Source organism: Cinclus cinclus, chromosome Z, assembly GCF_963662255.1.
Source record: "Cinclus cinclus chromosome Z, bCinCin1.1, whole genome shotgun sequence".
NCBI lineage: Eukaryota > Metazoa > Chordata > Aves > Passeriformes > Cinclidae > Cinclus > Cinclus cinclus.
This window is the reverse complement of record NC_085084.1, coordinates 3,546,315-3,618,403: the sequence shown is the minus strand read 5'-3', so window position 1 is coordinate 3,618,403 and position 72,089 is coordinate 3,546,315. Positions and strand designations below refer to the sequence as shown.

At 40.5% G+C, this 72,089-nt stretch overlaps 1 protein-coding gene across 1 annotated transcript; it reads left to right on the top strand.

The window, feature by feature from the left end:
• Positions 1-17,853: 17,853 nt before the first annotated feature.
• Positions 17,854-43,295, top strand: PCSK1 (proprotein convertase subtilisin/kexin type 1). Its single transcript, XM_062512804.1, has 14 exons — positions 17,854-18,036; positions 19,464-19,568; positions 22,906-23,016; positions 25,250-25,396; positions 25,853-25,929; positions 27,546-27,634; positions 31,472-31,644; positions 33,850-34,062; positions 35,234-35,334; positions 36,294-36,527; positions 37,697-37,854; positions 39,419-39,552; positions 41,151-41,312; positions 42,933-43,295. Exons 1-14 carry the CDS (start codon positions 17,854-17,856, stop codon positions 43,293-43,295), a joined length of 2,250 nt encoding a protein of 749 aa, XP_062368788.1.
• The last annotated feature ends 28,794 nt before the right edge of the window (positions 43,296-72,089 follow it).

Here is a 72,089-nt window from a genome sequence, read left to right as displayed (position 1 = left end):
GTTATTGTTGTTGTTGTTGTTGTGGGTTTTTATTTTGTTGTTGTTGTTGTTTGTATTTGTTTTTGTTTTCACTTTTTTTAGAGAAATAAATTACCCAGACTTGCAGTGAGACAACTGGCCTTTTGAATCAGACTCCAAAGGGATATGGGAGGAATAAAAAAGGCAGGTCTGAAATGGAAGAGTAGGTACTTGAGGAAGGCTCAAGGGAGTGTGCCCTGTCCTCCCAGCTCTTGGAAGCAGGACATCCAAGGTTTTTCCAGCCCCTAGAAGGCAGTCAGTCTCTATCACCCATGCTCAACACTGTTAGCCATCATCACTGACTTCAGAAAGGTGCTGCTCCCAAGGCCACATCTGGCAACACCTCTGCTCCCCGTCCCTGGAGAACAACTAGAAACACATCTGTGCATCTGCACTGAGAAGTGGAGGGTGTTTAGCATGCAGAAAGCTTCCCTTGTATTTTCTTTTTTCATTCTTGCCTTTTCCTTTTTTGCTTTCTCTCCTTTTATTTTTTTTTTTTATTTTAATTAGAGAGCACTGTAACAGTGAGCAGCTATTATGGCACAGCCTGTCAGCTGTAGTGCTGGCAGGAGAGTATCTGCAGGTTGTGTCTTGGGTTTGCTGATAGGGACCTTACACAAATAATATGTCCTGCCTTCATCAGTCCCTCTGAACCAGCCTGTCAGCTCAGGAGAGGGAACAAGGCTCAAGCTTAATTGCAAGCCTCTAGCTCCCTGCTGGGGAGCTGAGAGGACAGGAATCAAGCCCTGGGGCTGATTTCTAATTGGTAAGATAAGGAGACTTTTTAAACGAGATAGCTGCAATTAGGATGAGAGGCTCTACAGAGATCAAGGGAAATGCTTCTTCATAAGAACAAGCTGTTGCTTCTCTCAAGGGAAGCAAGTAGGAGAAAGGTAGCCTGCCTGAAATGGGTTAGCTGCAGCAATTAGGCAGGAAACTCAGTGTACAGAAAGAAATCTCTTCTTTCAAGCTTGTAACTGATTTCAAAGGCATCAGGGCTCATTGGAAAATAAATTAGTATTATTAATCTGAAAGTTTGCTTAGCTTGGTTATTTTGCTCTTACCTTCATGTTGGGAGCATTATTTTTAATTACTTCTGTAATTTTCAAGCATGCATGGAGGAGCATGGGGCTACTGCAATGTTTGGGAATAGTGAGACATTATTTATGAATCCAGCAGGGAAAGTTAATGGTCTCTCAGGTGAGTGGTGCCCGTGGGGCAGTGAAGATGCTGGCAGTGACCCTGTGTCCTGTGGATGGTGGCCACAACTGGCTGATTCCTTCATCCACACCTTTCCTCTCAAAAAGACATCAGCCAGCTTGGAAAACAGAAGGGCTCAGAAGTGCTGTTTAGCCCTAGGAAAAGGGATAGGAAGATAACTGATAAACATAAAACTGTTTAGCAGTGGCAGATGACAACTGAGATCAGAGCTAACACCAAAATTCCTGGTAAACACCTCCCAAAAGCATTGACAGAAGGTATCCTCCACTACCACGATGCTCTTACCACAAATCTCACTTCACCTTCTCTATTTTCTTCAGTGCTAATTTTAGTCTTCCATATTTAACACAGTCTGCAGGTTTCTGATGTCTATAATTCTCTGGTGCCACTTCAGTTATGACACCGTTTAGATGTGACCTGTTCATCCACAGGAAGCTGAAGATGAAATTTCAAGCATTTGAAAAACATTGCTTGAGCATATGCTGAATGCAGAGCAGCTGACTTTTCCCTAAAAGTTACTTACAAGCAGCACTAATTATCTTTTTTTTTTTCTGAAATGTTATGAATGGCGTCAGTGCTTAAAAAAACATCAAGACAGTCTGAAGAATAAGGTTTTGCTGGAAATGTTGAGCAGAGCTCAGAGCTGTAGATGATAAGGTCACAGCAAAAGGGAGCACAGAAACCGAATTTCTTCCAACAGCCCTCCCAGTGCAGCAATGTTGAGTATCAGAGAGAAGCAGAGGTTTCCATATCTAAAAATAACTTGAAACAAGAGCATCTGGTGGTCTGCTCAATAGCATAGAGCAGCAGCAGCTGTGGCACTTCCTTTGGTCTCCCCAAGGCTCCAACTGGGAGGATTCAGGCCACTGCCTTTCGTACATTGTTTAAATTGAGGCACTCCAAACAATCAGCCAACAAGTGTTTTGACATGAAAAACTTGCCTTTAGGGCTTTTTTTAATGCCTTTTTTTTTGTTCATTTATATTGTTTGTTTGTTTGTTTGCTTGTTTTTGCTTTTGTTGTTGGTTTTATCCTTCATTCTTGTGCCTTGTTCTCCAGAACCCTTATTAGCACAGCACACAGGGAGCCAGAGAGCAGCCTTGATTCTCACCTATTCCACATCAAAGGGAAGAGAAAACAGGGCAGACCAAGCATTGCCCTGACAGAGCACAACGGATCCTTAAAAATAAAAAAGGCCAGGATCACGCACTTCTTCATGTCACAGGAATGCAGCAGATAAAAATGGATTCACAGTGACCCAAATACCTTGAGCACAGACCTTTTTCACAGTGCTATCTTGGCCCTTTGCTGCATCCAGCAGCACACCTGGGGGCTACATGGGGTTACCAGCAGCAGGTGAGGGGCCACACATTCCCAAAAACCTGCTGACACCCTTGCTGCTGCATTCTGAGGGTCTCTGTGCTCTTCTCTTCTTCATGTGGGCAGCCTCTGGAGCTACACAAGGAAAAAACAGGCAGGGTTGCTGTCAAAACAACACAGCAATGGATTTTTCTGGTTTCAGATAAAAAGCTTGGTTTAACAGAAATACATATTTGAAGAAATTCTTCACTGTGAGGGTGGTGAGGCACTGGCACAAGTTTTCAGGGGAGCTGTGGATGCCCCATCTCTTGAAATGTTGAATGTCAGGTTGGACAGGGTTTTGACCAGCCTGATGGAGTGGAAGTTGGCAGGCAGAGTGGTACTAGATGGTCTTTGAGGTCCCTTCCAACCCAAACCATTCTATGATTCTGTGATTTTATTACTCTGTGATCCGATGTTTCAATGTTTATTCCAACATGATCAGAGATGGGACTTTACATTATTTTGTCTCTGCCCTCAGTATAGTTTGAAGAGGATTTTGAAGGAAATCCTAGAAATTAGGTTTCAGTAGATACAAACGTTTGCTGTTTGCTGGGGATTTTTTTTCCCCAAAATTGAATATACTGGCGCCGTTTGGTGGCCATCTGTTGACTTTTGCTTGGTATCAGCAAAGTACTGAGTAGGGCCTGGAATTTCAAAACTCTGCACAGTGGTGATTGTTGCTTATCAGTAAACAGCCACCTTTCCTCTCTTCAGGGGGGCAAAAACAACTCGCTCCAGTGGAAAAATTTATAACTAAGGAAGCTATTTCAATGCCTGAAAACTGACTTCCAATGGATATAAGGAATGAAACTGATTTTTGAAGTTAACTCAGTGTCTGGATAAAGCACTGTCATGTCCTCTGGGTGCTGAGATTTCATCTGTCTGGCTGCATGGTCCCTGCAAAGTCATGATATCTCCCTGTTCCTCCAGTTTCCTTCTGAATAAAAGAGAAATAACAGTTCTGTTCCTTGTAAAGAGTAAGTTGATGAATCATGCTGTACTTGTGTTTTTTCTTTTAACTTGCCATTCTCCCAAGAGGAGTTTCAGGACACTGTCAGAGTACATATTAAAAAGCCATTGGGATTTCTCCTTAAGATATTCTTAGCATTTGTGAAACCAGAACAGATGTCATTGTTTATTCAGTTGAAACAGATCTATGATTTTTGGCTTTCTTTCCAAATTAAGAGCTGGCACACTGGCCCAAGAAATGCTGGTGGAACCTCATGCTTGAATAGATTTGGGAGTTTTGTTACCTTGCACACCAGTGAGAACATTGTGCTTTGCAGCTCTGTGTTTGGTTGAACTTCATCCATTGTTTGCACAAGCCAAAAGAAGAGGTGGAAAGGAGGATTGACAGCCTCTCCCACCTTCCAAAGACCATCACCTGCCCTGGATCTGCAGACAGTGAGGCACCCAGAGGGATGGACACCATGGTGTGGGCACACGAGCACCTGACGAACATGGAACAGGTAAATGAGACCCCAGGACTCCTGTCTGGGAATATCCATTTCTCTGGGAACCCAGATGGGTTTTTGTTTAAGGAAACAACCTGAAAAACCAGCAAGATGCTGACACAACATCTCTTAAATTTCATCAGTTTAAAGAGGGAAGGCAAGGCAAGGCAAGAGAAGAGAAGAAGTAGCACATGAACAGAGGAGCAGGCACACAAGTGCCACAAAATCCAGAAGGGGAGCTGGATGCCAGGATGGCAGAGAGGCCAGGGAACTGCATCAGAGACCACCTCCAACCTATTAAAGCCCACAGAAGTCATTAGAAAACTATCAGGTGGCTGACACCACGTTCAACATATTTTTTTTCTCCATTTTTCCCCTACGCTTCCTCTCCGACATTTTTTTTTTTTAGGTCCAAGAAGAATGTCAGCACAGAAACCTCCACTCAGGAAACAGGGTTAGAATTTTCTTCTTTCTCTCTCTCTTTCTCTCTCTCTCTCTCATTGGCATTTTGTTCTGAAGTTTTCTTCAAGAACTGTTTATTCTGAGAAGTGCAAAGTTGAAATGGATGCCACGGTCACTTTGAATGCAGAGCCATTTGACCCTCCCTCTCATCTCTGAAATCAGTTGTGTAGGTGATACCATGACACTCTGATAGTGCAAACAAACATCTGCTCCTGTGGGTGTGGGCTTGCTCACTCCAACATGCTCTTGAATCTAATAGGGAATTTCCAGGCATATATTTCTCACACTCTTTCCAAAATAACTTGGTAAGTATAAAGTGTATGAATTAATCATCCTTTTAATCTGGCAAAAGCTGTGCTATATCTGCTCAATCACGAGACATTTATTTCTGTTCTGGGTATTCAGGATGGAATATTTTTGGTTTGGTTGTTGGAGGGTTCTTTTTGTGTGGTGGTTTTTTTTTTTTTTTCCATAAGTGCTGTGAGGAATTTCCAGCTTACAGAAGTATAGCAGTTGTTTTATGCAACAGGAAAGAGATTTAGCAGCATCGTAGTCAATCCTACTGTCTGAAAGGGAGAAGGTCAACTGAGGCTGTTTTTTTGATGGGGTTTGTCCAGAGCTTCACACCACACAAAAGTGCATACACAGTGTGATATCATCAGTGTCCTCATAGCCCAGAGTCTGGGTGCACACACCAGACATTCAGCATAATTTCTCTGTCCAGTCTCCTCCTTTTGGTGCCTGAGGATGAACACTGCGACCACTCAGCCCAGGTGTTGGGATGTCACTGACCGTTCTGGTCATGCTGCTGTCCATGCTGGACCGTGTGGTTGGCCGTGCTAGGATCAGTTTTGGCAGGTCATTTCAGACCTGTCCACAGCCCAGAGCACAGTGCAGAGAGCAGTGGGTAGAGATGAGCCAGGCAGGACCTCGTGGCACAGACAGTGCTGACCAGAGTGCCCTGGTCTGTGGCCATGAGCAGATGGTGCACACCCTCCCTACAGAATTTCTGAGCACTGGGGGAATGTGCCTTTTGGATTCCTGTTATGGAACTGTGCCCAGTTCTTGGAGTCTATATGTCAGGAGTCTCTCTGAATTCTTCAGAGAGGAATCAGAGTACAAGGATTAAATTAAAACCTGTGGATAGATTGATGTAGGTTAAGTCACTCACACATAATGTCAAAGCGTAAGTTTAAGTTTCAGAATAAGTAAGCAAGTAAGTAAGTAAATAAGAATATGCTTTAAGTGCTTTTAGTGGATAAAAAGTCTCAGATGCCAGAGTAAAAGTGCAAGTTCTAGTAAAGGTTAAAAACCATAGTACTAAATAGTAGTGTTTCCTGTGGAGGCCCCAAGAACATAATAAGGACATAATAAAACATATCAACATTTTAGTAATAATAAAACTATAGTAAGAATATTGCTTACATTTTTCAGATAAAACAATATAGAACATATGTGTAGTTTATATGCAACCTGGTGTGCTAAAAAAATAGAATTCTAGTAGGTTAAAAAGTAGTAATCCAAGTTTGTGTCTTTAGCTTGCTGAGAAGTTTCTATATAAAAATACATTCATTAAAAAGGGTTTCATTTTTCTGCTTCACTTTGCCTTTTGCTTTGGTTCCTGCTCTCTGGCCACCATCACCAACAACCAAGAAAAAAATAAAAACTACCACAGCAACATTGACCCTGCTAAAACCTTCAAGAGCAATTTCTACTTGTATTTAGAGCTCTAAACCAAAACTTAACATTGATTATAATGCCTGTAACTCTTTATCTTTTAAAACTAATGTGCCCTTGCAATAAAAAAAACTTTATAACAGCTTCTAACTACTTAACTTTTTATAAACAACCACAACCCAACAAATGGTGCCTAAAGCACCGGATAATTAAACCCACGCCCAGGCAGCAGCCAAATTGTCAGAGGGTGGTCAGTGGTGCCATCTGAGGGCTCATGTCACTGTCCCAATGGCTTTGTCAATGCCCATTTCCTCAGGCAAGGATCAAGATGAAGGAAAATGTTTCCACTAGATGACTCCTGAAGTGTGAAGGTGATTGCAGTACTGAACACACAGACAAGATGAGTTTCACAAGAAACACTGTCATATCATAAGCCAGTACGACACCATGCACCAAAACAATAATCTTAGTCCAGACCCCATGGAGGATTAACATTTGGAAGCCACAGAACAAGAGGAAACGACCTCAGATTGTGCCAGGGAGGGTTTGATTTGGAGCTGGGAGAAATTTCTTCACCAAAGGGGTTGTCAAACGTTGGAACAGGCTTCCCAGGACAGTGATGTGGTCCCTGGAGGGATTTAAAGACATGTAGATGAGGGCCAAAGCAAATGGTTCTGCAGTGGGCTTGGCAGTGATGAGTTAGGTTGAACTTGATATTAGAGGGCTTTTCCAATCCAAATTTTTCTATGATTGCAAAGGAAACATGGCTAAAATTTCTGGGACTATAACACACATCAGGTGTGCTGGCCTGAACAGGAAACTTCTGCCAGACCCACGAGAAGGAGAAAGGATGAGTTACAAAGGAGGAGCTCCACTCACCTGCATGACCCTTCCTGGCAGCTATGACACAGGAGATTGATTGTTCAGTGATTGTATTCAGTCAGAAAAAATAAAACACACTTTTTATTTACTTGGTGTGTAGAGCAAGCCTTTAAGTGGTTCTTGTGACTGTTAAAATATGGAATTTTCCACAATATTGAATTTCAGCACAAAGTTGCTGGGATTTGGCTGGAGGAGAAAGAGACATACAGATGTTGGCAGAGTAGCTGGAGTCTCTAATTAAAATTTATCCCATTTCACTCATTAGTTAGAGAAGGTCATTTAATAATGAAGGCATAGCAGTTTCATCAAAGTGGTACATTTAAGCCAAATAGCATAATGTCTTATGTGATACATTCTAGAATATAGTGAAATATAAAATACTAGTCAGATAGTCAAGTCAGATTTTTATGGGGGGAAACCATTAAAAGAGAAGCAGTTACAAGAAAGTGAAACGTCTACAGCAATTCAAAGATGAGCTGGTATGGCTTGCCTTCTATATTGATTTTGCTTTCTGCTTAGCAACAGGATCTCATGTGGATTATATAAAAACACAAAAACACCCAACAATATGATTCAGGATAACCTTTTCCGGAAACATTGCTGGTATTAATCTTGGATGGAACTGTTTTACCTTGGAAGATTTGAACAATAAAATACAAACCTGAAAGTATTTATCTGTGGGGAACTAACTGAGAGTGCTTGCTTGCACCTAAACAAAGGCTTTGATTTTAATGTGATTAAATACATCTTTATGTGACATCTGTTCAAGCATATTGGGGCAACTGAAGACAAAGGAAATGGGTTAATGGAAAGCAGCTTAGAAAAACAGGTTGTCCATAATGGCTTATTTCAGAGAATAGGGCTTGTAAAATGTTCTGTAAAATTCCAAGAAACCCAAAGTGTTTCTATTTATGACGTTCCAATCAACTCCCCAGCAATGTTATGGTAGGATGCCCTTTGTTCTGCACCCAATCTGGTGGCTTTTGCAGGACTTTTTTTGCAGAAACATTTGTGTGAGATGACTGAAGTTTCAAATGCATGTGCTTTGATTTCACTAACCTTTTACATCTCTCTTCTGATGATACCCGAGTGACTGTATTCCCCAGAAAGGACATTTTTGCCTGTGGCTAGACACTATAATCTTGGAAGATGCTTAATGTTTTCAGCTGTCACTGGCATTAATTTTAGCTTGTTGGGAGCTGAATTGTCTTTGCTTACCTGGTCAGCTTTGTTTGTCCTTCAAGGTCCTACCCAATCCTGTGTCTCTGTGCTCTGCCTCAACTATCTTTTCTTAGAGGAAAGGATGGCAGATTGTTCTTCCCTGCACCCAAGAGTGGTAGCTGGGGAAATCCCAACATGTCTTTTCTATGCAGGAGGAATACATTTCTGTGATTGTTTGGCATTAGAAAGGTGATTTGGGGATTGCTGTTTAAGACATACATGCTGCTTTCTTTTGTGGCTTCCCTCAGATACAGGATGAGAATAAAACATCCAGCATTACATGAAGCTGCTACTTTTGTAAATCACAAAGGAAATCTTCAGACAACTGGCAGACACTATGTGGAATGTAGCATTAAAAGAAAACAAAACCAAACAACCAAAAAAACCCCAAACAAATAACCAAAACAACCCCAAACAAACCCAAATAGATGGGGTTAGGTTACACAGTAAATTTAGAAGTGCCAATACATATGCCTAGGAGTAGTTTTCCTGCCTGCTGAAAGCATGCAGCACCTCCTTTTGTATTCCACCAGCACAATTCACTTCTTCTGGGACAGCTCTTGGTTCCTGCATTGGTTCTGGGGGATTTTAGCCCTCTCATGTGGCAGCCCAGGATACTGGGACAGTACAGGTGGGGAAAGGATCTCATGTCTCTTCTTGGCTCCCCTGCCTTTCACTGCAAATGTTATAAATCCTAAATCTCAACAGGTACATTACCTTTGTGATAATTTATAGATGCTGATGACGCATAGTAGTGGGCTGACCCCAGCCAGCATACAAGAATCCTTTTCACTCATTCCCTTTTGCTGGAGGTTGGGGAGGAAAAAATTCAAAGGGCAGCAAAGAGACTCATGGATTGAGATAATGGAGTTTATTAAGCAACACAAAAGCTGTCCATGTAAGCAAAGCAAAATGAAGGATTCATTCAGCATGTGCCATTGGCAGACAGATGTCCAGCTGCTTCATGAGAAGCAGAGCCTCAGTTTTGTTAATGGCCACTTGCAAAGACAAATGCCATAATCATCAACATGCCATCTTCCTCCTCCTTTCCCTGAGCTTTTGTTGCTGAGCCTGACATCATATGGTGTGGGGTAGCCCCAAGGTCAGCTTGAATATCTCCATGTCCCCTCCTAACTTCCATCCCAGCACTCCTTGCTTGGGGACAGGGTAGAGGGAAGAGAGAGAAAGCCTCAACATGGTGCAAGCACCACAGCTCACAGCAATGCATCACAGAGGGTGCTGTGAGGAAAGTGACCTCCATCCCAGCCAGACTGAGATTCAAAACGATCTGGGATGGGTTAACCATGGTTGGCAGACAGACACACATCCAACTTCTCTCTCACTCCCCTTCCTCAGTGCAGCAGGGAAAAAATGAGACAAAAAAAGCTAATGAATCACTATGAAGACAGGGCTATATCACAAACTGATCAAAAACTTATTACCATCATGGACCAAAAGGATGTGTTTTGCTGAAAATTAATTTATCAGTGCCAAGTAGAAATGAAGAATATTTAGAAACTAAGATGGAAGCTAAAACAACCTTCCCCTTCAACCCTTCAGCCCCTCATTCCTGATTCTACCTCCTTCCACCCAAGCACTGTGAGGCAATCAGGAATGAGGACTGGCAGCAGCCCATAGCATTCCCCCTGACACTCCTTTCTCCTCGCACTTCATTCCTGCTCCAGCACAGGCCCTTTCCCTGGGCTGCAGTCCCTCAGATAAGCCCATGCCAGTTTGGGTCCTCCCCATGAGCCACAGCTCCTGGCTGAGGATAAACTCCTGCACAGGCACCTCACCCCACACCGAAACGAAAGCAATGCCATTGCAACTCCAACAACAGGGGCCAATTTACAAACATGATAAGACTCCAGTGCTTGGCCCCTCACAACATTGCAACAATAAAATATTGCCCACAATTATTCCACTCCAAGTTTTGTCCACTGCTTCTCTCAGTTGCTGTTTTTATCTTAAATCCCTGACCAGATCCTTCCTAATTCTTAACTGGAGGGAAAAAGCAGATCCAGGTGCCATCCTCTTGTTCTTCCTACTGTCCAGGGGGAGGACATGAGAAAGTGAGATGGTGAAACCAGCTCTAAACTGAAAGGCCATGAGCAAAAATTGAAGAAGACAGCTGCTCAGAAGGGGTCTCTTCCCTTTTAAGGGTACTTACTGATGCCATGGGTCCCCGTCTCAACCATGCCCCTCTAATGGTGCTGAATGCTGAGACAGACACAGCAAAGCCCCAGTAGAGTGGTGAGGAGACCTCTCAGAAGATCACTCAGTTTTAGAAACCTCCCTGAGATCAGCAGGGCCAGAGCAGCTTCATTTGCTGTGGCACAGGACGCTTAATTACAGGATCATGTATTTCAGCCCATGAAGTGGGAAGCACAGGTTTTCCTTCTTATCTTTGCTTCTCACCATCCTACCCTTATTTACAAGCAATAATGAATTATTGTCAATTAAATTGAATTAGTTAAATTAAATTAATTTTGCCCAAGTTGTTTCTATTTAGCCTGTGACAGCAATTGGCAAGAAGTGAGCTCCCTGTTCTTATCTCAACCCATGAGCTGCTGCTGCTGCTTATTTCTTTCCCACTACCCTTTGGAGAAGGATGAAGGAGAGAGCAGCAGGGTGGAAGCCTGGCAGGTAGTCCTGGTCATCACACCACACATATTTAGATGAAGGTATTTAATAACTTTGCACCCTTACCACTAAATACTCTTTTCATTTAGGATGATGCCTTGGGTTATTTTTTTATTTTGGGTTTATATTTCCTGAAGTGCAGAAGGTTTTTAAAAACCCCTCTAGGAAATCTGCTGGGGAAAGAATACAGCAATAGAACAGAAGCACAGCCATATCCAGGCACCTTTAATGGGATGTGTGTGTACAAGATGTAGGAGAAACATACTTGGCATTTCTTTCTGGATTCAGGAAAAGTCTCTGGTGAAGAGAGAGTGGAGACCCAGGGAACCTGGAGGCCCTGGATGGACCTTCTATGAAACAGAGTTAGAGGGAGGGGTGCATGACCATGTGCTGTGGAAAACCTCTGAACTTGCTGCTGCATCTTTAAAGTGTTTTCTAAAATTCATTCCCTATCCTTACAAACTGTGTTTGCTTTGGCTGCCACAGCACTGGTAAAAATGCTTCCAACCACATGCAAGACACACAAACAGAAGGACTGGTTTTGTGTGTTTATCAGCTTTCGACAAGGCTGAATGATTTCCTTTGAAGCACCATTGCTTTATCAGACCTGAACATGGACTCTAAAGAATATTTAAATAAATCTTTCCCAACCATCACTTGTACTTCAGTAGCCCAAACTCTTGCACCTTTGAAGCTAGATTGCAGTATTTAATATAAAGCAGCACTTGAGTTATTAGATGAAAGTACACAGGCAGCCCTTGGAAGCTCAAAAAGCACCCAAAAGCATGTTGTGTGGCCAAGTGTCACCCAGCAGGGCAGGTTGTGCAGCACAGACATTTGAGATACTGCCCCAAGGAGCAGCAAAACCCAAACCAATATGGGGATGTTTTTATCTCAGTTTAAGGATGGTTAGACTTACTCCTCATTGACATAATACAAGCCAAAGTTAAGTGCTTTAAGCAATGAAACGATGAGGAGAGGAATTTTATGCTCTACGAAGAAATGAGACCAATTTCAAGCAAGTTTAGGGATGTGGCTGAGTGGTGGGCTTGGCAGTGCTGGGCTGGACTTAAGAGTCTTTTCCAACCTTGGTCATGCTGCTCTGTTCTGTGACTCTTGTCTCTTATCTGTGTATATTATAGAACCAGTTCTGGCTTTGGTAAGGAGCACTGGCAATTTAGTTTCTCCCAGTTTTCTTCAGCTAGACTAGCCTTTCCTCAACAAGAAAGCTTTCCTGAAATTTTAACCTAAAATCATCATTTATTGCCATTTTTTGTTAGCCACTCGCTACTTTAAAAAAAAAAAATTAAAAAAAAGAGAGAGAGAGAGAGAAAAAGATATTTTTTTAAATACAGCTTTTTATATAGCTCTGAATGGGGTTTAATCTGTTTTTCCATGTATTTTTTCTCTTCTCTCATGTATTCATGCTCTTTGTTCTTTCCGGTCTTTTCTCTGTTTCATCCTACTTGAAATGGAACATGAAAAGGAAGAACACAGCATAAGAGCCATTTAAAATAATTAATCAATGTACTTAGTCTTCTAAAAATACTCATACAAAACTACCCCCTTTAAAATAAATGTGTAACTAAAACAGTAATTTTGAATTCTCAGAAATATTTTCATCAAGGCTAAATATTAATTATACTATTATTAAAATAAATCAACAACAGATTTATTAATTTATTTGTCCTCCTATAGGGATTTATTGAAGAGCTTGCAAGTGAGGACAATAAAATCATTACTGTTAATAAAATATCGTTGAAAGTGTAACACAAGTATGAAGACATTTAAAATGTCAGGTTTACAGATTAATGTGATAAAATATTTCCTTAAAATATGTCCTTTCTTTGATCACTTCTATCACAATTGCAAAATACCTCTCCAGATTATGAACTCAAGTATTACCTCTTTCTATTACTGTCAGTAAAATACTTGAGTTGGACTTTGTCCTTACAAAATAAACAGATTATTGCCATTTTCTCTGTAGGTATCCACCTCTCCTATGGTCCCACCTATGCATTTTCCCAGGGCTTTTTTGCTTGGGTTGGCTTCAGCCATAGAGCAAACAGAACCATCCAGGTGGCCACGAATGGGTGGTTGTTCCCCAAGTGCTTCCTGCTGGCTCCTGGTGTCATTAGGGCCCCTGTTTAACCACGTGTATGGCCAGGAGGGCATGTTTGTGTTTCATTTGTACAGACATGATTAGCTCCTTCTCAGGCTTTGTCTGCTGTAAAACTCGAAATGTGTCATGCACTATTACCCAAGCAAATGTAATGCCCCCAGAATAAATATGCCCCGTGAGCTCACAGGCTGTAATTGATGGAAAAACAGGTGTTGCCCCTTATCCTCTGTGATTCCCTGCACATATGGCCTCTTTTATGCTGTCCTCCGATTGCTTTGTAATGCTGGCTCCTGCGGAAAAAGAAATAGTGCTACTGTAAAAGAGTGGGTTTCAAGAGTGTTCTTCGGTCCACAGGCAAATTAATTACAAGCAGCACAGCCCTTTTTAGTATTTAACTAATTAAACTGCATCAGCCACTACTTCATGCATCAAACTGCATTTCCATCTACTCTTGTTTTAAAACTTGGTGCCCTGACTTAGCAAATTAAAGCAACATATAACACAAATTCCCATTTGAATGGTGCTAGCTTCCTCAGATGGGACCCTCCAAATAGAATCAGTAAAATAGTATCAACTCCTTGTTGGTTTTATACTTTACAGCCTGAAGGTTTATGTTGGAAAAACAGAAACAAAACCAAAAGCCCTTTAGCTCCCAACAGCTGTGTAAGACCTACTGACCTTGTGGTGTTAAAACCAGGAAGACTTTGGAATGAGGTGCTGGCAGTGATGTCAATGATCCCTTTATATAGCAGGTTTTCTACAAGACTTTATTCTCCTGGATGAATGCACTTCGGGGAGAAATAAAAGAAGAAAGATGGCTGAACAGCTGGAGAGCCACCCTTAAGAGGTGAAAGCTGGTGATACTCAACATCCAAAATATGTAGCCTAGGACTGGGTTAAATGCTGATTCCTGTGCATTGATCTGCTCCCACCTGCATGTATCTTTGTTTCTGTATCACTCTTCCTGCCACAGCAAGGCTTGCAGTGAACAGAACAAGTCTCTGCTTCAGTTATCTGAGATGGAAGATTACCAGAGTCAGGACTTGGTTTTATCTCTGTCAGCCCAGCAGCATGTGCAGGGACTCAGTAACAATTCAGGATGTGTTCCTCCTGCTCCCTAAACACACGTCTTTTAGTTCTCACAAAGAGGTTTATTGTTTACCCATCAAAACCCAGTATTTTAACCTAAATTCAGTTTACGTACTGAAAGCAAGCTCTGTGGGTAGAAAAAATATGCTTGGCTTGATCTTACAAAATTAAATAGGCTGATCAAGATATGACATCAGAGATTAATCTTCTGTCTGGCTTTTACATTGTCACTGATCTAAAAGAAAATGTCATTGCATAATACCTTTCTTCATCCAAAATATACTTGCAACAAAACAAAAATGATAAAACAGTGGCATCCTCCTGAACCCTTTTGAATTTTCTGCTGATAAACGTGGTGCTTTTACCTGCCTTTGGTTTTCCTTATGTCATGCTCCTGTTTATCTCTGCTCTATCCTTAAATGCCTCAGCAAGAAGACAGTTGTTCCTCTTCTACAACGTGCACAATGAAGAAGAAATGTACCTCTCTCACTTTATCTCTTCCTGCTTTCATTGCTGTGACAGCTTTCTCTATTCACGGCTTTCAGAGCTTCGTGCGTGTGCTTCCCACCCTGTAACAGATAAATTTCAGAGGGCTCTGGCCACTATGCAGAGGTGCTGAAGCTCCTGAGCTCCTCCAGCTTTCCTCACTGCACAGTTCTGGCTGAAGGGATGGGTTTGCTGGACGTGGTAAAGCCACAAGGTACCAGCTGCAGAGAGTGATGCCCACAACAGGTACAGATGCCTGGAGAGATGCCACGGCAGCCAACAGAGAGCTGGGCTCGGGATTGTGGGCTTGAACTTTGAATAAGGATTTCTAGGTTTAAATAAGTTGTGTCTACTAAAAGCAAGGAAATAGGGTGTTGTGTGTAAGTGCTTGGCTTTTCAAAACCTGCCTGTCTCCCTTTTTCATGGACAAGTCTTTGAAGGATCAGAAATATGGGCACAAAAAAATATGGCTACAGCCTCAAACATTTGCATGTCTTTTGGCAATAAGGGAGAAAAATCCACTCAGTTAAATTCCTGGCCCTTGTAATTTAGGATTTCATCCTCAGTGTTATATGCTGTATCGATAGATATCTTACCTATGTGCAAAAGAATATTTTGTACTCGGTCTACAAGGATATATTTCTGCTTGGGAAATGTAACAATTCCCACTGACCTACCACAAAAAGAAAAAAAAATGGAAAAAATATAAAAGAAAAAGAAAACCTCTGCACCAGGCCTTAATTGGAATGTGGATCCTCTAGAAGCAGGTTTACCTTGAATTTCATGTTAACCTGAAGTTATAAAGAAAAAAAAAATTTTTCATAATCAGCCTCGTGCTTGTTTCTGATCTTACACTCAGGTGGAATACCACTGGGTCCAGTAGGGACCAAATAAACATTTCACTGATAAACAACATGCCTAAATTGTTTATGAAGCATAAAACAATTATCTTTGACTCCACCTGATGCTGCTGAGCAAGCTGTTCCTATTTATTGTGCTATTGTTAGTGGGGAATGTAGTGCATTGGACAGCATCTTTCCTGAATGGATGACATAACCAAGTGTATGCAGCATAATTCAGAACTCTATAGACAGCCCATCATCCTGCATGGCAGGATTTCTTAAAACCGAAGCACATGTGAATGAGTTAATAATTTAGAAAAGAGTGCCTAGACTCTCAAAATACTCCTGTGGATGTAGATGTTCTGACCACTGCTTGAGGATATAAACTGTCATTATACTACATGCAACTCTGATTTTATTTCTGTAAAGAGACAATACTTCTGCAGAGTTCCTTAATGCAAAATGCAGTAAAAAATCCATGCCAACTTGCAGCCTCAGTGATGAGAAATGAGACATAAAAAGTGCTTTGTATTTTGAGTAGAATGTTGGTAGTAAGACTCATACAGGAAAAACCCACATGGAATCAGAAATTGCTTGGTGAGATGGCCACATTTAAATAAAGACTCAGAAACAATTCTAAAAATGGAACAGAGGGATCTTTAAGGCATCTGTCCAGAAGAGTGAAGAAAAGACATTTCTGGCAGTGAACACTGGGAAAATAATGCAGAGAATAAAACACATTAAAATGAATCGCATGTCCTGGTTGCTGCCTTGGCTTTGGTGAACCTTGACCTGTTGTTACACCATGTTGGAGAAAGCAAACATGGATGAACAACAGGACGCTGCTCTAGGGCTATTTTATCAGTGTTCTATTCTGTATCAATATTTATTTATATTCTCTTGGCGTTTCTAGTATACTTACTACACACTCACCCTTTTCCCATCTTGTAGATCCATTCATATTCCTGTTATTTGGAGCTCCTGCTCTTATGGCTGGCAGAGCAGTGGCAGTGATTACAGTCCTCTGATCCCTGTGGGTCTATGGAGATGCACAGAACCATATCCCCTCTGGCATGGTGATGTCTGGCGCTGAGACGTCAGGCACTGAAACACTGATCTTTTAAAATATTTTCCTCTCCTCATTCTTTCATATTTATGTTTTGGTGATTTTCCCATTTTAGATGCCAATGAAGAGCAAGGCAAGAGTATCTGTCACTCCATAATAAATAGAAGGAAGCACAGTATTGAAGCACAGATTTAAAGCCAGCTTACTAAAATTTATAGTTAAAAAGTTGGAGGAATAAAGAAATTAAATACAGTACACTCTAAAGTGAAGATGCTAAAAGGTTCCATTTCAGAGGCAAAGGGCATTTAGAAAAGATTAGGAAACTTTTAGAAGCATTTTCTAGCACGTGAAAAGACAATAAAATGGTAGAGGGAATGTTAAATAAAACTGAAGGAGCTGGGGAGATGCAGATGCAAAATGAAAATGCGGAAATAAGTGCTTAACAAATTGAAGTAATTGCTGAGAAAGTACATCGTGCAGACCACTGGGTGCGATTAAAAGAATAAAAATTGAAAATATTTTTAAATGAGAAAGTGTACAAAATTAATAACTGCATTTGAGGATAAACATGTTTGCCCACCATCATGGGTTTGCGCATTAACGCAGCGCATCCGTGGCGTGTCAGAGGTGTCGGGGGACAATGCGCGGCGGTGCCGCCCGGTGGGTCCCGGGTGAGAAGCCCAATCGAACAAAAAACGCTGAACCCCCCCCGCTCTGCCCCCGCACCGAGGGGACAGGGGGCGCGGGCTGGGGGCAGAAAACCCAACCGCGAAGGGATGGGACGAGGGGCGGGCGGGGCTCCTGCCTCACCTGGGCTCGGGCTCGCTCTTATCCATCAGTAATGGAAACGATCGCGCACCGCCACCGACCGGGCCCCCCGAGCTCGGGGATCCTCTCCCCGATCCTCGGGGACCAGACCCCGCACCCCCGTCCCGCCGAGACTCCGCCACCCCCACCATTCCTCCCCCCCCCCCCCGTCCCTCGGGACCCGTCGGGTTTCGCCCCCGCTCCTCCGCCTCCATCCCGCTGGCTTCCGCGCCCCCCCTGGAATCACCCCCCCCCCCTCGCTCGGGGGCCAGGTACACTTGACGTCAGGATGGCTGTCGTCGTTTTGACGTGTAAACACTCATTTCCATTCGGGCTCCGGAGGGTCTGTGAGCCTCGGGCAGCCGCGCCGGCAGGCAGGCAGGCAGGGCTCTGCTCCGCGCTATCGCGTAGCAACGCGGCGCCGCATCCCGCCCGCATCCCGCCCGAATCCCGCCCGCATCCATCCCGCATCCCTCCCGCATCCCTCCCGCGTCCCGCGGCCATGGCCGGGCGGCGCTGGGCCGGCCGGTGCGCGGCCCTGGCCGTGCTCCTGACAGCCTGGTCCCTGCCCCGAGGAGGCAGCGCCGGCCGGCTCTTCCTCAACGAGTGGGCGGCGGAGATCCCGGCCGGCCCCGACGCTGCCAGAGCCATCGCGGACGAGCTGGACTACGACCTGGTGGGGCAGGTACGGCCGGGCAGGATCCCGCATCCCGCGGGATGCTCCGCGGCGGGGCTCTTTCCCCACCCCGCGAGGCTCCTTCCCTCTCCCTCAAACTTGTGCCCGGCTGCCGTCCGGGGGGCTCCGGGGAGTTTAAAGCTCCCGGTTCCCTGCCGCAGACTCCCAGGGTCCGGGTCCGCCCCGGGGACGGCTCTTTCAGAGAGGACGGGGCCAGGCGAATCGGCTCTTCCTCGGGGGACCGGGCGGGGACCTCCGGCTCTCCTTGACGGGAGCGGGCAGGGCGCTCCCGTTCTCCTTGGCAGAGAGCCGGGCGGGGGGACCGGCTCCGCAGGCAGGGCAGCTGGCTCTCCCTAAGGAGACCGGACAGAGTCAGGCAGGGTACCCCGCTGTCCCTGAGGGGACCCAGAGGGGAGCGGGCAGGGTGCCCGACCCTCCGCCGGCACTCCGGGCAGCAGCAGGAGGGCGGGGGCAGTCCCGGCTGCGGCCCCGAGCCGCCTCCGCCTCGCCGGCTCCATCGCCATCGCGGGGCTTCTCTCCAGCCATCCCTCGGGCGCTTTTTTGGGATGCCGTGACGTCAGCGTTGTCAGGGATGAGTAACCGCCGTGAGGGAACAGCTTCGTCTCACCTCCCGGCGAGGGTCCTGTGCCGGGCACGGCGTCCCCCAGCGCTGGGACCCTGCTGTCCCCGGCCCGGCCCCGTGGTCGGGGTGGCGGTCAGCTCCTTTCCGTGTCCCCGGTGCTGTCCGCGGGCAGCTCCCGCTGGCCGCTTGCCCAGCCCCGAGTAGGGCACAGCCGTGTTCTCCGCACTCCCAAACCTGTAGGCGTGATCCAACCTCTGTGGGTTTGGTCCTTCTACCTTCGCAGCCGGCACGTTTGTCCCCCACAACTATCAAAGAGCCCGTCCTTAGGCGAGTGGGGTGCTCGAAGTCAGCGGGGTGCACCTGGCTTGCCCGGTGGCTGGCTACTGAGCAAGGGAAAACGCTGCTACAGTGGGTGCCTGTACAGCCCAGCCCCGCAGTGAGGTGTCTGAAGCCATGCCAAGCTTTTCACACCCGTCCTGCTGAAACCCAGGAAAAGCAGATAAGACTGGTGAGCCACCTGCCCACCGTAATGTGGCCCTGCCAAGGGGTGTCCGTGAGTGTAGTGGTCACTACTACGGGTGCTGTGTAACTTGAGTACTGTACTAGTACTGACTGCACTTGAGTAGCCCAAATGAAATTACTCCCCCGGCTTCTTCTAGCAGCACACACAGGCTGAGAGAATAACTTGTTACTTGAAGAGTGCTTCCTTGTTTGGATTAAAGTATCTAAAAGCTAGTTTCTTGCTCTTTTGTCTTTTAAGGCAGCCGGAATTCTTTCGCATTTTGATTGTTGGTACTTGCTCACACAGTGGGGAAATATCTCCTGATAATTAAAGCATGGCTCTGTCTTGCAGATTGGATCACTCAAAAACCACTACTTATTCAGACATAAGAGTCACCCCAGACGGTCCCGAAGAAGTGCTATTCATATCACTAAGAGACTTTCTGATGATGAGCGGGTGAGTGTTAAATTTATTCTTCTTTAATTTTTTTTTTTTTAATTCTGTCTGCTTACTGCTAGCTTTGGAAAGAGGTCACAGGCAGACCTTCCTTATTTTGCAAGTCTAATATATTCAGCCATCCACACTTGTGCTGAATAATACTTAACTATTCTGTCATTCACAGGCAGAATCTAACTCTCCCTTTCCACATATTTTACAAGAGCTTTCCAAATTAAGATTTAAGATGTACAGCACCGGAATTTCAGATGTTGATGTGCCACTTACTAAAATGTGAACAGGGAACCAAGGGGCTGGATTCAAAGTAAAAATCCATAGATGCACTAAGTTTAATTAGGCCACGTCTGTGCAATTACCATGTGAATTAGGTTTGATTTAAAGTGACTGAATATTAACGGGAAAAAAAAAGAAGTAGGGAAAAAGGGCTGAGGTTCTGCTGGCTTGGCTTCTACAAGAAGCTAACATCCCTTCTCAAAGGATCCATCACACATTCCAGACTTGCAGTCTTTTGTTACAATGATATGCCACTGCAATCAGAGAACGTGCAAGCTAGAGAGCCAGGGGTCTAAGGTACAACCCACTGGTGAAGCAGACTCCTTGTTTGCCTGCTTTATTTCAGAGAGAAGAATTTCTGTTTGTAAGTATAATGAAAAACAGGGGTGCATGACAAATTTAAAGAGCAGACCAGAAAACTGTCAGCCTCTCTTACAAACTATTTTCTGGGGAAATGTCACAACAACAACATTTGATTTTAAGCTCAGCATTGTTGCAAAAAATCATTGTGACAATACGAGCTGTCCAAACCATGAAGTAACCTAGTTGTCAAAACCAGCAAATTATCATAAAGGGACAAATCACTTCAGAATGAGTAATCTTCGATCTGGAGGTTTTAGATGCAAATGTCAGCTAGGGGGAAATATTCTGTGTGGCAAGACAGGGTGTTTGTTTTGCTTGTTTTGTTTCAAAGCTTTACATTCTCATCTATTTCCTTGCAAACAGGAACTGGTTTAACAGTTAAAGCTGAAATAATCCTAACTTGGATATGTTCAAACCTGCAGATTCAGTCTAAACTAGCTCAAATTTAGGCTTACATTTATGACCAGATGTCCCATGTCATTGTAGTATGATGTTCCGGATCAGAGTTTTGGGTGCAGTCTGTCTCTTTTTTGGGCTTTCTGAATCAAATTAATCTGCCACATAGGGAAGAATGAGAGTGTTCAATACATCACATTCTAAAATTTTAACAGGATGGAAGTGATTGTATTATATTGCTACCAGACATTATTGCATCCTTGCATTCTTTGATTCAAAGTGCTGCAGGTGATTTGCTAAATTTACTCCAATTCCATTTTATTTACCATCCAGCAGGCAAATTAACTCTGTGAATAAATGAGATGTAATTATGCATTATGTAAGTGTATAAACACAAAGCAATCATGTAACGCTGTGTAGTTACACAGGGACCTTTGCTCTAAAGAGTTGCTCTTGTTCAGCAGCAGCCTACTTAAAAAGATTTAGATTCAGCCTTTAAAAAGCTAGAGAAAAGGGAATTCTGTTTTTGTTTGTATAACGCCTTCATGAATTTTATGGTATGTTAAGTGTGAAAGCTGTGGTAAAACTTGGCTCTAATCTGAATATTTATCTGCTTCCTATAGTGTTTGTTGTAAAACAGATAAAGGCTGTGAATACATTGAAGGGATATAATTATCTGGTTACCTAACTTCTTCTAGTATTTACGCTAGTTTCCAAATCTACTTTCTTGCAGGTAGACTTGAATCAAGATTCTTTTTTTTACTGCTTTATGTATCAGTGATTGGAGATTTGGCATAGGGCCTTCAGCTTTTGCTGGAGATGGATGGTCAGAACCTCACCCAGCTGCAGAGTGACAAACATTTGGCTTGTTTGCCTGACATATGTGCTTGGGAGTTTCAGCTCATTTCCCTTCAGTGCACTTGCTCACCCTGAAAAAGAAATAATAAGCATGGAAGTTGTCAATTGCTAATTACTGTTGGGTGGTGAAGAGGTCAAGCTTTGCTGTGGGCAGGGAAGAGAGATAGAGGTAATTGCTCCAATGTGTGCACAAGTATGTATGGCCTGACATATCAATAGGACAGTTTAAAATACCTATGCTTGCATGGGTAAATTAATCTTCCATGACCAAGGTTTGTAGGAGGTTTAGGACTAAATATATAGTAAAGAGAATTGTAAACATGTCCTATGCAGCTAACATTTTAAAGGATTTATGTTATTGTAGCGAATTTTCATTAGGCTTTCATTAGAAAATTGCATTTTAATCAAATTATACTTTTTAGTCATAACTTCTGAGTCATTATTATCTCATATATGGTGATAGGTGTCAGGATCATAAAGCCGTTCAATCACAGTAGATTAAAGGAGTGGAATCTACCCAGAGCTTGAAAGTAAAAGATTAGATCCAAGGCACCCTCCATGTGAGGCTTGTTACAGGACCTTGGCAGTCTTACTGAACCTGAGTTTGCTTTGCATTCTTGGAATTTGGTATGAAAAGGACCCACCATACCTCCATCAGGGTGACCAAATATGTATAGTGTTTCATTCCCTTCTGAAAAGGAGCACGCAGCACAGAGAGAGGCATCATCATCATCATCATCATCGGGATTTCGTTTGAATTGTGTTCAGTAATACATTCAAGGGCAGTACACACTTAAAACACATCTTGGTGCCTTAGAGACTGCTGTGTCTGTGCACAAAGACTGTGCAACTCATTTGATGCTTTACCAAAGCATGCTGAAGCATTTTGGCTTTCAGTTGCCTTAAGTGGAATTATGTCGGTGATGGAGTTAGTCTAATATTCATAGCTTGCTAATTGACCACTCTTCAAAACACCACTAGGAAGGAGACTTGGAGGTCCAGCTGGTCTGTGAGTAACAGCATCATTATGATTGCTAGACTAAAGCCAGAGATAATTATTCTTTCCCAACAGAGAGTGAATAAAAGATAAGTAGGAGAGAGAAGCAGGCTGTAGTTTCCCTTGTTTCAGTAAGCACCATACTACTTCTAGCCATATTACGTGGGTTTATTTGATGTAAAAACTTGCCTTGTGTCACTCACAATTCTTTGTCAACTTGTAATTTAATGATTTTGTGTTAATTGATTCTACAGTATTGTGATTTCACTAAGTTCTCTTCACTAAATGTCCCTGTATTACGGCCTAAATTATCCTTTTCTCTGCACTGAATATTGCTCATTTTGCTTTAGGCACCAACATTTCTCCGTGTGATGAAAGCCCTTATACTCTAGGTTAAGAAAGTCCCAAATTGAAGATGCTCACTTGTCATATCTTTACAAATTATTTTAGGTGTCGTGGGCAGAGCAGCAGTATGAAAAAAAGCGAACCAAGCGTGCCTCTGTGAGAGACTCAGCAGAAAGTCTTTTCAATGACCCTATGTGGAACCAGCAGTGGTATCTGGTAAGAATTTGTTGCCCTGTGGAACGGGAGAAGGTGGTTGTGCCATCAGCTGCATTATTTTACCAGTATCAAAGTGATTGCACTGAAGGGAATAAATGAAGAGTCCCTTTCGTTAGCATATGCTGTAAAAATGAGTGATCTCTGTGCATAACATTTTCAGGCACCCTTCTCTCTTCTGTGGACTGTTGCTTTTATAAAGACTCTAGATGTCAATTCAGCTGCTGTTTAGTATGGGGGAGGTGTGTGGGGGGTGATACCACAAATTATTAACAGTTAAAAAACACTTCAATGATGACTTAAAAATATTTGCGGTTTCTGTGTAAGAAGCCCATTACGATATCTGAAGCTAGCCATGTATTTCTTTATTAAAATTGGTAGTGCAGAATTCATACACCAGATGAAAACAAAAGCACCAGCATGCATATGAGGAAGACCTTCAGCCACATAGACTAGGATTTATGTGCTAGAGTGTAACTGAAGCTCGTTCACATGCTCAAAACCTCAGGGAAAAAAAATAAATTCTTGAGCTCTGTAGTTTCTATCTCCATATGTCAATTGAGAAATACAGTCGATCATTTAGATTTTACATGGTTTCTTCCAAGTGCCTGTTTCCATTTTGCATCTAGTTGTGCCTTCATGCTAGGATTCTTTGCTTTCACTTAGAATAGGGATGGGATTAAAGGTGGCTATAACAAATGAAAAAGAAAGGTCAAGCACAAAGGGGGCCTGAGTGGCTAGAAATTCTTTTCCTCAGTTCATCTTAGAGAAATCATACAAAACTATAGGCTGCTTTCCTTCATTTGAGTTACGGAAGATAAACTATACACCACATAGCATAAAATATTTCCATGAAGACTCCTGCAGACTTCTTTTGAACAGGAAAAGGATTGTTGTCTGTAAGAATTTAGCTCTTCTTTGAAGCAGAAAGTCTGTTTGCCTCCTTGCCTGTATCGACAAAAGCAGGACATTTTCAAGATGTCTATGTTAGACAAACACACACACACACACACAGGATTCATAAAAGCGGTCTGGGGAAAAAACCTGGAAATGTTCTGCTCTCCAGGAGATTTAGTTCCTTTTCCCACCTATTTGTTTTTCACCCATTTTTCCTCTATTTTTCACACATGAGAAAAAAAATCATGCTACTTGCCTTGTTTGCAATGAACACTGAATTTTTCTGATTAAATGCGTAAATCAGTCAGATATTTTCTTCCAAAATATGTTTTTTGCCTTGTAGTGAGTAACTATTAGTGTATTTTTGTGATTTGATGGCAACAGTTTTAGCTCTATCCAGTGTACCTTCACACAGCACCAGGATAAATTATTATTTGCTGTATTCAAGAGAACAAAACTTTAAATCTCAAATTAATTCCCTGAATGGAAGCAGTCAGATATAGATAGCAAAAAATGAAAGAAATTTCATCCCCATAACAAATTTCGTTTCCTAAGCCTCGCATTTTATGCAGTATTTCTTTGGAAACAAAGACATAAACCTGCCTTCAGCTAACATAATTGTGCTCAGAGAAACAGAAGGAAAGTGCTTCTTTTTACGTCTGTGCTTTTATGGGGGCTGTAAGCTTGTTTTCTAAATTAGATGTATGTACTACTCATTTTGTATTAGAAGGGGAAAATTACCTATTTAGGAGATACCCTTCAAAAAACTTGCTTCAGAAGAGAAGGCTATACACGATTCACACTTCCAGCTGATTTACCACAGGAACAGCAGTGAGGGTGGTAAAGAGAAAATTGTGATTCGACACAGTTGTTCCCGACCAAACTACCACCTTAATTGTTTTACCCATTAATTATTTTGTTCTGGCTAACTTTAATGTCCCAGGAGAAAATACACTAGGAGGAAATCCAGCTCACTGCACTGCAGGCACTGTCTTGGCTCTTCATCAAATGCAAAGAACAAACATCAGCAGGTCTGATAATTAACCCAGTGCTCCAAGGTTCATCAGTGCATCTCCACAACTCCTTCCACTTTCTGCTACCTGCTTATCAAAAATACAAGATGTTTTTTTGCTCAGGAGTGGTCTTCAGGGATATCCAAGCAGTGGGGTAAATCTTCTGTGCCGCAAGTATTTGATGAAACTAATTTTTGGTTTTTATTTGCAAAATTTGAGCAAAATACACAAGTACAGGCTGAGATTGTTTGCAGCACCTTTGAGATATGAATTTGGATCTGTTTGGTATAAAATGTTGGTATATTTTATTCCCTTCTGTCCCACAGCAAGATACAAGAATTACTCCATCCCTGCCCAAACTGGATCTCCACGTTATTCCTGTGTGGCAGAAAGGATTTACAGGAAAGGGAGTTGTCATCACCGTCCTAGATGATGGATTGGAGTGGAATCACACTGACATCTATGCTAACTATGTAAGTTTGAGCATCAGAATGCTATAGAATACATTAACCAGCTTTAAATTTGATAAACAGACACGCCTCCCCAGCTCACTGTCTGTTCTGTAAGTCTGCTCCTGCAGTACAGAGACTGAAATATTTGCCTTAGGCATGATTTGAAACTTGGTCTGTGTCACAGGAATCTGAATGTCACTTAATGGTAGCAGGGAGGATATTTTGTTGTTCTGTTTTTTCTTCAGTAGATTTAGTTCCCAGACACATTTGCATGTAGTGGTTTCAATGCTAAATTATTAAAGGTCCATGAAAAAGTTATGGGATTATTAATGGCCATCAAATTCTACCAGCTTGATTGCTGCCAATATGAGGCACATCAAGTAAATAAATACAGACTCTCGAACCCATTTTGTTAGCAATTTAGAAATGCCTTTTCTAGTTGTCTGAATTAATTCTGCTTTTCTTTTTTACATGTAGGACCCAAAGGCAAGTTATGATTTCAACGACAATGATCATGATCCCTTTCCTAGATATGATCCAACAAATGAAAACAAGTGAGTAGCTTTACAGTTGTCTGAAGAGAACAAAACATTACAGTGTTAGTTTGTGCGTTAGAAGATTCAAACAGATAAATTTCTGTGTATGTCTCCCGTGACAATTATAAGAGGAAGAATTTGTAACAGAACCCCTGGATGGTTGAGCTTGGAAGGGACTTCTGAAGGTCATCTGCTCAAGCAGGGAGCTCTAGAGGCTGTTGTCCAGGATGATCAGCTGGCTTTTGAATGATTCCAAGGAGGGAGAGGCCACAACTTCCATTGGGAATCCTGTGGCAGTGCTCAGTTGCCCTCAGTGTAAAGCATCACTACTGGATGTTCAGAGGGAACCTCCTGTGTTTCAGTTTGTGGGAGTGTTCTCACATAACATCGGTATAAACACTGTGATAAAATTCCCAGATGAGGAACTCCATAATCGCAATCTCCCTATCAAGTCCTGAATTTCTTCATGTCTTTGTAAGATGCTGATATGTTTCTGCAAGACGAAGGGAATAATCTATTCATGTGTCTCTGTGTGTTTCTGGAATTATATCTCCCAAAGTATAGTTTTACTTAAATTCTCTGTTTGCATTGGGGAAAAAAAAAAAAAAAAAAAAAAAAAGGAGTCTTGATGGGCCTGTCAGACCTACATCCATTGTAGTCCAGTTATGGACTTTTTTCCATAAGAAAGAGAACAAGAGAGACCTCATTAGAAGCTGGTATACAAAATAGTCAATTTCTTAAAAGAATTAGGATGCCACTACTCAGTACAGATAGCACAAAACTGATGCATAGGTCCCCTGTTTCCTATCAGACAATACAGTAGCATTCACAACATAAATCATTGTATGAGGGGAAAAAAATATGATCAGTCTGAGGATAAAAATCCCATGAATAAGACATTTGAAAAATGGCATTTCTACTTTGTTACAGTGTTATATTAGAGAAATAAGTCATTATCCCCTGGTTATAATGTCATTATCTCTTAAATCTACCTGTATTACCTCTAATACTTATTAATACATAAATGGAATTCAGCCCAGAAGCATTGAAGCATGACATTGAATAACAATCTGTAGCATTACATAATACAACACTCTTACCTTGAGACTTATAGGAAGGCTTTCTGTACTGAGGAATTAAAATCTCCCATGGGGAAAAAAAACAATTGCATAGAAAATAGTTTGTTACAAAAAAAAATTAGCAATGGGGATACTTTAAAGGTTCACTTTCTGAAATCTCAAATAAATCCAGTCATTTAGGAAAAAAAGTATCTGAATGTGTGATTAAAAAATACTTGTATCATATTTCTATCTGAAGATAGCTTGCTAGCCCCATAATTTTATACCACTTTTTCACCTTATGAAAATACTGGTACCTACAGTGAGATTAAGGAAAGCATTTATCATCTCATGAAAATGTTCCTTTGAACATTAAATAGGTAAAATTATATGTAATGAGACTTAGTAGAAATAAGTATTTTTGTATCATGCAGGCACAACTCAAAAGCTCTTCAATAATTGCATTGCATTCACTGAAAGGAAGAATTTTAATAAATCAAGGTCCTTGATGAGTCTTTCTGTACAGCACAACAAAGCTGTTATGATGTATTCTTTATTCTTGCTGTATTTATTCAGGCATGGGACACGCTGTGCAGGAGAAATTGCCATGCAAGCCAACAACAGAAAATGTGGAGTTGGAGTAGCCTACAACTCCAGGGTTGGAGGTAAGGAAACAAAAATAAATAGATGTCTAATAGGAATGGAAACAAGACAGATGCTGAGTGTTGCCAGATACCATTAATCTGAAATATGAATGTTTGGTCATTCTCAGAAAACATTTATCTTGCAGTATTATAAGCTTCAAAATCCTGTCTGGCAACAGTGCTGAGTGATGCCTGCATATGACAGGATTTCTTTAATAAAGTTAAAGAATTGGAATTTGGTTATGAATAGATAGAAAGGTAGAATATTTAACAACAGCAGCAACAGTATAGGCAGGGATGATGATTATGATAATAGTAATAAAACTAGTAATCATAATGTCAATAATATTAACAACAATTAATAATATTAACAATGACAATAATAGCAACAACTTAGAATTTACCTACAGTTAAGACAGTATCTTTTAAGAAATTAAGGACTAATTACTTATTATTGTTTACCCGGGGAGGAGAGGGATTGAGTAGGAGTACACAAAATTATACCCATCCATATTTTCAGCTTATTGTTTCCATTTACACAATCACATTTCAAAGGTCATGTCAGTGAAGTTATGCAAACTGCTGTCCTTTTTGTTTCAACACTTTCATTCTCTACTGTCACCATAAGTTAAATTTGAAAACAAGTGGAGTCTTTCTTGCCCATCAATCAATATCATTGTTCAGTTGGCTTTTTTTAATCAGTGACTCAATCTGTTAATTGTTCATGAAATAATCATGATAGGAGTATCAGTTGCAAATGGTTTTTTAGCTCAGAGGAAGTTATTTGTACAGTCCTACTTTTTCCATTATTCCCTCTTTTTCCTTTTAAGTGATGGGGGGATGAGTGGCAATTAACACCCATAGCTGTGTTCCCACCATTTCAGCAAGGTATTTTGTCAGCTCCCAGTTACTCCACTGAGCTGTCATGGATGTCAGCTTTGCAGTTTGCCTTTGCCATAATGCATTATGCTGTCATGATCTGTTTAAATAAAATATCTCACTCATAATATGAAGACGTCAGATTTTCAAAGCAAGGCAAAATGGATGAAGCTGCAAAGATGTCTGAACTCCCACTGTGCCCTTATTTTAAGGCTCTTGCATCTACAGTGAAGGTTCTTCCACAGCTATTTGCATATGATCTGGGCTCATTTGCAAATGCAAACTACAGATTTGTGTGGGATGATTTACCTAGAAAAGGGAAATAACAGCAGGAAAAGCAGTCCAGCAATCCACATTTCCCAGCAAGCAGCACGCACTTGGACAGGGAAAGAGGAAGAATGGAAAAGCTGAAAGGAATTGTAAGACATTAGATGTGACCAGACTGATTAAGACAGGGGTGTAAGAAAAATATGTTCAAAGAGCAGTGGAAGATAAGAAAAGTCTTCAAAAGATTCAGATAAATTTAGAGTGGCTAAACACAGAAAGATTATTTGGTGATGCAAGCTCTACGGGATTAATTTCTCCAGAGGCTGGTTTTTTTGGTGTTTTTTTTTGTTTGTTTGGTTGGTTGGGTTTTTTTTGTTTGTTTGTTTTTGTGTTTTTTTGTTTGTTTGTTTTTTTGTTTTTGTTTTAAATCCATGAAATTACACATTGCACACTTCTACTTGACATTAGTTCCAGTGCCAGTTTTCAAAGTGACACCTTTCAGTGCCCTTTAGCATTCACCTCCTGGTCCTTGTAGAGCTGAGAATTGTGTATTGACCACCTCTGGTATAAAGCAGGGTATGTGTATTTTCATGCATACATGACTGTACCACTGTGTTATGATATTTCCATGGTGCTGCCATGGAAATTAAATTATTAAGAAGCTCCATTTTACAAAGGACTGGGCTGAGAGTCTTTGCACAGGGATGTGTTACTAAAAATAGCCTTCTACCAGGCAGACACATATATGTGTAATTACCTTGGGCTTTGCTTACTCTTGATTTTGTGGGACTGATGATGGGAGCAAGAATAGAAGAGAGTTTATACAAGAGGACATAACTGGAATCTGCTTAGGGGAATATTACTGCAGTCATCAAATCCCTGAGTTGACTTGAACAATCAGGGTTTGTGACGATCAGGAAAGCAAGGCAGTGATTTTTGCCTTGAACTGTTTTCATCAGTGTGGAGTCATTGTTCTTGGGGTTTTGTTTTTTGCTTTTTTTTCCTTATTACATTATTTATCTGCAGACTTGTCTTTGCGGGGTGTTTTTGTTTGTTTTTGTTTGTTTGTTTTTGTTTTTGTTCTTGTTCTTGTTATTTTATTTTTTTTCTTGTGGGAATTATCTGCACATTACTTCTTGCATTCCCACTATCTGCTTACGTGTTGCAAGCTCTCACCTGGGGCTTGCAGTCGCTTTCACACAGGCAGACCTTTGCTGGCATGAGAGAGTCTGGCAATTCTGAGCCAACAGAAAAAAAGAGTAATCAAACCATTCTGAGTTTAGGACAATCCTGGGTAAGTGGTGTTTTTAGTACCTGAGGCACAGGATACCTCCGTTCTTTTCCCAGCTTTGTGAGTGATAGTGGAGCAGCTGTGGTAGAGCGGATTAACTCCATTATCTGATGTTAGCACTAATGAATATGAAATAATAAAGCTCAGTTTTATCTTGAAGGTATTACGAGTATTAAGAGGTCAACCATTCAGGAAAAGAATTATGCTTGCAGTCTTTATTCCCTGCTTGATAGCACAAAAAAATAGAACAAGACACTGAGCTGCAAGGATAAGGTTGGAGGCTTTTTCTTGCTGGGTATTTTGGAGTTGCTTTGTATTTTTTTTTTTTTTTAAATAGAATGACTACATTTTACTTTCTGTGCTTTGGCCAAATCCCCATTTTGTGGAAAATACTACCAAATGAGTACTCATAATTCACCAACTGCCAGCAAATGTGCAGCTGCTCTAGTACTAATCTGCCAAATCCAAGGGAACCCAGACATTTTTATTGCTTGTAAGCACAGGCTGAATCCAGACTGCTGTGGCCCTTATACTGCTGTTGTTACGGTAAGAGCCATGCCACAGTGGGAATTTTGCCAGATTTCTGCTTTTTCGGCTGTCTTCCAGCAGTGGACAGTGGAAGCAGCCCCACTGCAGAGCTGTGGCTTTGCACAGCAAAGTGCAAAGTGCAGATAGAACACTGCCTGCACCTGAATTTTAAGTACCACTGAGTTCAAGCTTGCTCAGAAGGAGATTAGATCATGCAGCTCCTAATAAATTGTTAATGACTAGATATCTCTGGATTGCTCACAGCAGAAAAAACCGTGGCAGTAGAAAAACAGTGAGATTTTTTTTTCCTGTGGTAGAGATTGAAGAGCTGGTGAAATTGCAGAGTCACAGAGACAGCAAAAGCTTTAATGACTGTGTGGGCCAAGTGCTTTGGTCAGAACATTCAGAACTACATCTTTGAACTAAAACTCTTAGAACTCTTAAGAAAATAATAGTAATGTTGGCAAAACCTATTTAATTTCAGTGGCATTTTAGCAGTTTGAGAAGTCTCTGTTGCAGATGTAAGAGAAGGAGGAAGAAAGAGAATGCAATAAGAAAAAAACAGTAACAGTAAGCAAGACATCATCTTCTTAGGTCTTTGCAGAATGAAAGAAAGAAATAAATAGGAGGCTAACAAGATTTTAAGTTGGGTTATTTTATGTTTGTAGAGAAATACTGAGCTTTGCAAATAAAGTCTAACTGTACCATCTTACACTGAAAAGGAGCTGTTCTCAGTATTGTTTACATGAACAGCAGTTGGCTGTGACTGCAGTACTTATGGCTTAATTTTACTGGAAACATTAAAACCAGTTAACAAAGACAAGGAGAAAGAAACAGAAAGTAAATCCAGCCTGCACTTTTTTTTTTTTTAAACTTTTTTTTTTTCTGTGAAGGTATACGAATGCTGGATGGAATAGTCACCGATGCTATTGAGGCCAGTTCAATCGGTTTCAATCCAGAACATGTGGATATTTACAGTGCAAGCTGGGGCCCTAACGACGATGGTAAAACAGTGGAGGGGCCTGGGAGGTTGGCACAGAAGGCTTTCGAGTATGGGATAAACCAGGTATGATACCTCAGGAAAAAAAATAAATCAAAAATTTGACAGAAAAGATAATTTTTAAATGGTTGATACCAGATAAAAATATGAAAATGTTTTGTGCTGTCTTTGCTCACAATATATTTGAATGGACATGATATATTTTAATAGTACAGGTGAGAGAAATTTCCAGCCAGAAAGGACTTTTGAGAAAATACCATTAGGGCTTTTTAAACTGGATTTTAGCTGCTTATCTCCATGGATAAGCTTTTTTTTTTTTTTTTTTTTTTTTTTACATCCTTAATTTTGCTCCCTTTGTCTCACCCTACACCCACCCTTCTCTGCTGCTTGTTTTACACTGAACAGTAATTGGTTTTCTGCACTGAAAGCCCATAATATTTAATACAAAATTCCTGCTTCATTAATATTTTGCTATGTGAAGTAGTGTTGCGTTTTAGCACCCTGTGGATGAGCTTGTATTGTGCTAATTGCATTAATTTATAAATTGGTGCATGTCATGATCCAATTAAAATGAAAGTAGCTCAGATGCATGATGAAGAGTACAGGGAGCAATATTTTCACAGGTTTCTTTTTTTTTTTTCATGCTACACTCTCTGGATCTGTTTGGATGATAAATAGGGTGCAAACTGAGAGCTTCCATGAATTTATTAGCAAACTACTCTAGCTCTTACCAGTGAGGTGAAAAGATACCTAAAGATGGACAGGTACTAATAAAGAGAGGAAGACTGAATCATAAAGGGGTGGAGGAAGAAATGGCTTGAACTACAAGCAAACAGAAAAATTTGGATAAAGGGCAATGAACAGTAGGCAGAAGGAGGAGAGAACTATTCAAATGCTGACAGCTGACAAAGATACTCTGAGGGAATAATGGAGACTGAGAGGAGAGAGCTTTTAACAGGTCATGTGTCCATAGGTAGGTAGAAAGAGTAGAGGGAGAATTACAGGTGAAAATCAGACAACAAATAGTCACTAGTCTTACTCTGGAAAAGCAGGTTCTTTGGTGGAGAATGTATCCTTTTTCACAGCTTGTTTTATTTCTAATGGGGAACAAATGTACCCATTTTTCTCTCAGGATTCAAGAATTCCTTTTGCAAAGGTCTGTCTGGTCTCCATTCTGCTTAAAGTCAGCCAGTGTTGGGATTGACAACAGCTCTAAGCCCTGGATGCTTCACTGCTGCTCTGGTGAAGCACCTGAGCACAGGCTTAACCTGAAGGACCAAGAAAGTAATCTCTCGAAAAATCAGAGCAGGTGCTGGGATACACCTGTGCTCTTTTGGACTGCAGTCTTTGTTCTCAAAGTTACTATATCATTTTCTGTAGTTGATCTGGCTTGTCTTTCCAAATTTAAAACTTTTATCACAGAGTACATCTTATTTCTCTTTGCATTTAATGTTTTAATTGCTACAAATACCTTAGCAGTTGCATAAATAACTTCAAATCTCACCTGAGCAGAATGATAAAAAAATTGTATTCCAACTGCTGTGGAATATTAAATGTGCATATATTAATAATGAACATATATACGCATACAAATTAATAATGAACAACACATGACATTTTGCTTGTTACATGAAACATTTTTTTTTTTCTTCTGAAGAACTAGCAGAGCTTAAGACTGGAGAGTGATGCAAGATTCCTCTGTAATAGCTGTGATGTTTTAGATGGTTATGCCTGGATGCAGACCCATGGATCTGTGAGAAAAGGGAGGGTATTCACTATGTCCATCATTCATACTCTTAACCCATAGCTCTGTGAGTACAGGAAAGGAAAATTAAATGACCCCTGATAAACTGGCTGTTGTTTTTTTTTTTTTTTTTTTAAGACTTTTTTTTCTAGAAATCGTGAGGATCAGGCAGCCGCAAGTGGAAAAATTCACTCTGTTTTTAATTTTATAACCTGAGGAAATCTGCTGTATCCTGAACACTAAACACTAAACCTAATTGAGATTAAGAGTTATGCTGCAGGGTGAGCAGTCAGATAACAGCTGGCTCATTCTACAGTGCTTAATTGAAATTGGTCCTCTTCTATGTTTGCCGTATTCTAGGGTCTTTGGATAAAGGAGTTGTTAAGAATACACTGTGTGTGAGATCTGAAATCTCTTTGGTAACCTTTCATTTCCTTTTTCTTTTTTTTTTTCTTTTTTTTTTTTGTTTTGTTTTTGTTTTTGTTTTTGTTTTTGTTTTTGTTTTGTTTTGTTTTGTTTTTCCCTAGGGCCGAAATGGGAAAGGTTCCATTTTCGTGTGGGCTTCAGGGAATGGAGGTCGTCAGGGTGACAACTGTGACTGTGATGGTTACACTGACAGCATCTACACCATCTCCATTAGCAGTGCTTCTCAGCAAGGGCTTTCTCCCTGGTATGCAGAGAAGTGCTCTTCAACTCTGGCCACAGCCTACAGCAGCGGGGATTATACTGACCAAAGAATTGTAAGTTGTTTTTACCAGTTTCAGAGTAAATAGAAAGGTATTATACATGCAAATAATAAATTAAAACTCTTAAATGCTTGGTTTCAAGTGCCTGCTTTATGTTATGTGTTACGTTCTTGGTGCTTTGTCTGGAAAATGTAAGGGATTTGTACTCCAAAGAGTGAATGTATTCCTTTATTCTTCTACCTTAAAGCAATGGTTAAATAAAATCATTGTGTCGATGCAGTCAAATCAGCACGTTGAATTTGTCTGCGGTTTGTGAGCACTGCCTGTGTATGAAAGTGATCTCTGCATGCTTTGATATGCTACTATATTTCACAAAGGGCAAACAAAGAGAGATTCAGAGTAAAAAGAAAACCCGTGATGTCAGGGCCTCTGTTACACCTTGCCATTACCTTTTCTGAGACAGAGACAGCAACAACAGTGCCTCCAAACTTTCCAAACTCAGCAAACTGGCACACCAGTCTGTGTGCCTTCCATAATTGTGCTGAAGAAAATTGCTGTGGCTCAATAATGCTGAAATACCTGTAATTTCTGTCCAGCCCTGGTAGATGCTAATTTTACAACACACTGCACTGATGGGGATAAAAACTCCAAGTCAGCTTGGAGATCAGTCCTTACTTAGTGGCTTCTCTTTATAATCGAGATTTAGATAAATGGGCTGATGAATTTGGTGTTTATTCATTACAAATTATAGTTCTTCTGCTGAAGAGGGAGCAGAACACCAATGCTAATCCTATGAGCAATTTCCTAGTAAGCAGTAATTTTGAATGTTCTAGGCCCAACACAATGATCTGTTTTCATGAATCACCAGTAAGCCTGAAACACTTATTGTGAAACCTTTAGACTAAAATAAGATATTCAGTGTGGGAGTATTTTGTTCCAACATAAAACGTTTTGATACTAAAATTATAGTTGAAGTAAAAAGAGGGGATTGAAACATGAACAGATTTAAACACTCATCACTTTTTCCGCTGGCAAGGAGTGTATTAATATGCACTAAGTAGGGACACAGAGTTATGTTTGTGAGTATGGATATGATCATATTTACAACCGTTTATTTATGCTTTTTCCTTTTTCTTTGCCTTTTTTTCATTGGTTTGGGATTTTTGTCTTTTGGGGATTTTTTTTTTTTTTTTGTTTGTTTGTTTGTTTTTTAATTTTCTGTCAGACAAGCGTTGATCTTCACAATGAGTGTACAGAAACCCATACAGGGACCTCTGCATCTGCACCTCTGGCAGCAGGAATTTTTGCTCTGGCCCTGGAAGCAAAGTAAGATGTAACACCATTATCTTTGAAACTCCTCTCTCTCCATCACTCCATTGCCTTCCCCAAAATGCCTGTTTTAAGAGGTGCTACCTCATACTGCAGCTTCAGTTTTTGTCAGTCAGACTTGCTCAGGCTAATGATTAAAAATAAGCAGCTCCTTGCTGCAACACCTTCCTAGAAAAGCAGAACCAATGTGAGTAAATTATGACAACTGAGGAATAATTTGGGTATTGGAAACAGCATTTACTGATTTCTGGACAGATGCACCTAAAAGGGAGGGTGCACATGGATTCAGGAGAAGGTGATTTGAAGACAATAGGCTGCAGGAGTTTAAACTAAGCCTCAGCCAATTTACAGAAGAATTTCTGCCAGTGATGAGGCATAAAAGGGAAGGTGCCCAAGCTTGTCTGTCAGAGCAGCCAAGTTTAGATCCTGTAGGGCAACCCCTTGGCAGTCCCAAGACTTTAGGCCTTAGGGAAGCTAAGAAAGGACAGGACAGTGACTTTTTTTTTCACAAAAAGCACTTTAGGCAGTAGTGCATAAGTTTAATACTTGCATGGTGTAGACTCAGCTCTGTTTTCTACTGCACACCCCTTTGGTGACATGAGCCAACACACTTAGATATTTTAAAGAGTAAATTGAGTCATAGGTGGAATCAAATACCCAGTTTTCAAAGTCCAGGTCCTAAAAAGATGAGTGTAAAATTCTAGTATTGCTAGCTAACTTTAAATGCCTGAATTGTTTTGGAGGATTAGACTCTACTCTTGCTAGATACCTGTTCTTCATGGACACAGAAATCTTGTCTGCCTGGAGGAGTATTGTGAAGCATTATGCAACATGTTGTATGTTACAAAACAGAGGGATGCCATACATATTCAAAGCATGTTCTGTTTCAGTTGAATAATTAATAGAAAAGTTATAGATAAGCCTGATACAACTAACCAGGAACATTTTCCAAACAGCCCAGATCTTACATGGAGGGATATGCAGCACTTGGTAGTGTGGACCTCAGAATATGATCCACTGGCTGGAAATCCAGGATGGAAAAAAAATGGAGCAGGACTGATGGTTAACAGCCGATTTGGGTTTGGGCTACTCAATGCTAATGCCTTGGTGGATTTGGCTGATCCCACAAGATGGAAAGGTGTACCAGAAAAAAGAGAGTGTATAGTCAAAGACAAGAGCTTCGAACCCAGGTAAGGATTTGCATTTCCAGTTACCAAGCTGGTGTCTATTCTAATAAAGCCTGAAAGATCATATTCTTCACAGATTGCTCTGAATGAGAGTAAAGGGCTTATTTTTATTCATTTAGTTTTGCCAGACTGCATTCCCCAGAGGCAGGCAAGCAGCATTTTCTTCTTGGTTTGTGTTTTCTAGTATAAGACTGATGGAAATTACTAGCATGAAGCCTTAACAAAGACTAAGAGTATTACCTCTGCTTGTGCAGACAGTGTATGAAAGGATGATACTCTGGGGCTGAGCCCAATCAGCAAGGCTGTGAAATTTTAGACAACTATCAGAAAACAGATAAAAAGATTCTGATGCCTCACAAAGGTTTTTTAAAAATAAAAGTGTCTGCAATGGGTCTTAGCAATTCTTCTCCTGTGACAAGCTTGTATATACGTTGAAATCAAGGTGATATATTGAGCTTTAGTCATGCCTATAGCATTTCTCTTAGGAAACACAAGTGTATCAAAGGCTCACTGTAAAGTCTTATCAGCCACGTGCTAACAGCACAGTGAGCCTGAACAGACAGATTAATTATCATTACTCACTGAGCTGGTTTAATCAATAAGGATATCTAGACTCTTTTTCTCTCCACATGTTCTCATACGGATTTTTATCCAGAAAAAAAGGATTTCAGAAATTTCAAAGGCTGAAATTATACCATGTGAATGCAACAAAGGTCTGTCTGCAGAAATATATTGCAGTGTTTAGGAGAGTCACTGTTTGGTAATCTTTGTATTTATGTTATTTTACTATCAAATTGCTTTTATGGACTCTGTCTTTTTCACAGAATGTTGACCCACTACTGATGTATGCCACATTTGCTCTTTATGTATTTTTATAGCAGTTCTGTATGTTACATTATGAAAACAAAGATCTCATAATCCTGAGTTTAGAATTATTTATGTGGAGATTTATATACCCATTCTATTTGGAAGTAATGGGAACTGTGCAGAGAAAGCTATGCAGAGTTTCTCTCTTTGCAGAGGATGATGAGCAGATATTACCTTTATCTGTTGAGCTGGCATTGGCTCTTCCTTTCTCATTCTGCAACAGCTGTTAAACGTCTCATTTACACTTCATGACCCAGAATCAAAAGTTCCTGTGGGTAATCAAAGAACTACTTCAATTTTGACAGATTATTAAGAGCAAATGAAGAAGTCATCATTGAAATTCCCACAAAAGCCTGTGAGGGTCAAGAGAACTCCATTGCATCTCTGGAGCATGTGCAGCTCGAGGCAACAATTGAATATTCCCGTAGAGGTGATCTTCATGTTACTCTGGTTTCTCCATCAGGTAGGGAGGCAAATGTGCTGGTTTTATTTTTTTTTTGGTCATTGTTGTTTTTTTTGGGGTTTTTTTTTGATTGTTTTGTTTTGGGGGTTTTTTGGTGATTTTTTTTGTTGTTGTTTGTTTGTTTGTTTTGGCTTTTTTTTGTTTTTTGTTTTTTTTTTGTGCTGCTGTAGTGCGTAACATTTACTTCTTGAAAAAACACATGGTTTTCAGTGGTTAAAGAGAGCTAAATATATCACTGGCCAAGTCCAGTAAGGATGAAGCATCCAGGGAACTATAGAGACCTCTCTTTAACCTTCACCTGTTCTGGGTTATTTTTGTGAAAAGAGATTTGAAAACCATCCTTCGGAAAATGAAGGCACAAAACATTTTCACAGAGGCAAGTGCACCTATGAAACAGCAGGGCTCCTGGCAGACAACAAATTACAGATCAATAATTCTTATCAGACTTCCTGTGATTTAGCAGACTAATGGAAAACTGAGGATATCTGATTCCTTAGGTTTCATTTCATGCACCTCCCCATTGGTATATTTAAAAACCAAACTGTTTTTGTTAGGCACCTTAATACTACTGTACTAAATGAGCCAGAATATGGCAAGTTGTCTTGACAATGCCCTGAAACAACACAATAAGACAAAAAAAATTATCGTCAACTCCTAAGAGTAAAGTCTGTTACATCAACTAGTATTAATAGGAAAAAAAAAGCTTTCGCATATGAATTTAAATATCAGGCTGATCTAAATTTTCTGTTTCTAGGTAGCAAGCAAGTACTGCTGCCTCCGCTGAACTATCGTTTTGCTTGCATTGTTAAATTGTTTTTCCCTTGTTTCTTGCTTCTTTTCTACTTTCCTGCAAAACATTAATAGCAAGTGTATGTCATTCCTTTGTATATTTATAGTGTTACCTTTAAATATATTTATAAATTGTGACAAGGTTCCTTCGGGCTTCACTGCTCCTTATTATGTAAATATTGCTCCCTTGGTTTTTCCCTTATATGTAAACAAGCCAAACAAATTTCCTCCTGTGCAGTAGAACCTCTTTTGCTGCAGAAATGCTTTGTGGTCTGCAGCATTTTTGTAATAATAACAATACAAATGCTTTTTTTCACCCTCTTGGAGGACCAGGGCGGAACAATATGAATCCACTCACCAAAAAATACCCCAAACCAGCGATGAAATCATGGTAAGACTGTGGTTTCATAATACTGCATTAGCTGGTTTGCCTTCAAAGCTTCCATTTCAGAAGTTTCCTGAACAGCTCATTGGTGGGAAAGTCTGGCTGTGCCTGACATCTTCTCCTTATGCTTCTTTTATGTGATTTCACTACCTTTTCATGCCAGAGATAGAGCACTGAACAAGATGTACCTTCTTTGGTGTGACCTAACAGCTTGTGCACTCCTAAGCACTGCTGTAAAAATATTACAGGAGCCACTGCTAAAGGAGCCACTGCTGAACAGTGTATTTTTCCAGGTCACCTCTGCTCTAGACAGTGTGCAAACTGACAAATATGAAAAGTAGGAACAGGCAGTGCATGGACAATCAGAGTGTTGATCTTGAACCCACACAGGGACCAGCACTGTCTTACTGGCTGAGAGAGAGAGAGACAAATCTCCCAATGGCTTCAAGAACTGGGACTTCATGTCTGTCCATACATGGGGGGAAAATCCAGCAGGCACATGGATTTTGAGAATTACTGATATGGTAAGTATGCCTGTATGCTAACTAGCTGTGTTTGGGAGCTAACACAGATGAGATGATCACTCATCACTACAAAACACACTGGGTAATGACCCTGCTCATTATGCAAGCTGAATGAGGGGTCATTTAAGATATCCAGCTGGGTTAAAGATGAAAGTAAAAAAAGTTGGGGTCAGATTTTCTTGTTCTTTACCTAAATGCAAAGCACCATTCTCATTTCACCAACATGTAGCTGTCAAAAAAATTTCATGCCTTTGTTTTTCAGACACATGTCAGTCATCGCAATTAACCACTTAATAAAGTTTTCTGTGATTCTTGGATTGAAATATGAAATCAAATTGGCATATGGTTAACTAGAAATTCTTTTCTGCAGAAAAGAGCACAGCACGGAGCTAGTCTTCTTTTGGTCCGTGTGCACAGTTTTATTACCTGAAAACCTTTTGAATTAATGTTTTTTTTGGGGATCTCAGCAACCTATTCTGATGTACACATTTCCTTAATTTTTTTTCTGAGAGTATCTAGTGCTGAACAATGTTTAAGGATTAAAGCCAAGTAGTCTACAGATACGGCATAAATCAGTTTACTAAAGTCACCTGGGGATGTGGATTACAACAGCAAGACACCAGAATTAAGCTGCTTGGTAGGCAACTGAAAAATAATTGCCTTCAAAGAGAGAGTGATCAAGCTCATTCATCTCATTGAAGTTGTCTGTTAATAGGCTTGTCCTCTGGGGTCAGATCTTGCCAAAAACTGAAAGCTTGCTTTTAGACACTGAGCCTTCAGTCCCTATTGGCCTCAAATTGTAAACAGGAGGGTATTGCCAAGAGCTGAGCAGATGGACAAGGTACCAGGAGTAAATATTACTATCAGCAATGTAGTGGTAATGCTGCAAGCTTACTTGGTTACAGATATCCTGCTCTTTGAATGCATTTTTGTGGAACAAAGTTAAGAAGACCATTTTATTTGTAAATTAGCTCTCATTTCAAGTAAGAGCTTCCTGAAATTTACAATAAAGCAAGATTTTTTTTTCCTCAAGGCATAATACACTCTTTCCTTACCTCGTGGGCTTTTGTGTTTTCTGTTCTTGTCTCTTCTACTTTCTATTTCTGAAGTACTGCCACCAAAACTTATAAGTAAATATTTGCTGCTTGTTCCTTCACACTGTATTTCAGATTTCTCTTGTACACCACATAATAGCAAAGAACAGTATTTCACATTATCATTTCCAATGGTAACTTTTATAAGGAAATTACCCAGGGATGACTTAGTGAACAAGTTCTAATAATGCAAAATACTACTTCAGTAACTTCTAGTATTCTGTGTTATGACAAAATTCCATTGATGCTTACATGATGAATTAATAACTGTTATATCAAAATGTGAATATTTTGAGTGGTTGAACTATTGTATTAAATCCCACATTCTAATATACGTCTGTCTCTACTGTATCTGGGGATTTTGTGCTTTTGTATCATACTCTATAGGTAGGTATTGAAAGCCTGATAATTTGCTTTGGTCACTTCTGTGTACTTTGCTTTCAAGTGTCTGTTTTGATCTTTTATGTCCTGAGAACTTATTCTGATGTCACACTTGTTTTTCAGTCCAGACGAATACAAAATGAGGGGAGGATTGTAAACTGGAAATTGATTTTGCATGGCACTGCTACCCAGCCTGAACACATGAAGCAGCCACGTGTGTATACATCCTACAATGCTGTGCAGAATGACAGAAGAGGAGTGGAGAAGATGACAGATCTTGCAGAGGTAGAGTCCTATTCTATTCTATTTCTATTCTATTTCTATTCTATTTCTATTCTATTTCTATTCTATTTCTATTCATTTCTTACATGTTTTTCAGTTTATAAGAAAATGTTTTTGGGTTGTGTTTTTGGTTTGTTTTTTTTTTTTTTTTTTTGCCTAGTAAGAAGACATATTTATTTTGCATTCATTCATTTCATCTGACCCCTGATAGATTTTGAATGCATATCATAATTTCACCCATGTCAAAAACTGATATTTTTATTGTTTTCAAATTGCAAAATATAAGGGATTTAGGATGACAAAAGGAAATTGCTCCTAAAGCAAGGAACTCCATGGCTAACGCAGTTGAGTGGTAGAAGGAGGGAGGAAGACACCTCTGACAGACACACTAAATTTATGTAATTCTATTGAGAACAAGTGTCACATTCTGAAGGAATTTTTCCTACTGAAGTGTTTCCAGGAAGGAAGGAAGGATTCCAGGAAGGAAGGATTCCAGGAAGGAAGGAAGGCATTTCAGCAACAAAGGGCTTGAAAAGTCTGGGACTCATTGATTCAAAAGATTTGGCTCAGTGGATCTGTTGCTGCCAGATCCTTTAGCACTCCCTGTTTGCCCTACAGATAACAATGCTCTAAAAATATGACAAGACAGAGTGACCCTGGGTTTCAGGATGCACAGGATGGTAGTAATGCACATTTTCATAGTGCTTGATTACGTCAACAGCTTCAGAAAATAATCCCATCACATCAAATTATCTCCCCATTAAGTAATTAGGACATCCATAAAGCACAGATAGTTTAACCTTCCTCAGACAGGTTATGAGAGGTGGGCAGGATAATGGTTTTTAAGTCCATTACATAAATGTCCCCAGATCTGGCAGCCATGGGCAAAAAAAATCAATTGGAAGAAAGTAAAAGTGGATTCAACAGGTGCCGTAGGAGAAAATGAGTGGACATGGAAAAAATTACATTAAGATAAAATGAATGTTCAGTTAGAGATACCCTTCTAGGTTGAATGAGGAAGGTCTGAAGGCATAGTTTAGTGTTGAAACAAGATCATGCTCTCACCAACTGCTCTATGAATCTATATCTGGGATTGGTCTTCCAAGTCTCCAAGATATGTGTTATGATCACCCATTAGCTATACTTCACTGTCTTTTACTCAGGTGAGATCCTCTAGGAGAAGGCTGCATGGAAACACTGGTTTTAAGAGTACAAGGCACAGTCAGAGCTATGTATCATAATATATAATATAGTGATATATAATATATCACCACTGAATATATGTTTCCTCATTTAGAGTGTTGTGCCCCATGGCACAACCAGATATCTCTTAAGACTGGGACAAATACTGGTATAAAATGACCTGTTACATCCTGCATATGTGGAATCTGAATTTATAGCTGTCTATATTGTGGGGGAATTTGATATTTTTTACAGTATAATCCCTTTTGATAGTTTGTTTTGGTTGATAATGTTCTGCTTGTTTGCTAGATGCCCAAGTGGCTCCTGAATGAAAAAATAACATTTGCCCACACATAGATGGGATCACCAACCAGACCAAACCTTAACCAAGTCAGTCTTTAATTGGTACCTGAACTTTTTTCATGCTAATCTGTATTCTAGGACCATACTACACTGGAGAGCTTGAGTGAAAAACCCAAAGCCACAGAAGACACCAGCAGCAGCAGTGACAAAGCAGAAGATAAAATCCCATCAGAGGCCATGCTGCATTTACTGCAAAGTGCTTTTAGCAGACAGATGGATCAGAAGCAACTGCCAAAGAAGACCACAAGTGAGAAGTTAAACATTCCATATGAACACTTCTATCAAGCCCTCAAAAAATTGAACAAGCCCTCCCAGTTGAGAGGCTCAGAAGAAAGTCTGTACAGTGACTACGTTGATCTTTTTTACAATGCCAAACCTTACAAGCATAGAGATGATAGACTGCTGCAAGCTTTGGTTGATATCATAAATGAAGGAAATTAACTGTAGGGTATGGCATTGAGTTGGAAATATTCGTTCTACCCACCTGTAGTTTTTTTTTCCAAAGTCTGTGTATGCTCTAGTTGTGTGATTGCTGCTTTGATTGCTTCATATTTAATACAAATATCAAAGAAGGGAAAAAACGGGTGTGAGGGGATAAGGCAGGAAAATTACACTTTTTAGTATTCTCTTTTTTCAAAACCTTTCTTCAGAGTAGATTTGCTCCCTCAGGCACAAAATGCAATAGTACTTCCCTTAAAACCCTAATACTAGATTTTAAACAGTTTTCACATTACTTATTCTTCCACCCTCTTCACTGAAGCATGCAGTAGGATTCAAAACCTGAATTACCAAGCAGTTTTGAACCAAACTGCCAAAGCTATGGGGATATATTCTCATCCATGGATTTGTCACTCATATTGCAGTCTTTGTTATATTCGTCATTTATTCCAATTTAATACTTGCAGCCAGTACTGCTTCCATCATAGGTGTTTTGTTCCTTCTCCAAACAATGCTCCCTTGCCCTTCTGTTCTCCTGTAATGGAATATCTGGGAGGCTGGGGTTGGACTGGGGCATCAGTGAAAGCTGATTAAGTTATTCTCAATTTAGACTGCAGACAGAAACACAATAATAAAAAAAGAGCCCCCAGTGAGGCATCCCACACCACGGGATGGCATTCTCTCCAGCTAACTTGGAACTTACCCAAGTGAAGTGCCTGAATTATGAGCCTGGTCTTTCTAGGCCGTATGTGTTTAATGAGGACAGAGTCTCACTTCAGAGCACTTGGCTTTCTTTTCATGGGTTATGAATCACCTGATGGAGTACTGATCTGTTTGTGTCAATTATATGAGCCTTGGGCTCCAACCTCCTACCTGTGGAGCCTCAGTTAGATCTCCAAAGTAGTACAGCTGCCTTCTGAGATGCCAACATCTGCAAGTAGTCAGGTCAAGCAGAACAGAAAAGGTAGCCATTGCAGAAAATGCCGCCCGAAGACTGTAAAATTCCCAAAACATCTAGAAAGACAAGGCAAAATTGTCTGAGATTAAAAACAAACAAACAAAAAAAATACCCTGAGAAGGGTGAGCATGGAATGTGGAGTGGGAAGAAAATGTTGAGGCAGAGGTGGCTGTCTGAAAGCAACTAGGGTAAGCAACTCCCTAACATTAGCATACCTCTTTAAAAAGAGTAAAAATTATATATTATTTTGCTTCTAATAAATAAAATAAAAAATAATAAAAAAAAGCCATGTTGGACACTCAGAAAAGGTAGGGGATCTAGAACAAGACAATGAAGATTCCCAGGGGATAGTTATCTCATTGAAGTGCTAAAGAAAATCCAAAAAAGTGCTGACTGCTTTTTATTTTATTTTCTCTTGTCTACTATTGAAGTGTGTTTTGCAAACTCTCTGTAAGTATTTGATTAGATTCTTCTTCCTTGTCTATTCCTTAAAATAATACAAGTGTGTCTAAGACAGGAATTTTACATTTTGCTCATAATCCATCAGTTCAAATAAAAGTTTTCCAAATTTCACACTAAATTCTGTAATTTAAAAGTAAACCTATTTACTGTAACTAATGAAGTCTTCTGTTGAAAAAATGACTTCTCTAAAAACAAACTTGGAAATTGTCTTACCAAATACAAGATTTAAGAAACATTCTTTGTGGTGGCTTCATGCCTATCTTTGGCTTAGCCTGTCTTTTTTGTCAGTTTTAAGAATTCATTAATATTCTTTTAGCCAACAGTCGAAGGATAATATCTCCACTATTGAATGTCTCTTGTACTGATTCACTCTCTGTACTAAGAAATTTGCTTAGGAAGAGAAGTTGTTTAAAAAAACAAATCAAACTCTGCAAGTGGTCCAGATCAGAAAGCTTTCCCTTTGCTGTATTTTCCATGCAAAAGCTTTCTGGCAATGCATAACTAATGAACAACCAAACCCTGAAAATTTCTAACTGCTGCTATTACAGAATGAGAGCACTTATTTTCACTAATGTTTTATTTTCAGAATAGACTCATCTGGCAAGGTAAGGGCCACTTTTAGTCCTGTGCAATGAAGCTTAGAGGCTGGTTCCCTCAGATAACAACAAATTTAGCCAGTCCTCAATCAGCTATATTACAGTGAGGAAAGTACTAACAACACTCCATCAGGCCTTGAAAGAAATTTTCGGGTTTAAAGGGTGGGAAACAAAACACCCTCCTTTGTTTTAAGATCAGTTCCTATGCTGCAGCCAAAGTTTCAACAGATGACAAGTTTAAAATTTCTCTTTTGAATGTTTCCAACCCAGATCAGCTTGTACAGGAGTAAATTATTTTTATTGTTAGTCTTTCCTTGGTGCCTGTGTGGGTTTTGTGAAAAATGTAAAAGTAAAAAAAAAGTTTTCTCTCAGAATTTTAAATTATATTTTCGTTACAGGTATTTATAATGTAGCAAAGATTTTATTGAACAGACAGAATTTTAAAAGGCATAATAAATTATATTGAAGAACCAGATTTTTTCTTGAGAAAGAGAAAATTTCATCCAATAAACATATTTTTTAAAAGGCATGTTACAACAGCAAATGCAACATGTATGTGATGTGATGTTAAAATTTGTCTACTAGTAGCATAATACAATGTGTTAGCAGAGCTGAGTGTGTGGTCTTAACATTTGTAAAGAAAATAGTAAGATAAAGTCAAACTATTGACTTAAAAGGAATGGGAAATTGGATTCAGAATGAGAAATAATGGCTTGGGGAAATAACCAGGGGCTGGGGGAAAAAATGTGAAATGTATTGAAAATGAGGTCTTTCAAGGGATCTCTTCATCAGTAACACTCACTCGTTTCATTCTCACCACTGCAGCCAAATAAGGTTTTCTCTAGTCATCACTGACAGCAGCACTGTCTGAAATTCAGACAGTTAAAAAAACTCTGCCTATTTAATATAGATGTGTGTGTCAGAAACACTACAGTGAAATAATGAAGCAAAAAGACTCAGGGGGTCAAGGTAAACACATGGATCTTCACTTCCTTCCATGAAAACAGTTGAAGTATTTGTTGTTCCCTCCACCACTACTCAAGTTTCAAGCCCACAGATAAACAAGCCCTTAAATCCTTATATGGATTTATATGGTTACACTGGAAATGGTGTAACCAACTACCTCTCAATTACAAAATCTGTTTTGTTAAATGCCCTAAGGATAATCAAAACTTTTAATGTGATTTCAATGGATACTTTCCCTTAGGAGAAATACTTACAGTAAATGTACACAGAAAATTAATTTCGGAAGCGGCATTAAGGAAAGAGAGATATCTAAGCCTAAATTAGAGCAAACTATCTAGCCTCCACACTAAACAGCATTTATTTTCTCTCAAGTTAACTACATTTTGAAACACTGCATTTGAAATTTCTGCCTTCACCCACTTTGAGTTATCCAAGCTGTGTTTCTGGTTAGTCACATCTTATAACTACAAACTTGTTAATCTAGTTTTCAAATGAAATGTCCACTTTCTTACCTCTCCCTCTCCTCTTCATTCTGAAAACAAACATGCATTTTCAGTAAATAGAAGGCTATTTTAAAAGTGAAAAGTGGGGGACTTACTAATAAAATGCTAGTCCTAGTATTTGTTGTTATCTTAGTGTCATAGATTAAATGATGACATGGTCTATTTGTCCAAAGAGCACATTCACGGTAAGGGGAAACACCTGATTGTCACCTTTTTTTGTGTGTGCAGATGACACTGTGGAGGTGACAATTAAGGAGTCACAATTAACTCCTTGTGCATCAGAGCAACAGGAGGTACTTCACTGTCCCCGAGAGTCTCCTTCTGCAACATTAAGCCAGCCTCTGCCACTGCAGTTTTCCAAACATTACAAATCTAAGGAAAGTTGGCATATGAGCTAGTTCAGGTCTGAAAACAATTATAGATGAAAAATTACAGGGGGAGAAAAAAAAAAAAAAAGGTATTGCACACACAGAGTACCTGCACAGCCTAAACTCTTTCTGTTTGATCAAGTACTTTATTTCAGGAAGTCCATTTCCAAAGCTTTAAGGAGCCATTCCATTCACAACAGTGTTTTAGAAAAGTCTAGAAATGTGTATTTTGCTCTGAAACAATTTGCTATCTAATATTTCTAACTGTAGACTGAAAAGGTTCAAACTGCAACCCCACTAGGCACTAATAAAGCTAATTTCTGTGAACATTCTTCTACTTAATTACACAAGTACCCATTAAAAATATCATTTTGCCTACTGCAATTTGTGAGAATAATGTAACCAGAAAGAATGAGAAATTTTGCTTCCAGCAATGAACTAAATGCCTACTGGAAAAAAAAATAGATTTAATATGTTCCAAGTTCCACTAAGATACCAGAGAAAAATAAATAGATAATATATGAAAGTGGGTGGTTATCAGGAAAACATATCTTAATAGTTATATCATTTCAGCTATTTGACTGCCAATGTAGCTAAGCACACATTTTCTTTCTTTCTGATGTCATGGTCTTTCCCTAAAACAAATTAAAAGGTTGCTGTTGCATGTAGCATTTTGTTTGACTATGGCCACATTATCAGTCAGTGTTTCAAACCATAAATATGCAGCATAATGCAGTGCCATATATTCTGATAAGGAAATGCACTTAGGACCTGGGGGGCATGAAGCTCTTCGTGTGCTGCTGCACAAAGGGCTCATGTGAAACAGATCCACAGAGTCTGGGCAAAGAGGAGAGCCATATACCAGCCCCATTAGAGAATTAATTCCCCTCTTCAAAATAACATTGGTGGGGTCCAGAGCGCCACAAACATCCAGGATGTCAAGTTCAGTCCCACAGTTCAACAGGGAGCTACTTCCATCCTAATTCACTGTTCATGAGTGACATATTAAAAACTGAGGATTTAGAAAGAACTTTCTGCTATGAGTTTCGCTTCTTTTACACTGTGCTTTGATAACCTCACTTCAGAGAGGTGCACCATCCTTGAATGAAACTTCTCTGAAAATACCAGTAGTTATTATAAACACTGCTGCATCCAAGAGTTCCAGGGCATCAGGCTGTCTGAACACAGTATATTGCTTACACTTTTACATAGAAAAATACACACGTGCACCTGTAACAACTCCATGTACAGCTCCAAGTAAAGTCTGTTGTGCTAGAATGTAGCAACTCTTAGCAGGAACAGCAAGAAGGAAGTAGCTGCAGCAGTAATTTACTAAAACAGAGTTTAAAGCTAAATTTCAGCTTAGATTTTCCATCATATTAGTACTGACAGTTCATGTTGTTTTGGAGTGGGACAGAAGAGGAAGGGAGATTTGCTTGTTTGGTAATCCCTTTAGCAACTGGGGGTGTAGAATTTCCCAAAGTATTCTGTATTTCTGCAATTGCACTAATGGAAAAATAACTCTACTCTTGCAATGCAAAAGATTGTATAAGGGGATAAGGGGGGTTTGAACAGTTCAGGCAGTTAAACATTTAAATATATATTAAATATATATTTCTAACACATCCAAAAAATGTGTATTGGGCTTTGCAAATGCTGGATCTTGAATCTCTAGCAGAAACATTGTAATAAAGGAGACATAGTCTCCTTTAAAGCATCTATAGGTTCCAGAGGTCATTCTGAGTCACACTAGGCAGGAGACTGTCAGTCTCCAGGTGTACACAGCAATAGTGAATCACACCCTTCATTCAGGCACTGAATTTATGAGTCCACAGTCAGCAGTGTTAACATTGCCCTCGTCTCTTCCCCCTTCTCCCAGGAAGGTGCTGAGCCATGCTGAGCCCACCGTTTGTAAAGCTGGACTAAAGCTCTTGCCTGTGTGTTCAGACAATGGAGCACTTCTATCCACTGATGGCTACATAAAATTTGCAGCGATCTCCCATTGCTGTCCAAGATTGTTCTCTGCAGTTGGATTGTTCTCTTTCCTCAACCCCCCAGACTTGAGAAAAATCAATTCAGAAAACAAAAGACATTCTTTGCTTTAGCAAGTCATTTAATCACAGGCTACATGTGATGTAAAACCATTAAACCTATGCTTAATCCTATTTACTTGCTTAAATCAGTATCCTGTCCTGTTTAAGTGCATATATGGGATCAATTACCTGCCTGAGCATTTGGCTGACTGAATCAGAAAAGATTGCTCCTTCATAGTACTTCTGCACAGAACAGGGGGATATGATGCTAAAGTTCTGCTCAGTTATAGCAAATATCTCCTTGCAATCCTATATTGAGTGTGTGAGTCATGCCTGGATTTCCATACACTGTGCCACCAAGTCTCATGAGCTGCTTACATTGCAGTGTACTGGGTTTCAACATGGCATGGTGAATTACCTTCCCTCTGGGAAATGTGTACAAAACCTTCTTTATTAGGGAAGCAAGACTTGCAGATCCCCTGACAAGCATTGTACATTTGGAGACCTTACTTCCACACAGAATAACTTCTTGTCCTTAATAAACATGTCAGATGTTCAAGTATTTCATCTCTTTACAATCTTACTCTTCTTTGGAAGGTCAGGGAATGCTCTACATTTATAAAAAGCTAGGCTATGCATAGTGTATTATAACAATTAATTTATTTTCATACTGTGGGGCTGTACAGATGCATCAAGATTGACGAACAGTCAGAAGATAGATGCTTTGTCATGAATTTTAAGTAATCCTGCAATGCTCACTCTGAATGCACACACATACCCAAGAAATGAAAACAGTCAAAAATTATTTGACTTGGGTATTATTCCACAGCAGCTGAAAAGAAAGAGATGGCAGTTTGGAAATGGAGCCAGGCAAGAAGAAGTGCATTTTGTGCTGTTCCATTCTCTTTATTCAAGAAGCTCTGCTACAGTACCCTGGCTTCAAAGGACAAATTTTAGAGTTCTTTCTGCTGCTCATGCTGATGAGTCAGATATGGTTTGTTTTGTGACAGAATTAATTCCTTTCTTGATCTCTCATGTCTCTCTTTCCTATCAGAAGCCTAATTATAAAATTCAAAGCCCAGCACTTCCAGCTATTCAAGGTTCATTGGCTCTGCAGTTTGTGTTAATGAGCTCGGTTCTTTGAATTCATCCCTGTAATTTTATACTAGCTGAGAGCCTAAGCCATTATCCATTTTTGGGAACAGTCATCAACATGTACTTACCTTTAGAGATGATCAGAGTTTACTTTTCTCAGAAAAGCTAATGGCAATTTCCTCAGCTCAGCTTGTTGAACTGCTCAAAACCTCTACAGATACTTATCAGAAGCATGATCACCACACCATTCTTACTGATGGAAGGATCTGTCTTTACAGAAACTTTTAAAGGAAGCAGAGGGAAGGAGGGGCCCAACTTTCCTCACCTTTCAGTGGCATCTGAGAAGCTAAACCCCTTCTGGTATATTTTAAAACCCAGCCTATATTGCACTTCCCTGGAACATAATATCCATGCATGGATTTCCAGCTGTGATTATGCACTGAGCTAGCTGAATGTTATAATCTTCTGTTAGCTCAAAGTCAGGGCTGAGCTTCCAAATATCTTGTGTTTGCATCTGTACTGTGTGGAGTCATACAATTAGTTTCTCTGTGTGTGGGAGTAAGAGTGGAAGAGGAAGAGATTTGATTTACTGCATTTCACGTAACATTGCACCTGATGTCTAGATTACCCTGCCCCATCATCTCCTCCATTCCTGAGTCACAAGTGGAGCTCATCAGCTCAGGCACTTTGTTTTCATCAGGCAGTACTGCTGTCCCTCAGTAATAACCAAATTATGAAAAAGATTAACAGCTTCCTGGGACTCAGACATTTGAAAACAAGAAGATTTTGCTTCATGGAGGTTGCCCTCAACCCTCTTTGATTTCACCCTCAGTGAATGACAAAACAGTATCTTATGCATTTAATTCTCATTGCCATCACTTGGATCTACATATTGTTTACAAGATTTGCAGATCCTGTACCATGTGGGAATATGATGGTTCTCTTGTAGGTTCCAAAACAGACTCCAGACAGCAGCTAACATGAAAAGGAAAAAAAAAATATATCCTTAGGACCAGAAATCTGTAAAACAGCCAAAAGTTGTTAGATTTGAAACCAAACTTTCCAGCCTGAAGGTAGTGGTCATTGTCCTCTAGGATTACCAATAACATACACAAACAAGCATGGATATATCTCTACATAAATCAGTGGAAAATGTACAAAGGTAAGCAACATTAACTGCTCTCTTGAGTAGCATTAATTTTCCTTCAGTGGCAATGCTTCACACTTTTTTTGTAGGCGGCAAATGGAGACAAGTGTGGCAGAGCCTTCCTGTTCCAGCAGCTGTCATCCAGCCCACAGGTAGCCAGGAGAAAGATCATGGAATCATAGAATCATGCTGAGATGGAAGGGGCCCACTGAGTCCAAGCCCTGGTCTCATTCAGGACACCCCAAGAGTCATACCATGTTCCTGATAGCATTGTCCAAAAGCTTTCTGGGCTCTGTCGGACCTGGTGCTATGATCACTGCCCGGGGAGCCTGTTCCAGGGCCCAACCACTCCCTGGGAGAAAACTGTTCCCGATATCCAAGCTAAACCTCCTCCAGCTCAACTTCAGCCATTCACTGGTGTTCTGTCACTGGTCTCAGAGAGTGAGCAAATTGCTACCTGCCCCTCCACTCCCCCTTGCAAGGATGTTGAAGCCCTAATGAGGCCTCCCCTCCGTCTCCTCTTCTCTAGCTGAACAGACCAAGTACCCTCAGCTACTCCTGATAGGGTTTCATCTCTAGGCTCTTCACCATCCTCATGGCATCCTTTGGATGGTCTCTGACAGTTTAATGTCATATTTATACTGTCATGCCCAAAACTGCAATACACCTGGTGAGGCTGCCCTGCCCAGAGCAGAGCAGGACAATCCCTCCCTGGCCTGGCCAGCCATGATGGACCTGGTGCCCCCAGGACAGGGATGTCCCTCCAGGCTCCAGGGCACTGCTGGCTCATGTCCAACTGGCCATCAAACAGGATCCCCAGGACCATCCCAGGGGCAGAATCCAGCACTTTTTCTTCCTGAACTTCACACCGGTGGTCATTTTCCAGCCCTCTGATTTGTTAAGGTCTCTCTGCAATGTACCTCTTCTGAGGCAGCCATCAGCTCCTCCCAGCTTAATGCTGTTGTCCGACCTACTTAGTGTTCCTTCTGGGTCTGTATTCAAGTCATTTATGAAGATGTTGAAGAGAAGCTGCCCTAAGATGGAACCCTACGAAACTAATGACAGGTCATCACTCTGATGTTACCTGATTCTCTATAATTCTTTCTTCCCAATCCATGAACCAGCTGCTCACCCTTCACATGATGTGTTTATCCAGCTGTGGGATGGGCATTTTATCCAGAAGGATCCAGGCAAAGACAGTATGGAAAACTTTGCTGAAATCCAAAAAGATCAGCTGGCTTCCCTTGATCCACAAGGGGGTTATCTTGTTGTAAAAGGAAATCAGGTTTGGCAAGCAGAACTTTCTCCTGATAAAGCTGTGCTGGCTATGACTGATGACTGTGTTGTTCGTCAGGTGTTTTTTGATACCACCCAGATAATCTTTTCCATGATTTTACCAGACAGTGAAATGAGACTGACAGGCTTGATGTTTCTGCAGTCCTCCCTCTTGCCCTTCTTGAAAATCAGGACAATGTTCACCTGCTACCAGACAGCTGGGACCTTTCTAGTTCCTGACTGCTCAAAAATCATTGAGGGAGGTTTTGAGACAACATCAGCAACTGAGGATTCTGTGGTGGGTTTAGGGCTGGCTAAACCGCCAGTGCATCCACTAGAATTATCTACTCATTTCCTGCTGTGAGATAGGATTAGGAGGAAGGCAAAACAGGCTCAAACTTTGAAGGGTATAAAGAAAAATTACTTTATTACTAGAAATTACAGTGAAAAATAAGAATCTGAATAAAACTTTCAGAACACTTCTCCTCCACCCACAATTTCTTTTCTTTCACACTGATAATGCACAGAAAAAAATCAGTCAGTTTACCGTCTCTAAAAATAGTCTTTCACCAATTTACTTGGGAGAAGAATTTCTCTCTTCAGTCTACGGAGATTTCTCCACAGGAAACAGTTTTCTTGTGGCCTTGATGTCACAGTGAATCAGCTGCCTGGAACAATGGAAATCTGACCACTGTAAAAATCCATTTCTCAATTAACAGTCTCCCCACAATTGTTATCAAGGACCACGTCAACTTATGGGGCACATAAATTTAAGGATTAGCAGTTCAAGCAAAGGTTCTTGTTTTCATTTAAAACAGAGATATCTCTTCTTCTTCCCTGGAGGACAACAGAAATCTTAATCTCTCCTCTTTGTTCAAACTTCTCATGGGACCACAGCTACTTCAACATCTGCTTACTTTAACACAAATGCCTCTGCTCATGTCTACAGTTAGAACATTTCATCCACCCCATATCCACTTCTACGAATAACTGGAAAACAAGAGTGTCGGATTTATCAATCATAATCTTCTTCAAATCTTAAAAAAAAAAGAATTTCAATCCAAATTAGGGCATCTTCTCAATCCTTCATCCTGTCCCAGACTCTTGCTTTTGTCTCACCTTGATGTTTTCATGCTTTTTCTGTGCATGTCTTCAACTCTGTCCTTTTCTTTCATCCAGGAGAGACAACAAAGTGTCTTCAAGTCTCATTCTGTGCAATAATAGTTAATATCTTGCCCGGGCCTGCAGGTGGTCATGTGAACTCATCTGCACCATTGCCAGGAGCTATTTAGGATAATGAGCTTTTGGGAGCGGTACTGGGGCTGGGCTAGGATGGCCAGGGCCTAGCCAGGAAGCAGCGGTGGTTGTTCTGGCTGCATTCCAATACAGGGAGACCCAGACCATCCCCCCTTCCCCAGGCCGCACCGGTGCCATGGCAGGGTGGGCCCGGCTGCCTGGAGTTGCTCCCAGGAGTGTTAACAGCAGCAAGATTCCTGCTGAGCCACCTTGGGCCACTCTGGCCACACTGGGGAAGGGGGAAGCAGCCAGGAACTCAGTGGCCAAAGGGCCTTCCCTCCCCGGCCAGGCCTGCGGCCTGTGCAGGCCTCACTCCAGCCAGACTAGTTACCTGCTGAACAGCCAGAACCAAAAGAGAGATTTCCCTGGTGTTTCGTCTATACATGTGTGTTTCACAAAGACACATGAACTTTCTCACAGGTGTAACAGTGTGTTAATACTAAAAACAAGACACTGATTGGTCCTTGTCAGGTCCAAAGGAGTCTGCCCTGAGAGGGTCTTGACAGGGGACTATTTCAGGAAATTAATACAAACCATCACAGATTTTCATACAATTCCCATCAGCCTCCACAAATCTGTAGGGATCTTGTTGGAGCAGCAGATCCCACTGTTATAAATGAGAAACAAAGTCTCAATACTTAACAAAATTTAGATTGCTTTATTTTCTATAGAGGGAGCAAGCAGCGCTGGGGAATGGGAGAGGTCACTGCCCACTCCACGCTCCGTCAAACCTTGGTTTGCAGATCATTTTTATAGTATGATTTTCCTTGTAGTCTCTGGACAGTTTGTCAAGTAGCGATCTGGTCTTGGTAGTCAAAAACAGTAGACATGGGGGTTCTGGTCTTAACAGATAGGTAGCGATTGATTACACCAAGGCAGGAAATCTGGTATTGCAAAATCTTTCAGGTTGCAGTTCATTATACAAAGTCAGGAAATCTGATTTGGGAATTTGGGATTTTGGGAAACCCCTGTTTTACAAACTGGTATCAAATACAATTTACTAAAAACCACAATATTCATAACAAAGGGATTTAAACAGAATGATTTAATCATATATATTTTTCTCTATCTAATGTCCATGCTTCATTTCAGACCTAAGTATTCTGGTTTATACAAACCCCAATGGTTTTATGATTAACACGAATCTTTTATCAATTATCACACCACATAAGGGTCAGCTGGGAGTTAATTATTATTGCAGCTGTGGTCTTACAGCTCAAAGCACTAAGATTCCTGTGGTCCATCATCTGTGTTGAAGATAAAGAATGTCTCTGCGTTGTCTGTGTCCCTGTTTCTGAGGCGACCATTGTCATCCTGGAATAGGGCAATGTTATTTCTACACTGCCTTTTGTCATTAACATATTGGAAAAAGCTCTTGTTAGATGGATACTAGCACTTCGGCAAACCACAAAAATAACACACGTGGGGCAGGATCACCTTCTGTTTGCCCTGAAGAGGGGAAGGCTGAGTCATCTTCCTATGCATCTCATGTTTAATAGCTTGTTGTGCCATCTGTGGGACTGCTGTTCAAAAGCTTTCTGATCTGGGGTAATGCCTGGCATACCCTCAGTACTGCTGCTGACAAATAGGGTTGCCCAGAAGCCCCTCAGAAGCCAGATTAAAATGTTATTTATGATTTTTTTTGGCTTCAGGTAACACATGAATTCCCAGCACTGCTTTTCTCTGCTAGACAAAACTCTGGCTTTATCCTGATAAACCCTCCTGAAACAAGATGAAGCCAGCTGCAGGAGACAGCTGGCAGACAGGATTTGCATGATAGTACCTGCACTGAGCAGACCAGAGTTGGAGCAGAATGAAGCAAGAAGAGTGAAAAGGGTGCAAGGGACCTGCATAGATGAACAAGGAACTCCTGTCATTATGCAAGAGTAAGCAGGAGATGGAAGCAGGGTCAGGCCACTTGGAATGAACACAAAGAGCTTGTCAGAGTAAGTAGAAATTAGACAAGGAAAACCAAGGCCCATGTGGAATTAAATCTAGCCAAGGATGTCAGGAACACACTGAAATTCAACAAAGGCAAACGCAGAGTCCTGCACCTGGGCAGGAATAACCCCAAGCACCAGCAGAGTCCAGGGTGATCTGCTGACAAACAGCTCTGCAGTGAAGGACCTGCAGCTGCTGGGGGACAAACAGCTGTCCCTGAGCCAGCAGAGTGTCCTGGGGACAAGAAGGCCAGCGGGATCCTGGAGTGCACTCGGAAGGGCATTGCTGGGAGGTCAGGGAGGGATCCTGCCCCTCTGCCCAGCCCTGCAAGGCACCTCTGGGGTGCTGTGTCCAGCTCTGGGCTCCTCAGGGCAGGGGGGACACAGAGCTCCTGGAGTGGGTCCAGCAAAGGCTGTGGAGGTCAGGAAGGGCCCGGAGCATGTCCCTCATGTGGAAAGGCTGGGGGAGCTGGGGCTGTTCAGCCCGGAGAGGAGCCTCAGCTGAGAGGGATCCTCATCCCTGTGTGTCCCTGTGTGCAGAGAGGGTCAGAGCAGGGCCCAGGCTCTGCTCCAGGGCCCAGCAATGACACCGGAGCAATGACACGGGCAGGGAGTGAGCCCAGGAAGTTCCACCTGAACGTGAGGGAGAACTTCTGTCCTGTGCAATGACCAAACATTGAACAGACTGCCCAGAGAGGATGGGGAGTTTCTCTCACTGGAGATATTCCAGAACCTGGACACAATCCTGTGCCAAGAGCTCTGGGATGACCCTGCTGGAGCAGGGAGGTAGGACCAGATGACCCACTGTGTTCCCTTCCAACCTGACCCATCCTGGGATTCTGTGATTCTGTGAAAGAATCTTGCTTTCTTCTGCTGTAAACAGAAAAGCTGCAAGTTTTCTGGGAGCTGCCAGCTTCCAGAGCTCCTTCTCCCTAGAGGCTGCTCAGCAACTTCCTTGTCATAAGTCTGCTTTTTGCTCAGGACAGGCAGAGAAGCCCACATTCCACTGCTGCCCAGACATAGAATAATCCCCACTGCCTTTGCTGCACCTCCACAACAACAGTCTGCAGTTTTGAACAGACAGGTCCCTCCACTGAGGAGATTTTATAGGTTTTCTCTGTCATTACAATTTACTCAAATTGCTCTTATATTCTGAAATGTTAGAATTTCCATGTACACTATGGCCCAAATACTTTGGAGAGGGTCCCATCTTCCTTGCTCAATAGGCAAAACTGTGGTTCTAGTGTTCTCAGCTGCTTTTTGCTTTCCTATATCTCCTTCCTATCCTGGTGATGGATATGCCTCCCCACAAGCTTTTCCAAGACATGCCTTTCCCAATCTGTGTTACTGCAGTGAAGCTGCAACATTTCCATACTTTTCCTGGAGATTGAGCTATCCATCTCCTTTCCCACTACTCTTATAGCACTCATCTGAATTCCAGGTGCAGCAGGGATGTGCAGGGCAAGACAGCTGAGCACAGTAGTGGAAATTAATTCCCTGTATGGTCCCAGGACCCAGAGGTCTTGGAGCTCTTTGCTGGGCGATGCAGCTGTACATGTTCTCAGATGTCACTGAAACATCTTCACAGCACAGCCTGGCCTATGATAACTTGTCAGCTCTCCTGCCAAGACTGCTTCCTGTGTTACCCTTTCCTAGGTTTTGTCTTGTGGATTGATGTTTACTCTGCCTGCAATTCCCCCAGGTTTCTCTTTATTAAATTTTGTTTTCCACCCGCATGTTTTGTGCCTTTTGCTTTTCTGTGCCTGTGATTCTGGTGTCTGTTGCTTTGCATTAATTTACAGCTCTGACCAGTTCTAAGTAATCCTCCCAAGTATCAAATCTCATTACTTTCTGCTTGTTTCTTCTTCTGAATCATTAATGAATGTGTTAAATAGAACAGCTTCTGACGCCCATCCCTGTGCTATCGTATTATACAAACACTCCCCAGTTTGCTATATTATCACCTATCATTTTGATCCGGTCCTTCAGCCAACTTGGAAACTAGGATGTTCCTTCCAAGCTTGATTTACATTAATTTTTCAGAGAGGAATTTCATCAGTGTGCCAAGTCTTTTTCTGCACTCCAAATTTGGTTGGTTTTGCTCTCCTGCAACTGTGCTCTCTAGTGCTGTCTTTGACTTGGATTCTTTCAGAATAAAAATATCAGTAATATTGCCAGGCAACACTTGTTGCTCACTGCTCAGGCGGTTTTGGCCATCTGAATTCCTGGTGGTACAAAACACTGTGTATAATCCGTGTTTCACTTCTCTGCTAAAACCCAGAGTCTTTTCAGTTACCAAGTTAATCTGCTACAATTACCTGGTACAGGGTACTGTTTCTTAAGTATAACAGGAGTAATATGTTCAAGGAAGCATGGGGGCAGAGGAAAACATGGATTTCGGACAGCTGTTTGGTTTTCCTCTTGTTCAGTTGCAAACCCTTGGATGTGTTCCTTGCTGTTTCAGGTAACAGTGCAAGAGTTGGAGTGGAAATGGAGAGACAGATGAAAGTGGCTTCTGAGTAGAGGAAGCTGGTAAATAGAGGTAAATTAAGAAAGGTTTCCTCTTTGCAGCTCACAACTCAGGTTTGATTGAAGGGTTTCCTGGTGCCACTGGTGTTACTTGTTGCCTTGTGCACTTCCACTGGCTGTAGCAAGCCAGTTCCTTTCTCATCCTGATGCTGCTGAATTTACCAGCAACTCATCTGATGGGAAGGCCCATGCTGTCAGTAAATTCTTCCTCCTGCCCTGGGGAAGCACCAGCACCTAGGGGATTGCGTCCAGGGGTGCAATCTCTATCAGCAGAGTCTTTATTTCTGGATAGACACATACACAGTGCATCAATGGTACCATATTTAACACTGCACCCAGAATCATCACATTTTTGGTGGCAGCTGTCCCCACTGAGTGACACAGAATTCTTAACTGGGCATAATTTTGTGCCCTGGTAGGCACTAATAAATAACATCGTTTTTGAATTGGAAGGGGAATTGGATAATGTTTGTTTTGTGTTCTGGTGTGAGAAAATGTGATGTGTTTTTCACAGTCAGCAATAAAAAAACACCCTCAGGTCTTATTTTCCTAGTTAGCAAGAGGATTGTGTATAATAAACACTGACAGGTGCCTTCCTATTCAGCATGCTGACACACCATGCAAAGCACTCAAGATGCCTTGAAACTTGGAACATGTTAAAACATAAAAAAATTATACCAAATAATTGGACAATTACGAAGTACTGAGAACATCCTTCATTTTACCAGCAGAAAATTACACCTTTAACTGCTAAAGTAATTTTGATAAAATCAACACTCTGGGCTAGGAATTTATCAAGCAAGTAAAGGTTGATTACCATTACTTGATAAAAGCATCATATCGTCAATAATAATGTATTATCAGCATGAAAACCTCTTGTTCTTTCTACTTAGCAAATCATCTTATCTATTTGTGCAACAATTGCAGCATACAAGTTAAATGAGTAGTCTTGATTTTACCATCAGTTAAATGGAAGAAAAAAAAGCAATATTACTGTGAAGAGCTGGAAAGCTGTTTTGTAATTTTTATATTGCCTGGGGACCTTTGGAAGGAATTGCTCTCTTACAGGAAAAGCACTGCTCTGTTTTCTTCAGCTGGTCTAGGCCATATGTTTCATTTCTAATTAAAGCAGGACCTTGAAATGAGGACTGCTGCCACCTCATAATTAGCTGCATGAAGTGTTCCACTTAACTTCCCTATGTTCATCAATGCCATTATTTATTCCTTCCTTTCATATTTCTCTACGGCCAACAAGTTTCCCTCCAGCTAAAAACATTTTCCCTTAGCCTTTGCTTCCCCATTCCTAAATAGAACTCCCTCCACATAATAGTAAAATGGATACTGGGCATATGGATATGGGCATACTGGGCAAAATGGATTACTGGGCAATGTATAATCACAGACTCGTGGGATCATTGAGGTTGGAAAAGCCCCCTAAGATGTTCAACTCAAGCTGTTAAACCAGCACTGCCAAGCCCACCACCAAATCATATCCGTGATTACCATGCTTACAAAACTTTTAAATCCCTCCAGGAATGGTGACTCCACCACTTGGCAGCCTGTCAAAAGAAAGGAGAAAGGCAGGTACTAAAGAGAGCAACACTTGTAGTTGAGCACAGGCCTTGTGAGTGGAGAAAATGTCCCATTTTTATTTACATGTTTTACTCCCCCCAGTTTTAGCTTTGTTTGAGATCAAGTGCTCACAATGCATCACTCAAACAAGAACAAAACAGGCAATAATCTTCCTCATCCTTAGGGAGCTAAACTCCATGACAATGGGCAAATGCTACTAAAATGCCCGACAATTAGGGTGGAGACGCTGGAGCTGGTGCCTTCTGGTCCCAAACCCAGCAGGGGCCAGGTTCAGTGTGCCGGCTAGAGGTACATCCCCTCTCCAAACTGATTCCAAAGGGCTGGGATGAAGAGCTCAAAGACCACCCACAAGGCCTGGGACGGCCAGAGAATTCCTCAGAGCAAATCTGCCTGGAGCTGCCGGGACTGAGCCTTGCAGGTGACACAGGGACTGAGATTACCCAGGGAAACTACATTACTACAGCCCAGGGAAACACTGCAGCTGCAATCTTCCTTTGCAGTGAGAAGGAAAACTTCTGCTTCTCCTCAGCTGACGTTGGTGTGACATCAGCACTCTACCTGAGCAAAAAAAAGAGTGAAAAAATTTTCTTGAACAAATGATCCCTTGGAAAGATGGGCAAAATCACTCTGTTGTCTTGTTTGGTCTGATGGCCTCTAAATACACTGGGAGTTGTTTCTGCCAGAGCTGCAGGGAGGACATTGAACTTTAATGGCAGAATTACCTCAACATCTTCAGCAAACCCCGGGAAATTCTTGACTGTGGTTCTGCCTGGGTCAATCCCCATTCACTGTCGTTACCAACCATCTGAGTCCACCAATAATCCCCGCCTTCCACAGCTTTCAGGAGGACAATAGAGTAAAGCTGACCTGATGTTCTTCTTTCACAACTGGGTTCCACTCTGTGGTTAGACTAGTGGGTTGGCATTTCTCATCCAGCAGGGCCTATGGCTGGACAAGAGAGCAAATCAGAAATGTCAGACATACAGATGGGAAAGAAAAAGCTCAAACTGGCATTTGAAATAAGCACTCATCCAATAAGTAAATGGATCACATGCCCACAGGTCCACAGCTCTGCAGGAGGAAAGAAGGGAAAAAATGAGTGCAAAGTGAGCAGGAGAGATTGTGCTCACCTAGCTCATGGTCAGGCTCAGAGCTCCATCTCGTGGGTGCCGGCCACCAGCAGCGGCCACTAGCCAAGGGGGCTGGAGGCCATCAAACCTCTTCAGGATCTAGAGCTGAGTGGGGCTGTCAGAGCCATGGACATGCTTTCTGTTGGCCTTTTACTGTTGCTTTGTAACATTGAGTAATGCAGCATGGGTGCCATTGAATCTCTCTGAATGTCAGTGATGGACAAACCTGCACATCTGGCAGGGCTGTTTGTGAGCTCCTCCAGCTCTGTCATGGCTCAGGGCTGCCTGGTCTCAGTACATTAGTGAATGGGAAAACTACTGAATGCTTCAAAACCCGGCTTCCTAGGATCAGTCCTAATTTGTCCCATTTATAACTACCATGCTTTCATGAGGATTTCTCTTCCCACCAGCTAACTGGCTCAGAACAAAACAAATCATTATAATTACTGCAGAATTCAGAGTGGCCTGTGGAGGAGGATTATTTTTTTTCTGGCATGTTTTTTTTTCTGAAGGTTATACTCAGTGTCGTAGGGCATGTGATTGCTGGGCTCCAGAGTAATGGTGAGCCACAAATAGATCTGCTGAATTCCAAATCCTCAGTAGCTGGGTCATGTTGTGGAAACAAATTCTCACGTATTTTGTATGCAACAGTGGCTGTGCAGTTGCTCCTTATTTTATTCTTCTTTATTTGCACTTGTACATAATAGTGGCATTCTTCACTTCTATCCATGTATAGAAAACTTCCATAAGTTTCTAATTCTTCTTACTTATGAACCTGGGGAGATCTTCAGACCATTAGCAGGCAATTTAAAAAAGGATTTAGAGAACGCAAAGAATAGGAGCAGGCAAAAATGAGCACAGTATGTGTGTGTCCTCTCTACTGCCAGCTATGTGCCTATGTCTTCCCAAAGAGACTCTCTCCAGGACCAGGTCAGCATCCAGAAAATCAGGAACCTAAATAATGTTCTCCCTGCTGCTGAGGAAAACAACCAAGATGAAGCAAGGCTGAGAAGAAGAACCAAAGGCCTGGTGTATGTGTTGTGAGGAGCTGTGATTGCAGTTTTGGCAGCTAAAAGGCTTAAAGCTTTAGCCCAGACTTCTTGTCCCTTTTTGACCTGGACAAGGAGCTTAAAAGGAGGTGCTGGATTTCGAGTGTATGTAGGAGAATACAAACACAGGCATAAGGTACCAGTTTGTGAAGAGGAAGAAATTGACTGCTTTGAAGCACTCAGCTGGTTTCCTATTTAATTTCCATGCTGCAATAACCACTTCTGTGACTGAAATGCAGAATGTTTTTAACAAATCGAAGTCCTGGCTTTGTGGACACTTACAAGTAGGTACAGCCAGAAACTCCTTTTCATAATTTATGGACAAGTTGAATGTAATAATGGAGACAGTACCACTAGCCCACAGCAAGTTCACCCCTGATCTAGAGAAAGACTCCTCATCTGGAGAGTGGATTGTGTGACAGACTGCCCAGTATGAAAAACAAAGTATCCTTGCAGAAACTAATATTTGAATTTACAGGGAGGCTTCATGCAGCACAGATGGAACACCACTCACTGCACCTACAACTTGCAGAATTCAAATGGAATTTCAGTAAGATGAAAAAAAGAAGCCGACAAAGCCCAGCGCCTGTGAGAGCAATTAAATATGCTTCAGCAAAAATTCATCAGCCGTGAGAGGTTTGACAGTGTAGGAGGATTAAATAATGCATATGTTGAAAGCATCAGGCACAATCACTTTTGAATTAAGAGGAGGAATAGCTACAAGAGTCAAACAAAAAACTGGAGTTGCACCCCAGTGAAGAAGCAGATCAAAGCCAAGTCTTACATGAAAATCTAAAAGAAGACACATGGGCAACATCTGGCGATGGACAAGACCTGACAACTTCTCCTCACAAAATGAAAGAGATGACAACCGTGAGAAAGTCTGCATTTTATGACTCAATCTGTCTTTCAGATATCCAAACTTGAACCTCACTTTTCTGTGATTTGTCCATGGAGTTAATTTGTTAATTTGTTTTACTCTCTCCTTTATTATTTTATTTGTTTTAAAATCACAACCTTGTGCATTAAAGTCTCTGAAATAATAATGGAGAAATAAAAAAACACACAACATACCCTCCATCTGCCCTTATTTAATTTGGAACAGTATGTTTTAAATAACTACATGACACAGAATTAGCAAAACTACAGATGAAAGCCATTCGCAGAGATCAGGGCACAAATGAGAAATGAAGTTTTGAGACTAATCCCAGACGTTGTGAAATGTCATGGAGTTTTTATCTCTTGGAATTAAAACCTTCAGTCTTAAGGATATATCCCCAGTATCCTGGTGGATGTGTGTTGCAAGACAAAACCTGAAAGAAGCTCAGGATGCTGTAGCTGGTGTCAACAAATAGTTAAATCATCTGCACTCTAAGTGCGCAGAGAGAATTTAACACGAACTTTAAAAACAGAGCTACAGAAAGTATAGCAGCGCTCGGAGAAGAACAAAGTGATTTTCCAGGATACTGTAGGGTGGGGGTTGTTCAGTGGCTGTTTGACATGCTCCTCACATCGGGGGCTCAAGAGGTTTCACAAGAACCTTTCCCTAACCCTGACTCCCTTCTCATCGAGGGAAACATGCTCCTTTGATCCAGAGAGCCCCTTGCTTTGAATTCTGCCCACAGACATTCAAAACTTTCTAGCTGTTTGCTCCTCTCTATAACCTGGCCGAGTAGTGCGCTGCCCTGAGGATCCGCGCATCCCAGTCCGGCTTGGGCGTCAGTCGGTCCTTTCAATTTCCTGCACTTTTATTTTGCCGTCGGGAGCCCTTAAGCCTTAGAACCTGTCTGGGAGGACGGAGGGAGCAGCGGGAGCGTTCGGAGCATTTTAACATCACCGTGCGCCACCGCGGAATTCCTGCCTCTGTCCCAGCGGGTCCCAGCACTCCAGTTCCACCTGTGTCGGGAGACGCTTGCCCTCCAGCTTGTCATGCTGGAGGAGAAGCAGCATCGGCGGCAGACTGTCCGGTGAGTCCTGGAATTCCACTGCGGATTTGCTTGGAGCAAGTGTTCCAGGCTTTAAGTTAGTGCTGGCTTTTCTTTTTTTTTTTTTTTTTTTTTTTAAGATTATGTTTAGATTTATTCTTCCGTGGTCTCTATCGCCTTCAAATGTCTTGTTCCAGTTCCTTTTGCTACCCCAGGTTGCTGCTCCATGCCCTGTCCAGCCTTATTTTGGACACTTCCAGTGATGGGACAGCCACAGCTGCTTTGGGCAATCTGTGCCAGGTCCTCCCCACCCTCAATCAGGAGAATTTCTTCCACGTATCGGTGGGCTGTTCTGAAGCATTCAGCACAAATTCCGAAGTTTGCAAGAAGAAACTGACATAAGCTTTTAATGAAGTTTTAAAACTTCAGAATGATGTGGATATGACAGAACACATTTTGATTCCATTATGAAGCTACAGTTTTGTTGGTTTTGTTTCTGTTTGTTTTTGTTGGTTTTTTTTTGTTTGTTTTGTGGTTTGTTTTTTTTTTCTGTTCATTATGAGGCTTTGGTGTAAGTTGCAATAATAGAAAGACTAGTGTTACAAAAAAAGTAATTTCTTAGTTTTCAGGGCTACATCTTAATGCAAAAATTCTGTGCAATTTGTGAAAGACTTAGCAGCCTTTAACAAAGCAAATGTTCTATTAGACAGGTAATCTTGTCTATATGATTTACTTAAAAAATCATAGCATCATCATTTATCTCTCTTAGAATTGTTTTGAAGAGCAGCAGAGTTTATAATCTTCTTAGGAGAACGTAGCTCAACCTACACAAACATAATATTTTGTTGCTGGTTCTCTGAAAACTCTTGACAGTGTATATTCTGCTATATATATATTTATTTCTCTATAATATTCAGGCTTGGCGGAATAGCAGTATAATTCTCTTTCCTAAAGCCAACATCAAATTGCAGCACTGGTAATTGCTAAAGTGACATGGTAGTAATACTGTTGGATAACTGTTCATGACTGGTTAAAAAAATTAATATTTTAGTAGGTTGACAAATAAAGTAAAGCATGTCTCTGCAAGAGGCCTTAGTGGTTTCATGATATAGAAGAAACTAATCTTTGATGCTCATCAAGTAAAAGTATATATGGTTAACTATGTTCTTAATTCACCGTAGTTTATAGACTTAGCAAACCACGTTTTGGCCACCATGAGTTCACCCTCTTCAGCCAACATCCCTTCTGGGCAATCAAACAGGTGAAGTCCAGTTCTGGATTTTTCAGTCTAGCGGTTTAATTCCTGCTTTTGTGCCTTACTAGTTTTCTAGATGACTGAAATGATGCAATTCAGGCTGAGGAAGAACCAGATATGGTGTGATACATGCAAGGTGTCACAGAGTCATCAGGAGGTAGAGAGAGTTTCTTCCAGCATGTCGGAATATTGCCCGGGAGGCACAGGAGGGTTTTCCACATTAACTGAGGTGGCAGAGGTTGGCTTTAAGTCTAACCATGACCCCTGTGTTTTATAACTTCCTAAGAGTTTGATCTTTGGCACAAACTACTTGTCTCTCTTTAGTCTGTACAAAACTACCAGTTACATAGGAACAGCAAAATTCCACAAATACATATTTTGGTTAAAAAATCAGACTGCAGTCTGCTCCTTCAGCTGCAGAAGTTCAGCAAAATTACACTGCTAGGAAGTAAGTGAAAGAACATTCCTCTGTGTTGCAACATTGCTCAGCATCTTCTGCCAGCTGTGGAGTTGAGGCTAGTGGAAAGCCACTTTACTGCAATGGTCCATTCTGACTGTAACCAGAGGACTTGTGAACACTGAGAATTTAGGTTTTGAGCCATGAAATACCTTCTACAATACAGAAGTCCAGACCTACTTCACCTGCTCATATGCTTCCTTGAAGATTCTTAATAGTTAGTGTCTTAGATAAAAGCTGCAGTTGGTAAAAAAAAAATTAGTTCAAAACCAAGGGTTGATGAATTAGTAATATACAAAAATGGAAGTAGAAAACATGCTCTGAATTTTGTTATGCTTTGAAAATTGTGCATGCTTTGAAACTTTCCAGGAACTTTGTGTGGTTGAGTCTTCGACTGAATCTTCTGAGAGATTTATGGTTGTAACACTTCCAGTTGTTACATGAGGATGAATGAAAAAATCTTCTCCAAGTGGTAGTAGGAAGCTTTCATAAAGTAGTGCATTTGTTTACTATGCTGTGATAATTGAAGAAAGTATCATAGAAACAAAAATTCTTAAGGCTAGTTTGAATAATTTTTATTTTATTTATTTGAATATTTTTAAGTACAAACCAAAATGAAGTGGTTAACATAGTAATAGATCAGCAGTTCAACCACTGGTTGGCTGGGGTTTTTTGTTTGGTTGGTTGGTTGGTTGGTTGGTTGGTTTTTTGTTTGTTTTTGATGGTTTGGGGTTTTTTTTAGTTCTATTCTAAGAAAAATAATTAGGGTTTTCTGTTATACACTTTTGAGTTTCCACCAATTGCATTGTGACTTCAGAAGCTGTTCATAAAATGCTATTTCAAAAAGGTGGCTAATGTTTTTTTTCCCAGTGCTTAATATTATGTTCTCTATTTTAATTCTTTAATACACATTTTTCATTTCCATAGCATCCTTAATTTGCTAATTCTTGTAGTGTCATATAATTTCTATATTTAAATACTTATAGTCTGCAGCTAAAAACTTGAAATTTGTTCCTCTAATAGTAGCAATGTCTTTAAAGGCAAGATTTAATCTAAGTTACTAATCCCCTCCTTGATGGTATTTGTGTCTTTTTTTGACAGTCAAAATAAAAAAGTGAGAAAACGTAATTAGGTAAATTTTTGGTAATGAAAAATGTTAATTGTTCCTATACACAAATCTAGAGGTAAAGTAGTCATTTTTTATTTAGAAAGATCTATTAATTAAATACCAGTTCAGAGTTATTTCTGTAAAAAAATACTTCATGTAGACAAACATATGGTACTTCAGTATTTACATTTCTGTATTATATAATACTAGTTTAATGCTTAATTTAATCATGTTTCTTTTATCAGTGTATTTCACATTTATTGCCCATAAACTCTTGCAATTTTTTGTGGAGAAAATCGTTATTGTAGTCTTATGTACTTAAAATAATGTGAAAACCAATATATATCAAATAATGTGAACACTGATTTTCACTTAAAGTTTTTTACCTAATTAATAAATATGTGTAGATATATATATATGTAGATATTTATGTGTGTGTGTACATAAATTTGTATATTCTATGTTTAAATTTTTAATTTCATATATAGAAGCTCAGTTTTGACTCTTTCATTATTGCTTGGAGAGCTTGAGGGCTGATTCTGCTAATTTCCAAGTAGATTTTGTTTTAACTGAAATAATAGTGGAAATTAAAACAAAACAGGGTAGTTTGGAGGACTAAACCTTTAATTTGTGTTTTATTTGTGATTAGTTGCATGTCTGTAATTTGGATGTGTGTATCTCTGAAGACAAAGTATGAAAAAGAGTTTTTTCCCACATCTGTGTATTTGTTTCAGGTAACTTGTGTTAAAAAAATGAGACTTAGTGTGGAGACAAAAAGCTAGCCAGTTATTTTAACTTCCATGATTGGAATGATGTTTCTAAGCCTCCTGGAAATTAATTATCAAAAATGATGGAAGTTCATTATTGAAAATAAAGATCCTGAAAAATAATAATGAACATGTTATGCTTAAATCAACTTTGTTAATCCAAGCGCATCTCTCTTTTAAGTTCCTGATGCCACATCTCTCATATCTTGTAAAATAAAGAATTCTATATAATCCTTTCTTCAAAGAGCAATAGTAAGATCAAAAGTGCACAAATTAATTCTACTTATGTGAATGTTTAAAACTCAGGGATCATGAAGGGCTTGGGTAATTAAAGTAAAGAATTATTAAAGCTTCGAAGGGATACTCATGTTTTGTGAAAACACATTTTTCAGCTCAGGTAATGGTATATGAGGACCACTGTTACCTCAGGACAGAAATCCATTAGAAATGGATATCATCAAAGATTTGAGAAGGAAACTCCATAAGCTCGAGAAAAAACATTTGTAATTAATCAATCAACACAATAAAGATGTAAGGACTTTTTTGTTTGTTTGCTTGTTTGCTTTATTTTTATCCTTGGAATAAATGCAATATGTTTCCTTAAGTGCAATTTGTTTCCTTAAAATAATCCTCTCATCAGGTGAATCAAAATCACAGTCACTAGTCAGAAAATAACAAAAACGTAGCCCTGTACAGACCTCTCATGCTTCTCCATAGGAATTGATACCACTTTTGGTGTCATTGCTAATACTTGAAGGTGTGTGTAAGAAACTTTAGCGCTACATAACAGCAAAGTCATGCAAGAGAATATTTTGCACCCCCAGCTTTGGAATTCTCAACGTAAGACATGGTTTGTTTGTTTGAATGTTTTAATCCTGGTAATTCCAGGAATCCATTTTAGAGAATCACCCCACCATTGATGGAGCAATGGCAGCACGACAAGAGCAAATTACTGTGTAAGAAGCAGGAATATCTTAAAAAAATGCATATGGGACAACAAACTTGGTTTAGTGGCTGTATTTAATCTGAAACACATGAATGAGCACCCACACCAGCTGCCTCTAACAAACTGCTAAGAGCAGAATTGTTACTTAGAGCAGCAATAATAAATAAAACTGAAGAAAATTTTAATTCTCTCACTGCTACTTCTTTTAGGTACTAGTTTGCCACAAGGGATTCAGGGAAAACCTTTGCAATGGAGTTAAATTATTTCCCATTACTGGAGATCCTATTGGTAAGGATGCTGTTGCTTTGTAGAAGTTCTGAAGAAATTAATGTTTTACTTTCCACCTTCCTGCATTAAAATGTCTTGAATGTGGTTTCCTGGATCGAATTTCTGACAGCAGTGACTAGACTTTCTTACACCAGATACGAAACTCTTTTTGAAGTGCTTTTTTGTTTGTTTGTTTTGCTTGTGACATTTAATAGTAATCTGCTTGACTTCTGAACATCATTGGACTGAAGTTTGTGTTTACATAGTGAGTTACAAGGTGTCTGATAATCTAGTGCCCTAACATGACTGTTTTTCTAGATTTTAAATACAGTTATCAGAAAATTTCCTGTGGAATATAATTATAACTTCTATTGTCTTAAGGCAGAATATGTTTGGAAGAAGAGAGGGGTCTATTTAAGGTACAGGAAATTACCTAGGAACAGGATCAGTTTGCATAAAAAAAAATTATCTAAAATGTGCAATTTCAAGACTGTATTTCAAATTCAGACATGATAAGATGGCAGCTGTGAATGCAATTTCTGAAACATTTATTTTCTAGATATCCTGTTGTGAAAAAGAAATAATGAAATTAAGGTTAGAACTCAAGAGAGGAGAGGCTCTTCATCGAGTTCTGGAGAGTGAAATGTCCTTTGCTAGAAAAGAGGCTCACATGCAGATGTATTCTGCAGAGGATGAGCTATGTGATACAAAAGCCAAGCTTTTGGAACTGCAAGGTAAGTTTAAAAAAAAAAAAAATTACAGACCAGAGGCTACATCAGTCCCAAGTCATTAAAACAAGCAGAGATTGCACAAAATTTTCCAGTTAGTGTGTTTTTTGGAAGCCTTTTCTTTTCCCATGTCTTACTCATCTGCTTTTGTAAGCTCATAAAAGTTTACAAAACCCTTGCTGTCTCATATGAATTAAATATAACCTTCTAAACCTATCAATCCCTTTTTCTCTTTCTCCTTACCTTCTGTTACTCCTTCCTTCAGTGTGTACAGAATTGTAATTAAGGTGTCCCTCTCCACATTCTGCTTATCACTATGTCCAGCAGTTGTTCCTTTTACATTTTAGGGGGAAAAGAAATAAAATGTTGTCCTTTTTATTTGTTTACATTCTTTTCAAAAACTTTTTTTTTTCCACCCAGGAGTTCTCATTCCACTGCTTTTGTCTTTTTTCTTTTCACATATTTCTAGTTTTCACTGTTCTTATCTGGCCTCTTCATGTCACAATTGATTTTCTTTTTATACAAACATGTGTTATGACAGTAGTATGTGGAAGGGAAGGGGTTTACCTAGACATTTCTCCCCTATTAGTCCTGCATTCAGAAACTCAAATTTTCTTAAACCTTCTTAAATAGAGAGAGATTTCTTACACTTAAAAGCTGAGGAGATGCATTTTTTTGTTACATAAGTATAATAATCTTTAAATTTAGTACAGGAGATGTATGTGTGAACCTCTGGTGTTCACTGAAAAGACTGGAGCACTTCTGGAGTTTGTAACCTTACAAGGAAGGATGGGTGCTCTGAAACCTGCAAGTGCACTTCTACTGCCAGATTTTTTAAAAAATAAATAAGAAATAAATAAGAAATCGGTATTTTCATTCATTTGAAGAACACTCAAATGACAAAAATCTTCTCTTTGGTTTAATTTCTCACACTGTTTTTTGTTTGGTTGGGGTTTTTTTGTTTTGTTTTTGTTTTCATTTATGTTTCTTTTGGTTTTTGTTGGGTTTTCTTTCTGGTTTTGTTTCTATTGTGACAAATGTCAAAGAAACCAAATAGTCCTGGTGTTGCTTCTCATTTCTTTCTCATTTCTTTTTAATTTACTGCTTCTTGCTCCTGGTCTCTTGAAGCCTTGTTTACCTCGTGTGGCGCTTTTGATACAATCCCAACTTCTTGGACAGAGCACCTTCCTTGTGCTCACTCTTTAGGATTTTCTCCAAACTGTTTTTCTGATGCTCTTCTTGAGGCTTTACTGCCTGACATCTGACAGGTCTTCCCCATCACTGTGTCCATGAATTCTCTGTATTTGCTCAACATGTCTCCTCTGGGTTTTTCACCTTTCTCCAACTAGGAAGAAATTTCAGAAGAATGGGATGAATTTGAAGTGAAAATCTATTTGAAAGTGGTAAGCACATAAATACAACATAGCTAGTTGTACTCAACAAATACAAAATATTTTGACCCAAAAGCCAGTTTGTTAAATGAAACAAAATTGCTAGTAAAACTGCTTATAGAAGAAGAACTTTTCCTTGGCATTTAAGCTTTCACAGAGAGGCATGTGCAGTATTTCCCTAACTTGGTGCAGCTGCTGGGCTGAAGATTTAAATCTCTTGAGCAACAATAAATTTCCCCAGAAAAGCTAAGCCTTTGCTCATTAGTCCACCCTGCCTTAGGTTTTCCTGGAGTCTTTTTCATGTTGCAAGTTTCTGTCTTTACTGTTACTTAAACAACTTGAAATTAATTAATACAGACTAAAGTATCACATAGTTACTTGGAAATAAGCTATCCCAGTGTTGCCAGAAAAATGCAATTAAGTTCCCCATGCTATGGAGAATTTCTAAAAATCTCCAAAACATTTCTATGTCCTTGTGTGAAAGATGCTACAGGAGCACAAAATGCGATTGTTTCTCTGTAGTGAAACTGTGTCCTGGTTTGAAAGACAGGTGTTTGCTGAGGAAAGCAGAAGCCTCCCTTTGAACTGAAAAATGGGATCCTTCCTTCCTACAGATTATGATGATGTTGAAATTAAGGGAGCTCTCAGGCAAAGATATGGGGGTAGGAATAACAGTTCTTTACTAGTATATTTAACAAGACAAACAAGAACAACAAGAGCTATGAAATTACCCACAAACAGAACAGTGACTCAGTCCCAGTGTTTTTTGGCTGCAGGCACCTTTTCCCTGAGCTGCAGTTCCCGGTGCTGGGGGCGGGCGGGTCCCACAGAGCTGCAGGAGGGCTGGGGGTGATGGCAGAGCTGTCCCAGGGGGAGAGAGAGATGGAGAGAGAGAGCTCTCCGCTCACGGTGTCGGTCCCGGTGCTCAGTAGAGTGCTGGATGGTGGCAGGTTACAGTGAGAAGGCAGCAGGGCAGGGTCTGACAGCAGTGAGGATGGCTCCCGACGATGGGA

Bases quoted from the DNA above. Each gene is read 5' to 3' on its own strand.
- PCSK1 (XM_062512804.1), top strand. From the start codon at position 17,854: ATGGCCGGGCGGCGCTGGGCCGGCCGGTGCGCGGCCCTGGCCGTGCTC. The intron at 19,569-22,905 runs GTGAGTGTTAAA...AAATTATTTTAG, and splicing joins GACTTTCTGATGATGAGCGG to GTGTCGTGGGCAGAGCAGCA. The intron at 34,063-35,233 runs GTAAGTTGTTTT...ATTTTCTGTCAG, and splicing joins ATTATACTGACCAAAGAATT to ACAAGCGTTGATCTTCACAA.